General features: G+C 38.1%; 4 protein-coding genes across 9 annotated transcripts; 1 reads left to right on the plus strand and 3 right to left on the minus strand.

The window, feature by feature from the left end:
* Positions 1-9,203: 9,203 nt before the first annotated feature.
* Positions 9,204-11,014, minus strand: LOC137712494 (embryonic protein DC-8-like). Its single transcript, XM_068451566.1, has 4 exons — positions 10,425-11,014; positions 10,037-10,163; positions 9,593-9,970; positions 9,204-9,467 (listed from the first exon to the last, which is right to left on the minus strand). Exons 1-4 carry the CDS (start codon positions 11,012-11,014, stop codon positions 9,204-9,206), a joined length of 1,359 nt encoding a protein of 452 aa, XP_068307667.1.
* An 11,500-nt stretch (positions 11,015-22,514) lies between these two features.
* LOC137713402 (probable glycosyltransferase At5g03795) lies at positions 22,515-25,672 on the minus strand. Its single transcript, XM_068452696.1, has 4 exons — positions 25,128-25,672; positions 24,192-24,400; positions 23,649-23,997; positions 22,515-23,545 (listed from the first exon to the last, which is right to left on the minus strand). Exons 1-4 carry the CDS (start codon positions 25,533-25,535, stop codon positions 22,877-22,879), a joined length of 1,635 nt encoding a protein of 544 aa, XP_068308797.1. The 5' UTR covers positions 25,536-25,672; the 3' UTR covers positions 22,515-22,876.
* A 13,688-nt stretch (positions 25,673-39,360) lies between these two features.
* LOC137712717 (E3 ubiquitin-protein ligase UPL7-like) lies at positions 39,361-49,079 on the plus strand. 6 transcript variants are annotated; one of them, XM_068451857.1, is made up of 15 exons: positions 39,361-39,482; positions 39,605-39,727; positions 39,965-40,208; positions 40,286-40,878; positions 42,068-43,057; positions 43,151-43,485; positions 44,003-44,281; positions 44,392-44,644; positions 45,129-45,299; positions 45,414-45,506; positions 46,327-46,434; positions 46,883-46,999; positions 47,084-47,173; positions 47,343-47,439; positions 48,677-49,079. In XM_068451857.1, the coding sequence occupies exons 1-14, from the start codon at positions 39,459-39,461 to the stop codon at positions 47,424-47,426; spliced, it is 3,504 nt and encodes a 1,167-aa protein (XP_068307958.1). In that variant the 5' UTR covers positions 39,361-39,458; the 3' UTR covers positions 47,427-47,439; positions 48,677-49,079. The 6 variants fall into 6 exon arrangements, 5 of the variants coding, with proteins under 5 accessions (XP_068307958.1, XP_068307959.1, XP_068307960.1 ...); XM_068451858.1 differs by having other exon boundaries at positions 48,702-49,079; XM_068451859.1 differs by having other exon boundaries at positions 39,965-40,193.
* A 2,244-nt stretch (positions 49,080-51,323) lies between these two features.
* On the minus strand, positions 51,324-51,851 carry LOC137712209 (protein CHUP1, chloroplastic-like). The gene has a single exon (XM_068451326.1). The coding sequence runs from the start codon at positions 51,849-51,851 to the stop codon at positions 51,324-51,326; it is 528 nt and encodes a 175-aa protein (XP_068307427.1).
* Positions 51,852-72,089: the final 20,238 nt, after the last annotated feature.

Consider the following 72,089-nt stretch of genomic DNA (forward strand, 5'->3'; position numbering starts at 1 on the left):
ACCCAATTGCCAAAAACTCACAGAAACATAAAAAAAATGGTGATATTGATAGCATGGACAAATTGAAAGCTTTGAAATTTAAAATGAAATGATGCAAAAAGAGAGAAGCTTTTGGTTTTGGGTTGGATTTGATTTGAATATACTACCAACTAATGCTAATGCTGGATAACATGAAAATAATAGAAAAATGGAACCTCGGAGTTTGGAGTTGGGTTTGGTATTTTTCTGACTAGGTCGCCATGACCAATGCTGGATAGATGATTGAAGTTGATGATGGCGATGATCATGATGTTACAGCCCATCCTTTTCTTTTGCTTTTCTTTTGCCCTTTTTTTTTTTTTTTTTTGTTTTTGTTTTAATTTGATGCGTGTGTGTGAGAGAGAGAGAGATGTTAGAATGTTCATTAATATGTGTGATTTGATTAAAATATGTGTAATTAGTATTAGAATGAAAAAATAAAAAAAATAAAAAAATTGTTAATGAGTGTTAACAGGTGAAACGGGTGACTTATGCGATTAACGGGTTAAGTTTGGGTGACCCGTTAGCTAAATGGGTTAGGTTTGGGTGACCTGTTAAATTAACGGGTCGAATTGAAATCGACTCAAATCCAATAAACTCGATCTATTTACAAGTCTACTCAGTAGTCAGATTCCAGTTCTCTGTCTATTGTAATTTTCCTGCGGTAGATGGCTGATCCACATTAACATGCCTTACAAGTGGCAGATTCCATCGTGGAAGTGGTGGAACATATTTTGATATAAAAATGTTAGATAGATGGCATTTGGTAGAGAGAGGATTCTTACCAGATTCTTTTTATGAAGATCTCAAGGATCCTCAAATCACATTCGTTCATCGTTCATTGTGCATTGTGCGGTCAGAAATCATTGTAAATTTTTTTATTTAAAATTAAATATAAACAGTACTTGACAAAAACTGGCTGCATGATACACAATGAATGGATGTGATTGCAGGATCCCCAGGATCCTCTCTCGCATTTGGTAGACTGCATGTAGATCATGTGGTGAGATCTATGTTTATTTATGGGTCTTACTATTATTAGAGAAATAGTTTATATGTTGCGTACAAAATGTAGTTTGTGAACCATTAACACTACTGACCTTGGCACCCATCGCATATTTGCATTCACTATTTAGTTTCTCTACGTCCGGTTTTGTAGCATCAACATAATCTCCCATTAACTCATTTGTGGGAGCAAAGTTTCACCTCAGATTAAATTAACATAAACCTACACACGCAAAGAAAAGAGATAAATGAAGTTAGATTAACATCGTTGTAGTGTTAGTCAAAGAGTCTTCGATGCCTAAGTCAGAAAAACTATAGAAAGTAGTAAAAGTGTGGTGATAGTTCTTAATTACTAGAAAAAAGTGGTTGGCCTTGGCTATTTATAGAGAACTAAGGAGTTAGCTCCAACGTTCAGGTTCCTTGAACCTGTTAGCATAATGTTACCTAGTATGCGCATTGACGAAGGAATATTTCTCTAAGACCCTAAAATATGCTTCAGAGAATCATCCCATGACAAGAGACTAATACGCAAGTCTATTACATGTTGGAACCAAATTCGCGCACCTTTATGAGCAGTGGTTGAGCACAAACCCGATCAATTTCCAAAATAGTAAAACCATGAGCAAGCCAAGTGCCTATAAGGGGGGCGTGTGCCGGCCAAAGGCTCTCCGACAGTTAAGTTAGTGAATGATTTTAGACTTAAGCAGTGGACAAAAGAATTTAAGTATTTAGATTGTCTTACCATAAATGAACCCTAGATGGGTGTATTTATACTGTGAGGAGAGAGGCCTTTTTAGGAATCCTTGTTCTAAGCCGGGAGAATCATAGAGGATATCTAAAAGTAGATATTGCACTCTCTTAAGAGTTATGATTACTTGCGGCGCATGCCAATTCCTAGATTATAGGAACTCCAAGACTTATAAGATTTGATTATGTCCATATCCAGATTAAATCGCGTGTCTTGCGAAACAAGCATGGTCATTTGGCGGAGTCGCTAGGACTTCCCCTAGTGCCGCGAAGTAGATTGATGATGGCACCGCTACTCCGTCTGATATAGCTCTGCCCGGAGCTGGTGAGTCCGTGATCAGACTTTTAAGGTAAATGTATTCAAATCAGCCTTACTCCGACTCCAAAAAATTATGCTCCCACAATTACCCCTAACTATCCATCTGAGAGGCAACCCATTTCCCTTGAGGATGGATTGTTATCCAAAGACCATGCCTTTCTTAAAATTTGGTTAGCTCATTAAAGGTAGGCAGTTGGGTTGTTCTCAATTTCTGTAATTCTTAAAATTAACCGTCATAATGCACGCCTCCATTTTGCGCACACACTCCTCGAAAAAGAAATCACATATCTCATTGATTGGTCTTGATTCTTGTCCGCCTTAATCTAGGAAGACAATTCTTTATCCTCAACTGTGAGATATTTTCCTAGTTTGCTTTTAAATAGCCTTCTCAAATCACAATTTTCTTCATTCCTTCCTTATTTGTGCCATGCCTTATGTTTTTCCCCTATATTATCTCTTCAACCCTAATCTTCCTCTTGGTTATTTGTTGAAGAAAATTTCAATCCCAGAAAATCATATTGCGTATAGTAAAAATCTATGCGTTCTCAGAAATGTCTCCTTGCTTCTTGCAACTTGCTCTATAATATTCATCACTTCTTGTAACTCATTCCATAACATTCATTCCTTCGTAAGGTTCTCCATGCGGGCTTTGTGGAAAGGTAGGATCTGCCTGAAGTGTGAAGATCCACTAAAGGGTCTTTCATCACCATTTTCTTCCTCATCTGATGCTCGCTAATGGTGACGAAGACGCCCCTTCATTCAAACATTCACCCATGTGGCACTGATGTGGCTTCAGTGTTTGAAATTGCACTAAAATGCCCCATCACCAACCTTCTACTTTGCTGACACCTTGTGCAAAATTTGGACCAGTGTCCGATTCCTTCTAGGTGATAGGATGTTCTAGTGATTCTCTGCCTCATTCTCTTTTCATTTCTTCTACTTGTGGACGCTGACGATGGCATATCTCCATATGAAGACTTGCCCACAATGTAGTGTCGTGTTTGGAATGCATCAAGGTGGGCGTAGCATGCTGCTAGCTTGATGGTGGTATTCTCTCTAGGATTAACGATTCCAGTCCAACACATCATCCTGACTCCAAATTTTCTCTTTTGCTAGGGCTGAAGGCTTGTCTCCCCTAGATTGTTGTACTAGTTTGATCTTCTTTAATTTATTTGTGTGAGAATCTTCTTTTCTTGTGTATCTTTTGGCATAAAGAATTCCCAATCCAATAAATGTTTCCAAAGTAAATGAATTTTGAGAAATAAAATAAGCAAAAGAGCAAAATGCAAATAAGTTTGTGGGCTCGGGACAGAGTTTTAGAAAACCTCTTAGTAATGTTGGCTTGAAAACATATTACCTCCTAAACTCTGCATATATAAAGCATTCTCATTGTGATATCCGGAGTACCACCCAACTTCGCGTCATTGACATATAGGTCAGAAACACTTTTTGAATCCTTTTGTCAGAACTTTGCGTTGAGCTTAAGCATTTCCAATCGGACTATTTGGATTTACTAACCCAAAGCATTTCCGAGTAGCGGAGCTTCGCTGGAATAAAATTCCTCTTAGGGATTCCTTAGTTTGGATGCCCTTTTCAAATTCAACATACTAGCTGCTGAGATGTGTATATTGGAAGTCTCTCGAGTCTTCTACGCCCTCTTGTCCCTCCAAGTCTTATCGCTTATTTCCTGGGTTAGTAGCTGGCTCATGTTGATCAACAGCTTGGTGAGGAGATCGTTCCACATTATGGTTATCCATGTCGCAGATATGCAACCCTTCATGTTGGTGGGTACCCAATTGATGATCAATAGTCATGAGGGCGATAAGCTCGTGAGATTGAATCTATCTAGCCTCGCGGAGAATCTCAAATAACTTCTCATAATGTTCATGGAGAATCTCATCCATGATCACTATTTTGTTGTTCTGAACTTCTAACTCTTCGACTTTAGCTTGAATGCCAACTATTTTTTTCCTCCTTCGTTTCCTCACACTAGGCACAAGAAAGGTGTTGTTATGCATGTTGTGTGACACACCCCGACCCAGAATTTCCACTTGGACACTTGAATCACGATGTGTTGGCTGACACCTGAAAGTTACGAAGCCATAAAGTGTAGTGATATGGAAAATGTAAATAAATTAAAACCTAAAAGTGACTAATTTAGAGTGCGCATGTGAGTTGGATGGAACCTATGTCACACAAGTGATGTCAGAGCATAGATAAATTACAGTAAAAGAAGAGTAAGGACATTTATACTAGCAATCATCGTCGTCATGAAACCTCTACCACTCAAATCCTGGAGGGGCGAAAAACAAGGGTGACAAATAAAGTTTTGTAAAACCTTTTTGAAAAGTGTAACTTCTCGCTGTAAAACAAGTATATGGTTTCCCAAAAATATTATAATAATAGTTTATAGTAGGTACCCTACAGCAGAAGTGAGTCAAAGATGTAGGGTACAACAACAAGATATCTCAACATTAAATCTGAAACCGTTATTATAAGAATTCAATGCTCATTAATATATGTAGGCACATAAGTCCACTGCAGAGATATTCAATCAATGGAACAAGATGGGTGCAGGTTTTACATTCTAGAACTACATCACATGAGAAGTGCTAGTCGCATCAGATACGAGTTCAAAACATCACACAAAAGGATAGGCTGACACCTAACTCTGGATCCAAAGCAAATGTAAACGGTGCATGTGAACTACACGTGAAACTAGTCCTTGGCCTAGGACAGTACAAATAACTAAGAGACACCTTGAAAACATGTAATAATGAGCAAAAAAAACACAAGGATGTCATGCCACAAGTTTATGCTCACAAATAATATTAAAAAAAAAAAACATAAAGTGTACAAAAAGTCTATTATTAAAGCTAAACATGGCATGTCACATCATAATATATAAAAACAGTTGTTGGGAAAAATCACATATACTCACATATACATATATATATATAAGCAAAAAGACCCACTCACAGGTACAAGCATGTCGTAATCATTCGAGCTAGGAAAAGTGAAGTCTTTGATAGTAATTGCACCTAGCATAATATTGGGTCCCGTCAGTAAAAATCAACTAAAATGATTAAATTTGGAAAAACGAACAGTGGATTCGGAATCAACGTGTTGAAATACGCTAAGAGAGGTCCCCGACAAATTTTGTACAAAAGTCAATAGTCAACCCTAAAAAGTCAACCGAGATGCCCCAGTGGTCAACCATGTTAAACCTTCAGAATTTTCCTAAATGGATGTCAAAAATGGACTTGGGACGTCGAAATTAGGCTATGAGGGTTTTCAAGAAAATTTCAAAAAAGTCAACTAACGGCCAATGGTGAACTTTAACGGAATATTCCCTCCTCAGAAGGAATATTCTATTAAAGTTAACTGGGAGTTGACGGAACATTCCAAGGGGATCCGGATTGGATTGGCCCACGGATCTAGGTTATGGGTTTGGGCTTAGGATATATATATTTTTTTTTTCTTCTTCTGGTTTGTTGCAGATTTTCGCTGGAAAATCTAGGGAGGAATTCAAACGCACCGTTCGGAGCCATTTTATAACCAAAATTTGTCCATAATATATCAAAAAGAAGCTAGGAAAGTGTAGAATAAGATTGTACCTGTTTAGAGTTCAAAAAATGCAGGAGATAGTTGAAAAATGGCTTGAAAAGTGACTGGTCTATTGGAAACTGGGTAACTCGCCAAAAAACTGGACAAACTTTAAACGTCCATAACTTTGTCAATTCATAACGAAATTGAGTGATTCAAAAACCAAAATAATACCCCGAAACAAGACAAACAAATTAATACCCTTCTAGATTGCTAAATCACCATGATTTGGTCAAAAAATGGCCTGAATATCGTGGAGGTCGCCAAAGTTTGTCCATTCACCCTCGTTGAAAACTGGAAAAGAGATAGAGATGTGCATGTAGAGGTTAAGGCTCAAATGGCTTCTAACCAATCTATCATAGAGACATAGAGGGAAAGATTTGATGTGATGGGAACGCCCACCAACTTCGAACTCGACGGCATTTCGCCAAAGTTCATCGTCAGGGGAAGACATGCATGCATAGATTCATAACAGGGTCTTAACCCTTGAAATTTTGACATAGAAACACAGCTCGAACAAGATTATAACCCATGAAAACCATGTTGAGGATTAGAACCTTACCTAAGGTGAAGTTTGAGAGAGCTCAAGCTCTCGGTGTTAATGGTAGAGCACATGAGGGTGTTCTGATGGCGCATGCAAAGCTATCGGTGAATTTCTCATGTCCCAGAGGTTCAAGGTTTGACTTTCCAAGGTTTGATTTGGTCGAAGAAAGTGGTTCGCCGGAGAAATGAAGGGTGATGGTCATTGGCTTTTCAGCCTCTCTGTTTATAGAGATGAAGAAGATGATGGAATGATAGAGAGAGTTTTTAAAAATAGTAAAATTAGTGAGAGGGAAAAGAGAGAGAGAGAGAGGGGGGAGAGAGAGAAAGAGAAGTTGAAAAGAGAGGGAGAGAGAGCCACGTGAAGGAACTGGCCAAAAAGAAAGAAAAATGATGTGATGTGTGATGGAGCTAGCTTTGGGTTTCTAAAACCCAAAATAATATTTGTTTAAAGCAACTTGCACACCATCCCTTAGCATTAAGCCTCTTTGAAGGCTGGTATATGCTTCCACGCCAGAACAAGGTAGCGGTGCACACTGCACGAGATTGGTTTTTAAAGGTTGAACCTCTTTCAAGTGAATTTATAATGTTTCGATTATAACTTGTTCGTTATAACTCCGAAATGAGTTCTATTTATAGCCACGTATTCGTAAAAATGAGTACTATTAAAAAATAGTAAAATAAAACTAGAAAAGTGAAAGGAAAATTTGAAGTCCATGTGGAAGGCCTAAGTGGCATCTCAGAGGTATTTTGATAATTTCACTACTACTAAGAATAAAATACAATAAATCTCGGGATGAGATGTCACATTGTGACTCCCCTAACTCCTCATATTGGAGATGGATGCTTAATCGTAAGAGAGTGTACGAAAGATGGAAATAAGCTTGACAAAGTTGATAAGAGTAGGAGTCAGTGTCGTTCCCATAAACAGCGCCAAATATTGATGCACAAATCCAGGTCGACTCTTGAACAATATAAAGTGTCAAGGTATGACCTTCGTAAGGTTGCTTTGGTCATCAAGTATGGGTAGTATGTAAAGAGATAAAAGTAGGGAAGCAAACATATGATGTACTTGGTTCACTTTAAGTTGAACTACGAAGGTAGAGGAGTTCTCATTGATAATGTAGAGTTTACATGATACAAAGGTTTAAGGGGGTGTAGTCAAATTAGGATTTGATAGGATTTTAATAGACTTTAAATCTGGGTGTAGTCAATTATAATTCTGAAAGAGGATTTTAAAAGATTCTGAAATCATGGTGCAGTCAAGTTAGGATTTGAGAAGATTTTAAAGAATACATCCAAATCCAGTTGAAGTCGATTAGGATTTTAAAAAAGTCCACACATTCTAGGTGTAGTGAGAATATGAAAGATTTTCTAGGATTTTAATGGGTGAGAGATTTTGATGCATTTGAGGGAAGGTGTATAAATACCAAATGCTTCCAACAATCCAACCTTCACCCCTAGGATTTCTTTTCTAGACCAAAGAATCCTCTTTGCAGAAGATGAACAGTCTTTTGTCACCCCTCATCCCCAGCAACGTACCCACTAACATTCTGTCATGTACAATTGTAAAATCTAATTGATTAAGTAGAATAATAGCATTAGAGATTAATTGTGGGATAATGATCTTCTTTTATAGCTGAGGAGAGTCCCATGTTTTTGTCTGCGATCAATGGAGGACTCTACGAGCTTTATTATGGTGTCGACACGTGTCATATTGTGATTATGGGTCTCTTGATTGAAGAGGAACTCATGTGTCTCAGCATATATAGGTACCTCACCATGAATTCTTTAGTAAGTCCTCGAAAGTATAAAGTTGACAGGTGCTCGGTAGTTTCGAGGTTAGCGAAGTATAATACAAACAATATTGTTTTCTTATTCAAGTGATTTTCTAATTCTATCAAGGAGAGATTTTTCTAACTGTAAGTTATTCAAGCAATACTTCACGTGTTCTAATACAAAGAAAAGGAAAAATAAACAAAGGTAAAAACTAGCAAACACAATGTGCACATTTTTTTTTATTTTTTATTTTTTTGTCGGAATCACATTATGCACACTTGAGCTTAGTTAAGTTGACTGGAAGAATGCGCTTCGCTCTTTGCATGAAAGTTTAAATTCTCCCAGTAATTTTGATGAATATCGTTTAGAACACAATTGGATTGATTTTTTTTTTCCTTTTTTATATACAAGTGATTAAACTAGTCTAAACTAGGGTAATAAACCATTCTAATTTGGTTGCACATGAAGAGAGTAAATCTGTTTTAGCCAAGGGAACCATGCGGCATGTCTCTTCTGCGTTGACTTAATTAGCAACTCTTAGGTGAATAATGCAACTCTTCTCAAAATTCATAAAACTATTCAGAACGATTAGCAACATTATCTTCAAATAATAATTTGCAAAGATATGAGCAATTTTAGGTGAATAATGTTGCAGGCCATCAAAATAACATGACACACTCATGAGGCAGATTAACTTCTACTTCATTTGGATAATGCCCACTACATAAGATACTTGTGCAAATCGTTGTTAATTCACCCAAGTAATCACGTGGCTATATAAAATGTGGACTACGTAAACATTTTAAACATGGCCAATGTCTAACCAATCACTCTCAAAATCATATAATTAACTTCACTTCTATCGTCATGGGCAATTAATTCCTCTCTCTTGCATTACGAATTTACAAGATGATGGATTCGTTGAATGCTGTTCTCAGGCTGATGGGCTCGTTGACAGGTGAAAAAATTCGGCTCCAGTTATGATCAGCCCATAAAAAGTTCAACCACGACCAAGATGTCTTTTTTTTCCTTTTCTTTTATTTTTTATTTTTTTTACCATGTTCTACATTATACAGAGGACGAAGCCAATTTATGTAGCCAAAAGACAGCATACCCAAAATACGACAGAAAAACTAAAGTACGAATCATTACAAAGGAGTCCGGTCCCCGCTACGCACACTGGAAGCGATCACATTTTGCCAGGGCGCTCCACGCGCACTTTGCCCTCGTCGTCGATGCGGACTTCCACTCGCGCTTTCCCCTCCTCGTCCAAACGACTCACGTCACCAGGCCTCGTCTCCGCAACGTCAACCTCCACCCTCTCCACAACGGGAATTGTCCTTCTCCCCGTAGTCCCTTGCTCACATGCCTCACGTGCCCTGTTAGCATCTTCATCCTTGTTCAACTCCTCCATCTTTCTCCTCGCTTTCTCCTCAGTCTCACTCAATTTCTCCTAGAAAACACAAATTAGATCATTACTAAAACGATAAATCCAATGTCGTTTCTTTATATAAGCGTACCTGTGTTAATCAAGATTACTAATTCTTAATTAGTAATTTTGATCAGTAGTAATTATACCTTGGTTTTCTCTGCAGTCTCATAAGTCATGTATTTTGTTTTCCCGGCAGTCTCGACGGCCTTCTGCTTGGTGTCTTCTTTCTTGCCGGACAAATACTCCACGGCCTTCTGAGCGGTGCCAGCAGCGGTGTCCTTGAGCTGACCCAACTTACTCACGGTAGTATCCTTCCCTTCTTTTGCCTTCTCTGCCGTATAGTCCTTGGTTTCCTTAGCCGTCTCCACCGTCGCATCCTTAGCCTCTTTGCCTTTCTCAGCCGCATAGTTGGTATATTCACCAGCTTTGTTGATTGTAGTGTCCTTGGCCTCCTTGGCTTTCTCAGCAGCATAGTTGGTATATTCACCAGCTTTGTTCACCGTTGTATCCTTGGCCTCCTTGGCCTTCTCGGTGGCATAGTTGGTATACTCGCCGGCTTTGTTCATCGTTGTGTCCTTCACCTCTTTCACCTTGTTCAATGTTGTGTCCTTGGCCTCCCTTGCCTTCTCTGTGCCGTAGTTGGTGTACTCGCCAGCTTTGTTCACAGTTGTGTCCTGTACCTCCTTTGCTTTCTCGGCTGCATAGTTAGTGTACTCGCTCGCTTTCCCCACTGTTGTGTCTTTAGCACCCTTTGCCTTCTGAGCGGCATAGTCTTTGTACTCAGAGGCTGTCTCCATTGATTTGTTCGCTGCTTCTTTCGCCTTCTGAGCCGCGGTGTCCTTGGTCTCTCTTGCCTTCTCAGCAGCATAGTTTGTATACTCGCCTGCTTTCCCCATTGTTGTATCCTTCGCCTCCTTCGCCTTCTGAGCGGCGGTGCCCTTATTCTCTCTTGCCTTCTCAGCAGCATAGTCTGTATACTCGCCCGCTTTCCCCATTGTTGTATCCTTCGCCTCCTTTGCCTTCTGAGCAGCTGTGTCTTTGGTCTCCTTTGCTTTTTGAGCCGCCTCGTTCGCCTTCTGAGCAGCAGTGTCCTTAGTTTCCTTCGCCTTTGGAGCTGTGTAATCCGCATACTCACCCACCTTCCCCTTAGCCGCTTCCTTCTTCTCCTTTGCCTTCTCCGCCGTTTGTTTTGCCTTATCTGCAGCGGCTCCAGTATACTTGTTTATCTTCCCCCCGGCTGCATCAGTGGTCCCTTTCCCCTTCTGGGTGGTATACTCCCTGCCCTTCTCTTGAAACTGACTTTCTTCGTGGTGTTTCCCCACCACAGCTTCCTTGGCATGCTCCAAAGTCCCTGTCACCGCCTTCATCATTGACCCGAGCACACCGGGCTTCTCATCGCGCTGCGCAAACTCTATTGGCCTCCCCAGGTCATCAGTCACATAAGTAGTCTCCACCCTGACCGTCTCTTCCTTAACAACACCTCTGTTAACGTCTGTCGGTTCATGGGCAGCGAGCCTCGCTGCTGCTTTGGCAGCTGTCTCCTCCTCCATTTGCTTGGACGACGCCATTGAAAACCCACAAAATGCACTTCGAAATTAGACACGATATTTTTTTTTTTTTTTTTTTCAAGCAAACACTTGGAATGGTTTTCGAGTTTTTGATTTCTCTCCTCTTTTCTGTTTATTTTGGTACTCCGGAAGGCAAGAGGTGGTCGTATATATAATCAGTGAAGTTCTGGGAGTGTGACACGTGGAGGTCGGGTGCGGTGGTAGCTGCTACGTGCATGGTATTGTGGGACGAGAGTTTGACACGTCGATTTGCATGCAGAGTGATGAATGGCAATGTCGGTGGATTTAGGATGGATTAGGGGGTCCTTAGTCCTTACTGTTTTGTTCTAGTTGCATTCCACGTTTCCTACCAGGTGGCAAATTGGGGTTGATTTTGGCTCTTGGTCGGTTGCTTCGAGTCGATAACTTTTTGGCTAAGAGAAATGCAATTGGACTCCATTTTGGTTTTAAGAATCGGGAAAAATAAGTGCACTACTAGTCGGCTTTAATAAACGTTAATTAAAGCCTGCATTTTTGTGTCCTATGCAGGGAACTGTGATTCGGAGCTATTGGAATAAACGTTAATAGAACACAGTAGCAGAGCTCAGATCGGTTGGTCAAAAGTGTGGCAGAGGTCACAAGGTTCTCAAATTGGAGAATGAGAAGGTATATTTATCCGTCGCCGCACTGATTTTAAACCTCATTTGCTTTGTCTGTGATATGCTTGGATGAATTAAAGAATCGAATGAAGTGCATCATATTGTTATCTAAAGGCCCAATCCCGAACTGTACCAAAATACCGAAACTCTTTTTGGAACACCTAAATTTTGATTCGTTTTCGATTTTCAAAATCTTGTGTCGAAAGTGATCTGTTCGTGATTCGTTTTATGCTTTTGGGTTCGAGATCCGATCCGAACAACCCCTACCAAAAATAAATGTAGCTATTACATTGGAGTGGGATGCGTAAACTATGGATGAGCAAATTCGGGCTAAAAATTGTGTTAAGCATCAACCCAACCCAACTTGATAAATGATTGAGTTGACGTCTGGTTGGAACTTCATTATGTCATCCCCAAATAGGAAAATTACCATTTGCCATCGTCACATGTAGGGATGTAAAATATCTACGGGTATAGATAACTGCAGTTATCTATTTAGATAAAATTTATGATTACTGTTATAGGTAACCGTTTAAACAAATAAACGGTTAAATATAAATGGCGATTATGGTATTATTCGCCGTTACAAACGGGTACCCGTTTAACCGTTTATTAAAAAAAAAAAAAAAAAAGTCTCTCTTTGGCGCTAGGATTATGACAAACATCTACTTGGTAATAGGATTCTGATACAAACTTGTTCTTTCTAATCAATTTTTTTTATATTGAATTACCCTTGAAATTGTAGCATTCTATTTCCTTTTCAGCATTTGATTTTTAAGTGATCGTAACTGAGAGAGATGCTAATGTACCATAGGTCAGAACTTTGCACTGTGACGAAATATAATTTGATTTTTAAATGATATACACCAGCCCTGCCGCCCAGTTGTGTTTTTTATTAGGGCGCAATCCGGAAATCGAATGAAGAAGAGGAACAACTTGAGGCTACTGTTTGGTTTTAACATTGTACGTAAACTATTATTTCAATTTTCGAAATGTTACGAGGATTTAAAGATTGAAATACTGATATGCATTTTAAATGTTTCTATAACAATGTTGAATTGTCAACAAAGAAAATTATGACAAATTTCTTTTTCAATTTTTAACTTGTTGAAAAAAAGATAAAGGAGTAAAAGAAAATGGTAAACGGGTAAAAAAGGGGTTAAAAATGGGTAATGAGTAAAAGGGTATTTGGTTATAGTTAAACGGGTATGCGGTTGCAGTTAAAAAAAGTATGCGGTTATGAGTACGGCTAACCGTTTATAAACAGTTATGGGTATAGGTATACCAGTTTATGCAATTACCCAATGGGTAAACGGTTATGCGGGCAAGGGCTTAAATAGTTACGGGTAAATGACCGCGGTTGCCTGTCCGCCGTAACTGTTGCCCATCCCTAGTCACGTGCACCTGTATAATTAGAAAGAGTAGTTCTCATTTTAACCTTCTCACTTTTACTCATGTCACGTGTATTCTACTTGGTCAGTTTGCTGACCACTGTTGCCTTCTTAACCATCACAACATTTGCTAGGGTAATTCACATTTCTGATAAATTTGATGATGAGTAGTTTATCCAATTCCACTTTCATGGCTTCATAACACTTAGCATCATATGATTGTACGACTTCGGCCTAATGGGTATGTAGTGGGGTCGAGGCTGAATTTATGTTAGATGACGTTTAGATTTATTCTCGGCAGGTCTGTGTAAGACCAATCAAATACATTAGGGTGGGTCTTAAAAAATTCTATCAATCCGCTCAGAACTTTGCTATCAGTTTAGTACCAATTTGAACGGTCCTGGTCGGGCATTATTCTAACTATATAATAGTCTCTAATCCTTCCATTTGCTCAAGGTGTTCTCGAACCTCATCATCATTCGGATCTAGTGCAATAGACTCCCTACAGAAGGTGGGCAGTACCGTCGCGTGCTCAGTCGAATCAATGGTCTTCTTTTCTTCCTTATTGTCTATCATGGTATTCGGGTAAGTGTTATTTCTTCATCGCATAATGTCTAAGTTAGATGGGTAGAAAGCACAACCAAATTGTATGCGATTCCCATAGACGGAGTAAAATTGTTAACGCTCAAAACTTGCAGGTTAGATGGGAAATTATAACCCATTCCTTCATTAGGGTTTTCAAGAAAAGAAAGAGAAACACAAAAAACTCTCTCTTCTCTAGAAGGCCGGCCCTTAAAGAGGATTTAACTAGCATCAAATCTTTTCCAGGTCACTCATATTTTCTTCAATTCTCTCCTTGGTGTGGAAACTTAAAGGTTCTCTTTTCTGGGAACTTGGAGAATCCATTCTTCCACCCTCATCCCAAGATATCTACGAAGCCAAGAAGCAAGGAATGAAGGCCCTCTCTTTTGGGTGATTAACCTTTGCTTATGCAAAGAGGATTCACCAAAGGTATAAAAATCTCAACGACTTTCTCTTTGATTTGAGTTGAGTCTTGGTTCACAACTACTAGGCTTTGAATTTTAATGGGCAAATTTTTGTTTTTGAGTACATACAAGCATGATTCCGCCTTCAATTGTTAATTGGATGAGTAGATGTTTCTCAAATGAACTTAGTAAAATCAATTTTTTCCTTCAGGCGCTAGGGTGTCGGTCCTAGGCTGCTTGAGATGGGCCATTAGGCATAGGCCCATATGGCTATAGAAGTTGTTGGGTTTAGGCCCGTGCAGTAAGGGAGAGATGCAAAAGAGAGAGAGAGAGAGAGAAAGGCGGGCGCGCTGGGGGAGGGGGGAGGGAAGTGCCAGTCCCTCTCTTGTTGGTTTGGGCTACAAGGCATTTGGGATGCGAAAAGGGACTAGGCCGGCTGCTAGGCTCTGTGCTTTCTTTAAAATATTTTTTTTCTTCTCCGAGCAACCTTCTAACAATATTTTCTTGCGCTGTTGTAGGATTTTTTCAAACATGTCTTCCTTAAGCCGCAAGAATGATAATTTATTTCACAGTTGTATTACCAGGGCGGATTTGCAAGTAAGCTAGGTTACTTCAGGGTTGCTCATATCAAAGTAGGTTTCGATAAATAGTTCAAAGACTTCCTCAAGATGTTTATGCATGCAATTCCGTCTGGGATTCACGTGAAGCGGGCTAAGGAAGTTAGCATCTGTGAATCGTGTGGGTCTAGGAAAGCTATCAAGTTTCACCCCTACTACTTTGTGCTGGGGTTCACCTTTCATATGCCTTGATTCTTCTAGGCGGTGATTTGTTCCATGAAGTGTGCTCCTACTCAGTGTTATCTGAACGCAGTCCGCGTGATGGTGGGGTTCCGTAACTTGAGCAGGTTCTTTGACTTGGACCTGACTGTCGATGAGTTTTAGTACTTCTTTGACATAGGCCACATCGATGGTGTTGGGTAGCTAAGGACTCACCATAGGCTCTTCGATCATGCAAGCAAAAGGGATCATGATTGGGCCAGGAAGACCCTAGAAATCAGTAGAAAGTAGGGATCCGACTCCTCTCTTGGGCTGCGCATTTCGACTGTTTTCATAGATGGTAAATGGGCTGCTTAGTCTCTAAGTTGCTTAATACTTTTGTTGAGCTGCCTTCTAATTTGTCATCCTCTATTTATGTAGATTTGGAATTGGGTTTAACTCCCAAAACTTCTCCATACATGAAGAAGGTGCACATTGCTTTGGGGATCCCTTCTGAATATCATGAGTGGCGTTGGCTGCTTAATCCTCTTTGTAGGGAGAAAGGTAGGTTTCCCCCTAATGAGGATATTAAGAGGATCAAAGGTGAGGCGTTTGCTTTTTTGATTGCTACCGTGGAGCCAATTGCTAGTGAAGGTGGGAAAAAGAGATCTTCGTCGCTTGCTTGAGAGCCCTTCAATGGAGAAGAAGCCAAAGGCTTCCTCTACCAATCGTGAAAGTCTATCTACTGTCTACTACTGAGAGGCTCATGATTGACCGAACTTCTTCCAAGGGGAAGAAAAAGGCTGATGGATCTGAGCTTGTGAAACCTGCTGCTCCCAAGGTTGCTAGAGTCGTTGCTAACAAGATTACGCAGCGAAGGAGTTCTGTCATGCCCTTTTTGCCTAGTTTTATTCCTAGATAGACTTTCGTGCCTAAGTCTGATCTGATCTTAAAGGAGCGCGTAACAGCAAAGAGCGAAATTAATGATTTCACTACCAAGACCGTGCTAGGGTTGGCCCCTCCTATTGAGAAGAAAGCAATTGCCCACACGAGCAACAATGAAAAACCAGCCTTAGGGGAGTTTTTTGCGATCCATGCACTGTTGAAGCCCGATTTGCTTAAGAACACGGAAGCATATGGCAAGTTTCTTTATGGAGTTAGCAAAGTTGTTGACTTCAGTTTCTTTATAAGGCGTAAGACTCAATCACATAAGGGTTTCTTATTCACTATGATGATTCGTATGAAGCAGGATGACACCAAAGTTACTAGGGAGATAACGACATCTATGGTAGTAGATGCTTGCTTAGCTATTGAGAAAATTAAAGTGTTGGAGTTTAAACTTGACTTTTTGAAGGGCTTTGATGTCTCTGCCCTTACTGCTCTGCAGCTTGAGACCGTTGCCAAGAGATCAGTGACTTAAAGATTCCGCTTGATGTCATCCAGGGGAAGTATGGCGTTGTAAAGAAAAATAATGATGTCTAAGCGTTGCTAGTGTAGAACCTTGAGTAGGCCATTTCAGAACTTTGGTCCGCTCGTGAATGCTAAGGATGTAGAGCTATTTGTCATGCATCATAACATGGTTTGACTCAAGAAGGTCGTTAGTAAACTTAAGTCCAAGGAAGTGCAGCTACAAAGAGTGTTATCTGCCAGGAAGAACCTGAAGAAGGAACTAGATGAGTTCCAGAGTGCTCGTACTAACCTGATTGAAGAGAATAAGAAATTCAAAAGTGAGAAGTCCAGTCTTGAGGTTGTTCTTGCCCATGGTCAAGCTGACTTCTACGAGCTTGGCTACATAGATCATTTCCTAGGCATACCGTCTGACTACGCCTTTTCTGATAAAGACCTCGAGCTTTTTGCTATTTCTTCCGAAAATCTTCTTAAGTTTTCCTTCAAAAGCGTCGTTGGTAGAGCTATTCAAGATCAGCTACCCAGATAGGTGCGGCCAAAAGTGGTGCTACCCAGGCAGGGCTGGCTTGTGACAATGCTGCTCAGGATGGGGCAACTGTAGATGAAGCACGGGAGGTTGATGCTGCTATGAGTGATGCAACTGTTAAAGATGTCCAAGCTACTGAGGAGTAGTTTTTTTAGATAGACTTTATGATTTACTTTCTTTTCCTTTCCTACTTTGCTTTTGCCTTTGCTTGAACTTCGTTCGTCGTCGTGCCAGTTTACTAATTTGCTAGAAATTAATAAACTATTTTTATTCACATTACTTCATCATTGTCTTTTTGCCTTGCTTCAAGTTTTTGTCATAAAATGAACAATTGAGCAGGCTGCTTTAAACAAAGCAATCAAGCCCATCTCCATCACTTTAGGTGCCGACTTTACGTTGTCAGGTGCGAATATTTGCTTACTTGAGGCATCTTTTGAAACTTCTAACTTACAAGGTGAAATGACCTCCGTAGTTATATGTTTCGTGTCGGTGGTCAACTAGATCTTCAATCACAAGGTCGTTAACGAAGAATGCTATTTTTTAATAAGCAGATGGGCTTACATGGCCTATGTGACTGCCGATCTAGGCTTAAGACCTATGAAAAGTTATTAATCGGAGAGTCAGCAGCCAAACGTCTTACTTACAGAAACAGGTGAGTCTGCATGACTACTTGCTTGTTAACTTTTATTTTTTAAGGCGCTGAACTGCTGAGCTTTATCTCACATTGTTGCCCTCTGACCATAGGCTGTTTAACTGGTCGTCATTTCTCCAATCTTTTGAGCTACGTGGCCTACATCACAATATACTAAATATTACTGGGACACAAAATTCGTTACCCTTTCGCATCAAAAGTGCGTGGTTCTATGAAATTTTGTGGGCAGTGGTTTGAAAGCAAGCTTTGCACATTATGTAATCAACTTTGTAAGCTGCATAGCAAGTAACACAGCACTTTAGGAATCAGTGTGAACCCAAAGGGTTGTATTGTGATAGGCATTGCATATATGCGCTAACCTGTTAACCTTTCATAAGATTGTGCAGTTGTATAGGTTTATGCAGCTAACTGCTCAAAGGGTGTACTGTAGGTAGTCTTCCAGAAATCATAGGTTGCTCGTTGAATTGGCTGCGCTTTAGGTTACTAGGGATCTTCCAAAAATCGTAGGCTACTCATTAATTGGCAGCAACTTTAAGTTTCATGGGATCTTCTATAAATCATAGGCTGCTAATTGAATTGGCAACGGCTTTAGGTTTTCAGGGATACGCAGAGATCGCTAGTTGGTCACATACAAGATGCTCAGCTACTTATGCTAGCTGGTCACATCAAAGATGCTCAACCACGTGAACCCCATGCATGCAGCAGGAGCTAGAATTCTATATCCTTATAAAGATCACCTATGTACTGCACCAAGGATGCTTAGTTGTGAATGCTAATTGGTCACATGACAGATGCTCAAAAGGGATGTCCCTCTAACGGGTTGAGGGAATACTATTCCATAACATGAAGATCGCTAGTTGGTCACATACAAGATGCTTAGCTGGGGGTTACTAGCAGCTGGTCACATCAAGGATGCTCAACTGCTGTCCATCTTCATGGGCAACCGTCTAAATGGCGAGCTGGGAAACGTGCATCCTCCGATCAAACCTTGAAAAAAGATCATTATGGCTACTTCTAGGGATGCCGACGCAGGCAATCGTGTTCTAGTTACACCAAGACAGCCTGACCCATCCACGTCTAGATATTTAAAATGTGTAGTTTACCCTTTCCTAGGAGGAGAGCATGGTTGGTCCCCGGAGGGGCGTAAATCCTAAAATAAGTCCTTGATAAGGCGCGATCTTCATTGAGAGCAGAAGTAGACAATTGTTGCAGATACACAATCGAGTCAAATAATGAATAACTTCAAAAATTGTCATTGAAAAAAGAGATGAATGATATTGAACTTAGCTAAAAGGTTGAAATTGCACAACAATTAGACAGTCGTTGGCTTTGCAAGGTAGTGCTCATCAAGCTGCTTGAGCCTTCGAGCTTTATTCAATTCGAGTTAGGCTTAGGGTGAAGTGGAAGGTCATGCGTAGTAATTCCGCAGGTTATAAGCATTCCACTATTTGTCGATCTCTTTGTCGTTCATGGTGGTGAAGGTGTAGCTACCCTTGCAGCCTACTTTGCTAACTTTGTACGGACCTTTCCAAATAGGATTCATCTTTTTGGAGCCTTTTTTTCAGGCAATGATGAATGTTTTTCTTAGGACTAGATCTTCAGGCTATAACTGTAAGATATTTGCCCTTTTGTTATAGTTGGAGATGAGCTGTTGCTCGTAGGCTGCAATACGAGTGATAACCTTCTCGCGTTCCTCCTCTGCTAGATCTAAATTTATGGTCATCTCTTTTCTGTTCTCCATATTTGGTAGTATGGTGTTGATGCTTCGCACGATAACATTGGGAGGGATGATTGCTTTTAAACCAAATGCCAAAGAGAAATGAGTTTCACCAGTTGCTCGTTGTTTGGTTGTGTGATACGTCCATATGACACCAAGAAGTTCGTCTGGCCGCTTTCCATGCTTGTTTGTGAAGAATTTCTTGAGTCAGTCCATGATTGTCTTGTTGGATGCCTCCACCTGCGCATTGCCTTAGGGATATTTAGGTGTAGACATGTGTTGCTTGATGCCATATTTCTAGAAGAACTTCGATAAGTTTTTGCCCACGAATTGCGAACCGTTGTCAATAACGATATATTGGGGGATGCTGAACTAGCAGATAATGTTCCTCCATATGAAGTGTTCTATGTTTGATTGAGTAGTGGTGATTATAGGCTTAACTTCTACATACTTGGTGAAGCAGTCGATAGCCATGATCATCATGCTTCTGCCTATAGTAGTGAGCGGCATGGGCCCTACTAGGTCGATTGCCCACTGCGTGAATGACCATGGGCTTGCCTGCGAGTGGAGCTCACTAGCAGCCAATGCAGGTACAGGCTTAAAGTATTGGCAGCTGTCACACTTTTGAACAAATTTTTTATCATCTTGATGCACGGTAGGCTAGTAGTAGCCGTCATTGAAGACCTTATGTGCTAAGGATCGGCCTCTTGAGTGGTTTCCAAAAATTCCTTCATGGATCGAGCTCAGAACTTTCAAGTCATCGGGCTAGGCAGCGAAGATGTGGGCCTGAAAAGGATCTTCGAACAAGAAAGTTATTCCACATGCAGTAGTTTGCCACCTTTATTTAAAGCTTCATAGTTTCCAATCTTTCTGCATAGAGTGTCTTATTGACTAGGTAGTCGATGATGTGATCTTGCTAGCTTGGGGTTGTATTTACTTGTAACACCTCGGATGCTGGTTCTTCTTCTATGCTCGGCTTTCCCAAATACTCGATCGGGATGAAGCGTCTGAACTGGTAGTCCAAAGTAAAGCTTAGGGCTGCCACGACATCTACGTGAGTATTGTCAGTTTGTGGCATCTGTGTGAGAGTGTAATCTGAAACGCCTCAAATTGCTTTCATACCTTCTTGAGGTATAGTGTCATCATTGGATGTGTTGCTACATACTCTTCGGTAGTCTGGCTAGTGATGAGTTGAGAATCGGAATGGACTGTAAGCTTATTAACTGCCAATTCTTATGTCATTCGGAGGCTTGCCAATAAGGCTTCATACTCTGCTTTGTTGTTTGATGCCTTGAAGCCTAAAGTGATTGCCTGCTCGAGCATCAAGCCTTCTGGGGTGATAAGAACCAAGCCTACTCCAAAACCCTTGTAGTTGGATGAACTGTCGACATGGAGGCACCAAAATTCTTTGCCAGGAAGGGTTGGTGCGGCTAGGTTATGCTCGGATGCTTCAGGGGCGCCTTTGGGCTATACGGTCGCGTAGTCTAGGCTAGGAGTGAACTCTACTATGAAGTCTGCCAAAGTCGTATTGGCTAAGTTCCAATGCCCACTTCATCACTTGTTGAAAAACGTCTGGACCATGTAGGATATATCTTAGGGGATATTGAGTCATGACAACAACCATATATGCCTAAAAGTATGGTCTGAGCTTCTAAGCTGCAACAATTAGTGCCAAAAATAAATTTTCAATCCTCGATTATCTTGTTTTTCCATTGCGGAGAGCTTTAGAAGTGTAGAATACTGGCAGTTGGGCCCCTAGCTCTTCTTATATAAGGGCAAAGCTTATTGCTACATCTGAGATTACTAAGTAGATGTATAATTCCTCAGCTACTTCCGGCTTAGATAGTAGCAGAAGGGATGTCAAATATCTCTTCAAGTCTTGAAATGATTTCTCACACTCATCGTCCCATTTGTCTCTTTACGCCTTCTTGATGACCTTGAAAATGGCTTGCATTGATCGGTTGAGCACGAGAGAAAACGGTTTAGTACGGTTGGGCTCAGTTGTGAGCCGATTTTAGCCGTCTTCTCAGGCTGCTCAAGATCAAGGATGATTTATTTGATGCCTTGTCGGTGTGTCCTCCTGAATGCCATCATCTTGATCCACTTGCAGTAGTTGTTATTTGGTAGTAGGCTTGTCCTTCTTGAAAAATAATCCATGCGTCAACCCTATGATTTTTAGAATTATTTTTGACTCCACACTTAACTACATTCATACTTGTTTGTTCGATTTGCACCACCAAGTCCAATATGTTTGGACTAACCTAACAACAACTAAATCTCAACCCCCTTCCCAATTTTAGATCCAACAATCTAACATCACAAATTTAGTAATTTGGCTCCATCTTTCATGTACTCCTCATCTCACTTTCAACGAGATCTCTCTCGAATTTGTTTGAGATTTTTGTTGGATTCTTTTAGAATGGTATTTAAGCATTTAAGTTGCGATTTATATGGCGCAAAGTGTGCACTATGCAATGGGTATAACATAAGGTAGAATTAAACGTACATGTAAAACGTTTAGAAAAAATAAAAAAAATAAAAAAATGCGTTAAAAAATAGAGAAGTATTTAGTGCAGATAGTTTGGTCGCAGCCTCCACTTTGTGATGAAGAACTACAACAATAGTAAACATTTTGATCTTCATCTCGTTATAAAGCATTAAATATTTTTAGCGCAATCAGAAAATATTTAGCGACCATTTCAATGTCTAATTCATTTTTTAAATATTTTCTTTTTCTCTGGAATTATAAATAAATAAAAAATTATTGTTTAAATAATTAGTTATAATGGAAAAATTGTCAATTTATTAGCAAAATTTTGAGTGAAGAGGTTATGTCAAAGTGAACCAAAATTTAGTGTAATTTTTTAAACGTGAGGAAGTTTTGTGAAAACTTGATAAATTTTAAGGTTATTAGTGTAATTACCCCAATTTAGATTAAAGAAACAATTCAAAATCAGGACGATTCAAGATGGAAAATCAAACATCCACATTAAATATGGCGTTGCATGCAAGCACATCTCGGGAACTTCCGGGTTTGGATTCCTTGAGCAAGTTTCTTTCGAGGATTGACTTTTGACTTTAGCTCCAACTTCTGCAGGCACACATCTCGGGAACTTTCGGGTTTGGATTCCTTGAGCAAGTTTCTTACGACGATTGACTTTTGACTTTAGCTCCAACTTCTGCAGGTTTGATGTCACATTATTATTCTTTTGTTTGATGTCACATTATTATTCTTTTAGAACTATAATACTGATAGTTATTCGATAAGTAAAAAAAAATATAACCATACTGCAATAATAGCGACAAACATTTATTATTAAAACATTTATAAAATGCATTCGAAGTCTAACACATTGTCAAAGCCTCCTTAATGAAAGTCCATCAAGGTGTGCATCACCAATGCAAAGACAAATCAAAGCAATGAAGGGTGGATTCAAACCAACTGTTCGACTGTCGTGGTACTCGTAGGCGTCAAGTTGCCATCAAAGAATTATTTACAAGAATGGTACCTGTTCATGACAATGGTTTGCTTGATTCTTTCTACTTGCATTATTGTAACTACAATTCCTTTGGTGACGAAAGCATTGATACCCTAATTAAGGAAAAAAAAAAAAAAAAAAACACAAGAAACCTAGAGAATGTAATTTATTTTCTCACTTGTTACACAATTGGACAACCCCACAAAAAGTAAAGAATTCCATCACCCTATGAACAAGAGAATCACAACTTATTGATCATCATGTACTCTAAGTAAAGAATTCCATCACCCTATGAACAAGAGAATCACAACTTATTGATCATCATGTACTCTTACGTTCAATCTTCTTAACCATATAGAATGGAGGATCATGTGAAAAACGTCGAATCGTTTTGGGGGAGAATTGACCTCAAAATGTCTCCTTACTTGTAACATTCTCCTCTGCATTCTCAGGTACCGTCTTGAGGATATGCTCGTTAGTATTTTCTTCAAATTGGGAATGTCACTCACTGAAACCTCGATGGAAAACGACTTCCAATTCAAAACATCACTGAAAGGTGGCACGTAATGGTCTGAGATGAGCACGGGGACACATCCGGTGTAAATTGCCTCTACTACCCTTGGGCTTGCAACTTCATACCCACTTGGGCAAAGGCAGAACCTGCTCTGTCTCATCATGTCGTAGTACGAAACCCCCTTTGGAAGGTACTGATGGACCCTCAAGTCTGGATCCTTGTTCTCCCAATGCTCTAGCAGAATAGGCCTAATAGGGCCATGAACCCCTCCAGCGAAGAAACCCAGGATTGAGCGTAGCCTTGGAGAAGGCCCGCCAATGAAGCCGTGCGTGTCACCTGTTTGAAGATTGATTTCGGGAAAGGACACATCCTTAGAGGGGTTGAACCCTTCTGAGGTGTTTGCATTGCATAATGCGCGGATTGAGTTTTTGCGAAGATGAGGATTGGAATTTGAAGTTTCGGGCCCCTGAAACAGAATCCAAGCAATCAAAATTAGAACACTGGCATTCATGAAATATGAGATTTTATTGGAATGTAGTAAACAGAATAAAGTGGTTAGAGCACCATACCCAATCATGGCAAGCAAGCATAAAATGGTCAGCTCCAAGGCTTCGGTTCCAGTAGGGATATTTTTCAGAGACAATATTGACATAATCTCTCACTGTTCGTCTGATTGGACCAAAGTCATGTGAGTCGCGCACATAGACAAAACGAACCAACATTGTCACACTGAAGGGTAGAAAATAAACATGCGCTTTTTCTGGATCTCGAGTCCGAAATTGTTTATTCACCTCAATTTCATGAATAAAGTTCCCCTCCATGGAGTATATGCTCTTGCAAGGGCCATTATGAAACAACGGGGGTTCCCCTTCTCCATAAACGAAGACCTTGAACTTTTCTTCCATTTCCAAATAGCTCCTGCAAATTCAAATTGAGTTAACACATTCAAGAATAAAAAATAATAACGGTCATTCCATTGTATAATATATGTTACATATTTAAGTAGTAATAACATGGGTGAATGAATAACAAAATACCAAATTGACATTTTGAATGTTGACTTGCAAAACTGAATCTAATTCATTCTAAACATAATTGAAGTCGGCACGTACCTGTGAAAGGCATTAGCATTCCAATACATTGGACCATTAGGAATGTAGTCGACGCCACGTGTTTGATTTCCAAATTTAGCTTCTCTTATTGCAGCTCGAGCTCTTCTAAGGCGGGCCTCCAGCCACCCTAAATTCGTTTTCTTTCTTTGTCGTCTTTCCATGATAGAAGCATGAGTTTCATTCATGAAGTCGTCTCCCCTTGTCACATTCTATATAAAAAAAAAAATTAAAAAAAAAAAAACATTTTAATTGTTTTATTGACAAAGACACAACCCTCAATCAATTAATAATCCAACTGTTTAAATTAAAACTCTGTAGGCGAATCAAAATTATTGCTGAGAGAAAGAGCAACATCGGATGACAAAGATTGAAAGCATCCATGTGACACGTTAATACGTTTGGAATATATGCCAATTACACACATATGGTCCATATCACCTGGGACAATATTTAAATAGTAGAAACTAAACAAGTATATGCAAAAGCACAGAGAGATTGAGCACTTAATTAACTTTTTTACAACTTTATTCTCAATTACTTCATTCACCGAAAAGCCAGAGGTGATGGGGAAAAAGGACATTAACTGTGACAGCTAGATATTTATTACATAATAATACCCATTGGAACTATATTTTTTTTTTCTCTCGATCATAATAAAAACGTGAAGTAAATTTAATAAAATTCTGATTTCAAAGATTACAGAACCATTAAACAAAATAAATAAATAAAATCCAGTTTCTTAATTTTTTTTCTGACAATTTTTTACAGAGCTTAATTAATTTTTCCCACCCAAAAATCAAAAACAATTAAATTAAAGCCAAAAGCATAAGAAAGATGGCAAGAACAAGCAATCAAATAAAAAAAAATCCAAAAAAATTAAAGCATGAATTAAAGGAAAAGAAATTTTAACATGCATGATAAGGATGCAGGACTTACGGGTTGTTGAAGAGGTGGCAAAGCTGCTTCTTCTTCTTCTTCTTCTTCAACGGCGAGAGGAGGCGACGAGGATCGATTTTGTACCGAGTCATCGGAGTGAGCTTCTTCTATGTTGTGCATATCTACCACAACCACCGTCGATTGCAACCCCAAAACGTCATCGTTTGAATCACTATTACCACTACTAGTACTAGTAGCAGTCAAATTTAAAGGCAAAGAAGCAGAGGGGGAAGTAAAAACCCAATTGGCGGTGTCCGGACCCAGCAAAGAAATCAACCCGAAAACCACAACCAGCGGAACCACAAACAGCAGAGCCGCAATCGACGAGGAGGACGACCACCATGCATGCTGATGAGTGCTGCCGGAACTACTAGTTGCACCCACCTTCTTACTACTTGACGCCATCATCCGTAGAGCTGGATAGGTAGCTAGAGAGCTCTAGCTTTCTGTTTGTTTGCTGAGAAAAGTGGGAGAGATTTCGGGTGGTTTTAGAGAAAGAGAGAGAGGGACAAGTTAACATTTGGTAATAGATGGGTGCGGCATCACGCCAAGCGTCGTCTTATTCTTCCCTCTATTTCCGAGTTTCTCATGCAACTTTTCTCTTTTTCCGATTCTGCCCTCTCACTTTTTTTTTTTTTTTTTTTTTTTTTTTTTTTTTTTTTTGGGATAGCTTAAGGTAAATAATATTCTTTTTCTACTACCAACCACCGATAACTTTATTTATTTTCCAGCAATTAATTCTGCCACCTTTCTCAGACCCATGCCACGAAATAAGAATCCCAACCAAGATATTAATGGACCAACACAACTGAACTAAACTGAAACACGGGACACAAGTATCATAACAAATGATAAATCATGATAAACTAACACAAGAAATTGAAAATTTAATATTCACCAAATAGTTAAAGTTAAAACACTACCTATATGAAGAAATTGCGAGATACTGGTGTCGTTTAAGAATTCTTTGACCCTCAAGTTTTGGTCAAGCTTGGTGTGCAATGTGTTTAAAGTGGTGTGAAATTATTGAGTGCATACGTTGTCGGAAGGGTTCATATAGTAGTACGAAGGATCCTTGTTTAATTAGGAATTGTAAACATGCGTGTTTGCATTTAACCATAATATCAAGAGGAAACCTTAGTTAGCTTAGTCGGTTGATTGTTCTCCATCCTTCCCAAATGTAAGTGGATTTGATCCGAAATAGTTAAGTTTCAAGTGACTTATAGGAATTATAGGAAGATTTATCTAGTAAAAGTAAGTGATTTATAAAACTAACCAAATGCAAAACAAAGTATATAGAAATATTGGGAAACTAGTTTACTAAACACAAAAGGAAAGCCCTAAATATTACGAAATATAGTTTGGCCAGGTTTTGATGTATGCCTAATAAAAAAAGGAACGTTTGGTAAATACTAAGTAAACACATAATAACACATAATGCTTTTTTTTTATTGTTGTTGTGCAATACGTGGTCATGTTTCTAGGACTATGACAAAGGATATTGATTTACATAGAATGAGTTCATCGTCATTGTGAATCGATGACGTTTTGATTTGGTAATACAATATTATGTACAAATGTTTTTACATAATTATGGGGCCAAAAAGCCAAATGACGAGATTAATTGTTCATGTAGATAGGTTTAGAGGTGCTTTTAGAATAACTGAAAGCGCTTTTGGTGAAAATGTTTTTGGGTTACAAGAGCACTTGATGCATTTTGGAAGAAGCAACAATTACGTTCTACTTGTTAAAGTTTCAAAGACACAGGATGAATGGTCCAACACCAATATTTTTCCAACTTAACCACGTATAAAGAGATATGTGTAGTTTTATCCTAAAAAGTCTCGGGTAATTAGAATGAGACTGTTTGTATATAAATTGTAATTTGTTTTGTCAAATCTCTAATGTGGGATTTCTAACACTTCTTGCAAGAAGCACTTCAAGTATTTTTCTAAGACTCACTTGTACGTTTATTAAGTATTGTTTCTGAAAGTACTTTCATTAAAGTGCTTTTAAATATTTTAAAAAACACTTGTAAAATAAAAATAAAAGAATATCACAAGGCTTCAAAACCCAAAAAAAAAAAAAAAACAAAAGGGCAGGGGCCAACCAAGTAATTTGAACTAAGATTTGATCTGGCAATTGTAACGACGACCTTTGACGTACTTCTGTGTGCATCTGTTTCGTGGGGTAGGAATGAGATGAGAGCACGCTAAGTCAAATCTATGTTGCTGATTCCCGAAGCCAAATTAGGTCAAACCCCAACCACGTGGATTCAACGTAAGCCTTCAAAGTTCAGGCCCTTAACTTGTAACATTAGTGAAGAAAGCAACATCGTTTACAGCTTGCCATCCCATGTCTCTTCGCTAATTATTTACTCGGCCAAAACCAAGAACCAACCGCATTCTCTGTTTGTTTGTTGCTATGACAACAGCGGCTCCAGAATGAAGGGTAATTTAGTCTTTTAATGTTATTTTAGCTGTTGGCCCTCGTGAACGACACCTCTCATTTACTTCTGCAACGGGCGACTGGACTCTTGGGATTTTTTATTCCTTTCTTTACCACTTTTAATCTCTTTCGTTTTTTTACTTTTTCTTTCTTTTGTTTGTCATATTTTGGCTCTTGGTTTCTATTTTTAAAAAACATTATTTTTGGTTTTTTTTTATTATTAAATATTAATTGTGGCTATATTCACTTAACATTATCTATACTTAGATTATCTCCAACTTTTAGGTTAAACTTAAAATTTGTAACCCATAAATTTTAGATTTTTACTCAGAAATAGTTTTTCTACTTCAATCCTTATGAATTAAATTTTTAGCTCGATATTATTAAAAAATGAATTTACGTTAATTTTTTTTCCTTAAAGTATGACACGCCCGACCCTGATATTCTCCCAAACACCAGGGTAGGCACGTGATGATCGACACCCAAAGGTGATGAAGCCATATTAGAATGCATGAGAACAAGAAATAAATAAGACTTATAAATTTAAATATAATTAATATGCAAATGAGGAACGTATTCAGAGCATATAACTAATTCTATACACTAGAAAAGAAATGATATAAAATTGAATGAACAAAGGAGTGGGTCCTACATCCAGAGAACTCGAAGATGCCGATGCGGAAGTGCTTTGACGCCAAGATCATACGCCTTGAATCTAAATCCTGAGGGGCTGCAAAACAAACATGAGTTGACCAAGTTGATATATATATAAGTAGTACAACATAATTATTCAACAACGTATTAACCCCAAAGTTTTATGAAAACTAATAGCATAATATGTGATAGATTTGCCGAAAACCCTAGCATGCCATAAAACCTTTCATAAAACAAATATCATATATGGTGTGTACTAACTAGTGGAATCAGTATTGCCCGAAGGCATATAGAACTCTTCCTTCAAAAACTTCCTTCACAAGTATCAATTGCTCGTAGGCTCCTACAACACCCAACTTGAAGGTTAATATAAGTATCATCGCCCGAAGTCTCCTACAGCACCCAACCCGAAGGTCAATATGTAACCACTAGATACGCACAAAACCATTGAATATAGACTTTCCAACCATAGGTACATATATATCTCAAAAACATCTTCATAGTATAAAGTCATCCATCATCTATACTATAAAGAAGAGTGCAAAAGCATGTTCATAATTATACTTAATTTCAAATATTTCTATTTCAAGTCAAGCATGTTAGATTTGTGGAAATGCTTTCAGAATTATTAATATAGTGATATGTGGATATTTGGAATTGTTCATGGAGCATGAGAACTTTAGTGTTGCATTACTTCGACGAATAAATGTAAACTGCACACGGGGACATTAGGGCAAAATAGCCAATAGGAGTCATGTGGTCAGTTACTGTCACATCTTGGTCTGGGCCCCCACCACATCCCTGGCTCGACTTCACCGTAGCATGATATTGTCCGCTTTGGGCCCCTACCACACCCTCACGGTTTTGTTTCTTGGAACTCGCACGAGAACTTCCCAATAGGTCACCCATCATGGGATTGCTCTCGCGCGCTATTCGCTTAACTTCAGAGTTTCAACGAAACCCGAAGGCAGTGAACTCCCAAAAGGCATCGTGCTAGGTAGAGATGAGAATATACATATAAGGCTTAGAAGATCTATTCCCCTGGGCGATGTGGGATGTTACAATCCACCCCCCTTAGGGCCCGACATCATTGTCGACACACCATGGCCAAAGTTAGGCTCTGATACCAAATTGTGACATCCGGCCTGGACCCCCACCACATCCCAGCCTCAACTCCACCGTAACACGATATTGTCCGCTTTGGGCCCCTACCACACCCTCACGGTTTTGTTTCTGGGAACTCACATGAGAACTTCCCAGTGGGTTACTCATCATAGGATTGCTCTCGCGCTCTATTCGCTTAACTTCAGAGTTCTGACAGAAACCGAAGCCAGTGAGCTCCCAAAAGGCCTCGTGCTAAGTAGAGATGGAAATATACATATAAGGCTTAGAGGATCCACTCCCCTGGGCGATGTGGGATATTACAGTTACTATTTATGAAGGATATAATGAACATGTAAAGGGATGATGTGATATGGCACTACGTGCTTGATGATTTTGACACTATTATTGTATTTTCTATAGTGGCTAAAATGGCATCGCTTGACTGGCATATTAAATATTCTACTCACTGAGCGACGGTGGTTGTTACTCACCCTTCACCTTTTTATTATTTGACAAGATAAGTGCTAGACGAGCTGAGTTTGGGTTAGACAAGAGATTTAACAGTTTTGTTATTTTTGTACACTCTGTAAGGATTTTGTAATAGTTACTTGTTTAAGAGAAGTTATTGTTTTACGTTTTTAGTTTTACTTTAACTTTTACTCGCGTACCGGGCATGAGGTCCCATTGACTCCAGGTCCGGGGCATGATAAAGTAACTTTTTTTTCAAAAAAAAAAAATAAAATAAAAAATTATGTAAACTATCCTAATTAAATTGTATGAACATTTTAACAAAAAAAATATTTAAATTTCGATAAATATTGAAAAATCGCTAAACCAACACCATGAGTTTCATGGAATACTATGAAATAATACGAAACACATGGAAGATAATTTTTTTTTAATGTTTTAGTCGTTAGATTTAAAATTGGATCATTAGATTTTTTTTTTTATCGTCAGATTTAATTATAATATATCTTAGCTGTTGAACTCAATAAATTTATAAATATAAAACTAAAAGTACACATATATGGTGAGCCAGCCCACTAACCTAGGGTGAAATTATGTGCTAAATTTGCCCCGAAATGAGTTTTGGGTTAAAAATCATATTTGGCTCAAGAGCTGGAGCAAGTTGGAGTATGTTTATAACTCAAAATTTTAGTTTTACTCCAAATGTTGGAGTGGGTCTTAGAGCATGTTTGAAAGTGCATTTAAAATGATTGAAAGACCGTTTATTGAATATGTTTTTGAGTTCTAAAAGGATCTAAAGTGCATTTTAGAAGAAACACAAACTGATGTTTTTTCTAGGAAATACTTTTAAGTATTTTTTTCAAGATTCACTTGCATTTTTACTAAGAATTAGTTCCAAAAGCATATACATTAAGAATGCTTTCAGTCATTTTAAAAACGTCTACACACACACTGTTATTGTATATCATTTTCTTAGCAAACTAATAATTCTCTTTGCACTCATGATTCATGTCTAAACTATTCTCACTCATAATAAACCTATAGCCACACTCATTATGTCATTTTATTTACTCACAAAATTTATATTGGATTAAGTTTGGACTTGTGCAGTTCATTCTCTTATGGCAATGTCAATTCATCAAATTGTATTGAATAATTAATTGTAGATCACAAGTCCCTCTACTATGAATAATGAATAATATATTCTCCAATTCAAATCTCAGTGCTTAGAAAATTTAAGATGAAGTACATTAAATGTTGATATTGGTTCATATGTGCGGATACAAATTTTGTACACAGTTTATTTGACGAATTTCACCTATAAGAGAACAAACACCATTAGCATATTTGACAAATACGTTGAAAAGAGACCAAGGTACCCACCTAAGGGCCTCCAATGCCTAAGTCAGAAAAGTAGTAGAGAGGAAAAGAGAACTTAAGAGTACCCTAAGTAGTAAGCGGCGATTACCATTTCCTCTATTTGACTTGGCTATTTATAGGAAAAATCCTAGCAAGCAGCTGGGAGGGGAGGTTATAGAGCATACTAGGCAGTCTTTAATTATGCAGGCCATTCTTTGCAGTCTTGCCAGCTAGTAGTTCTGAAGGTCGTTGTTGGTAAGAGAACACATTCAGCAGACACCCAAGAAGAGACTCCAAAGAGTTGGTACCGTGCAACCATTAAACCAGGGTGTGGCCCGATAGTAGAAAATATTAAGGGTGGCCCAAACAACCTATATTATATGTCATGGGTAGGGTGAAGAGTCCATGACCCATATCGTGGGTGGTGTTAGAACCAAATTCATGCATATCCACAGACGGAGGGGAAATCCAATTGGAATTGCCCATGATCTCCGGCCAGGGGAGAATGAGGTTGATTAGGGCGTGTGGTTGAATTCAAATCAACCTACATATATCTAGCAAGGAGAATCAAGACACAAGTGTATTTCTAAAGAAGAATGGTGTAATGTCCAATACATCGTGAATGAACCTTGACGAATAGCCTAGGACAAGGTGTTCAGGAGATGAGTTCTTCATGGACGTATCTATGCGTAGACGGCGTCGTACATGCAAGATGAGCCTTTGGTAGGTGTAGAGATAATGTAAGAGAGACGTATCTTTGGTTCTGATCGATTGATATAGATCATTGGATCATAAAATACTTCGTGAGATAAATACCTAGGCTAGAGTATTTATAGACATCTTGAGATTCCTTGTAGGGAAAGCAGTCTCAATTAAATCGGGAGACTATATAGGATGGAATCTAGGATAAGATATTCAATACTCCTAAGACTGTGATTACGTTGCTTAATCCTCAAGACATCCTAATTTGACTTGAATTAGGGTTTTCTTTATCATGTTGTGATGTAGGCCTCACAACTCAAAAAATCAAAGATTCAAATACCAACTAAGCAGCACATGGTTAAAAGGCAACAGCTCACAACAAGCTAAGCAGCTCGACGCCCTAGGAAGCCAAGACTCACGACCACAGTGGCTACATGGACTCATCTGCTTGACTAAAACCATTGTGCCCAACTGTCGATGCTGTGGCTAAAAGTTTCGCAAGACAAAGCGAAGTTACAAAGATGGGGCTAAAGCGATGAAAGCAATTTATTAAATTTCTAGCAATATGATAAACTTTCACGAATAGCACCAAAATCTGACACAAGCTAAACAAAGTAGACTACTTATTATCATCTTGGATATCTATGGCTCGTCAGCAGCCACCCCGTATCCAGCAGCCATCCCACATTCAACAACCACTTTGCACTCAGCAGTTTGTTCATCTGACACCTCATCTTCAGCAGCTCTGATCGTGGAAGCTCCATCCTCAATTGCTCTATTTACAACAGCTGAGAAATCACACTTGAGCATTTTTCTTTGAAACAACTCGTCTCTACTTTTACGATTTTATTAATTTTTAAAGGTGTAAATCAGACGATCTAGGCACATTCTCACATTGAGGGACAAAATGGTATTTTGGTACCCTCAGGATTTTCTTACTTGCTTAATGAATCCAACGAATAAGTTATCGATATTACGATCTGCAACCCGCAAAGTTTATAATAATAATACTAAGTAAAACCATTTTTCTTTTGAACATACTAACCCCTTGTTTTGAAAACACATATATAATACTACATAATAGGTTTTCTGAAAAACCCTAGCATGCCATAAAACCTTCATAAAGCGTGTATGTATAAAACAGTGCTCAGTAATGGTAACATAGTCGCCCAAAGGCAAATCCATAAAATCTTCGTAAATTGAAATAATAAAGTACTCAACTAGGGGTATCATAGTTGCCCGAAGGCATAACCATCATCCGAAGGTGAAGTTGTACGACACTATGTTATGCCAGAGAAGAAATATATAACTACATCGCACACCGACACTAGTCGCGGGTAGTGAAGCTGTCCGACACTGGTTTCGTTAGTGAAGCTGGGAGTATGCCATAAAGATCTCACTACTCATCAACCATGACCTATGGCCATGGACAAATGCATACGTGTTGTGTGTATGTGTTGTATGATTACTCATTAAGTAAGCACCGAAAACATAAATCGCCTTTCTCGTATCAAATCATCGGAGCTTAAAAGCTCAAATCATCATCTCATAAACCATAATAAATCAATCATGTGAAAACATAAATTCATATTCGTGAATCCATCATATATCGTAAGGCGTAAAAAACCATGGTTCGTAAATCTTTTGTAAACGTAAAATTTCAATAAATCGTAAATAAATCATAAACAATGCGTAAAACGTAAAATCATTATTACACCTAGTCTTGTTCATGTCAGAATATCTCTGCATGAACTCAAGTGTCAGCATATGTCGATGAGCACTTGATATGTTATGTTTGTTTATGCAAGATTATGTGATTACCAGACATTAGATATTTATTTATGAAATATTGTGACATATTGAATTCTTGAGATATTGCAGGCTACGATAAGTATTTTCATACTATATGTAGTACGTATATTTTGGAAACTATACTTGTTTTACAGCGAGGGGTTATTACGTTTTCAAAAAGGTTTTTACAAAGCTTTACTTTTAGGCCTACTCACCCTTATTTTTCGCCCCTCCAGGTTTTAGTGGCAAAGTTTCTGTGTCGATGAGGATACTTGGCAAAAGTTGGAGTATGAGATTACCTTCGATGGTATATTTCTTATCCTACTTTTAATGTACTTATGCTCTGACATCACGTGTGAATTGAGTTCATTCTGCTCACATGCGCACTCTTGCATTTAGGCATTTTTAGGTTTAAATTTACTCACATTTTCCATATCACTACACTTTATGGCTTCGTCACCTTCCTGGTGTCAGCCAGCAGAACTCGATTCGAAGTCCAGGTGGACATTTCGGGTCGCGATGTGTTATCCTCTTTCTTAGAAGGCAATATAGATGTGGTAGCAACAAAAGGAGTATGCTTTGGCCCCTTCTTGTAGTCGAATCAACTTTCCCAAGTGACGAACGTTCCCCTCACTTCTCATAGTGGCAAGCTTTTCAGAAGCCAATCTAGACTTAGCCATAGTTGGATCTCTATGTTTGAACCCAGATACTAGAAATAGCTCGATAACAACCTTTTTGGAAGCAACAAAATTTCCACTAGCATCAAAGAAAGCCCTTGACTTTTTCTCAACTGAAGGTTCAATAAGAGGCTAACTTACCAACAACAGCGACTCGCGCCAAGCCCAAGGGGTTGAGCCTCACGGCTCGCCCAGCTTTGCACCTCAGTGTGCCATTCCCCTCGGCTCGAGCCAAGTCGAGCTCTTGGTTTCTACCAGTCGACACGTTGCACCACTTCGACTGCTGTTTTGCGGTAGCATAACCCAACAAAAAGAAGAAGGAAAAAAAAAAATTTCTTACCTTGATGCGGCATAGAGAAGAAAAACAATGATGACGATAATCAACACTTTGCAAAGGCAAGCAAAGAAGAAGGCTAAAGGAGGGGGAATAAATTTCCTCTGGCTCTTTCTCTTTCTTGTTAGGATAAAAAAATTTCTTCAAATTTATTTAACCCCTGCTTAAATAAGCTTTGGTGGCAATTGTTTTCCCTTTCCTAGAAGACTTTACTTCCAAGACAAATTGGAAGATCAACATCAAATTGGGAAACAGTTCTCTGCTTACCTAAGTAGCTTGGAACTTTTACACCTACTGCCATTTTTTGAATGTAGCCCATCAGGGTTGGGGGCATTTATGGAGCCAAAAACAATCCCAAAAATCCTAGGGGTGACATGTGAATTTTTCCTCAAGAAAGACAAGATTGCCCTCATTGAACGGGTAGGGCAGACAAATATTCCCACGTTGCATTCAGAGCTTTGGAAGTTCAAGAAGCAGACTACTAATGCTCAAAGCTCCCCTGATTGTGGCATGATAAAGATAGGGTTCATTACTAAATTCTATCTTTAATATATTCCCAATTGAAGATCAACTCAATCAAGTAAGGAATCCCTATCACAATCACTTAGGGAAACTTCCACCATTATCCCAAGGTCTTTCCTCCTAATTATCTTTCCTCCTAATTAATATCTTGGGAATATTATTTCCTCATTCATCCAACGGATGACATACCTTGACCAATAGGATGCCACCATGTGTGGGGCAAAACCTTAACATTATGGCAGGCCACCTTCTCTATAAATACCTCATCTCCACCATATTTTAGTAAGCTTTTTGCTACACATACAAGCCCTAAACACTCACTATTTTCAGAGATACTAAATTAGGTATCAGAGATCCATTGGCCAAAGCCCCCCATAGTAGGCTTGTGAGGCTTTGGTCCTTGATCAAGGGTTTTAATTGTTTAAACTCAAAGATACTGTTTTTGCCTTATCATTGTAATTCCCAACAGAGTTTTGAATTTTTTTCAATTCGCTCACCACATTTTCCCTTCTAATATTTGTAGACGTCAGTTAATTTGATACAAAGTGAGGAATTTAACATATGGCTTACATGTCATTTGTAAATTAAATTCAAGGGAAAGCTAATAAATTAATATGGGAACAAAGAGTTTGAGGCGAAGGTAATTTTACATGAGTTTTGCTTCGTTCTTTGGTAATCTTTGCATAGTTCCATTTATTTTTCACTCTTTGCATGTCTATGTGTCAATAACGTGGTAAGTAAGAAAAGAAGAAATTCAATGGGGTAAAAAAAATATAAATAATGCAAATTAGATCAACTAGTCTTTTTTTTTTTTGTGTGTGTGTGTGTGTGTGTGTGTAATATGGACATCAACTAAATCTCATAATAGTTTATCTATTATTTTTGGTTTTGAGGTTTTTTTTTTTTTTTTTTTTTTAATCCAAATAATTGATATCAAATTTGTCGCTAACGAGGTTCGAATCTTAGAATTTTGAACAAATGAAGAGGTTGATTACTAATTTTAAGGTAAGACTCACATAACCTTTACTTCTTCGTGTGTTAGTAAATATAGAGAAGTTGCAGTGGCCGAACCCGGATTCCTTGTGAGAAGGGACCTCACACAAGTATAGAAGAAGAAAAAGCAAATAGTGCTTATAAAATTACTAATGCAAAACATCATAATATATCCAAATAATTAAGTGGTCAAAATATGTATAGATAATTTTATCTATTTATAGTAATCATAATTATTCTCGACGAATTTCATATTTCAAAAACATTGCATGATGTCATCTATACTATTAAAAGAATTATTAAACTCAACATAGAGAATTACTAAAAATTTTGCAAACCCTAAAACTCAAGGAAAGGTAGGATAAAATAGAAACAAATATTATATAGAGAATACTAGAGTTTTACAAACCTTATTGCTCTTTATTCAATAAATATGGGATTTGGATTGGCTAAATATATGAAATTCAAGAAGAATAGGAGTAATAGCTCTGCCAATGCATGAGTGAAGGATGATTTTCTTTTTCTTTTTTTTAATTAAAAGGGAATGAAGGGTCTTAATTTGAATGTTATTGATTTATGATAAATGACCATTTGAAGTATTTACTTAATTTTGGGATGAGATTTGGATGAAAAGATAGACAATGATTGGATTTGCTTTGATGTGTTGAGAAGGGTTGCAAAGTAATAGAAATAGGTGTAATACTAATCTTGTTTTTTCAAGTGGTAGGTCTAGGACTAGTCTAGTCCTTGTGTGCCAGTGAGAAGTTGCAAAATTTATACAATATGAATTGTTTATCTTTTAGGTTTTCTTTAAGAAGTAACTTTACAAAAAAGCATCAAAATCCAAAATCCTATGATCACTTGATTATATGGGGATGAGGATCCTCTTTGGATTCTCTTTGTGGGGATCCGGAGGATTAATCAATCGCAACTGTTCATCTTTCATTGTGGGGTCAATTTTCATTAGGTATTGTTTATATTTAATTTTAAATAAAAATTTTAAAATAATTTCTAACCGCACAATGTACGATGAACGGACATAATTGTTGATCTTTTAGATCCTCACAAATAGGATCCAGATGGGATTCTATTCCATTATATAGTAATCATTTTAGTGTTTTTTGAAAGTATCGTATTCATTGTCACGATTAGACGTCTTATTCATGTAAAATAAATAATCGCATGTTACTAATTTCAAGCTATTCTAGCGTACCCGATGAATTTATTTAAGTTTCCATGATTGCTGGGTTCTGGTGGGGGCAGAGAAATGGGGAGCGGAAAATTCATTGGGTATCAAAAAATGTGTTAGGCCTTCCAAAGCATGAAGGGGGTTTTAGGAACTTTAAAATCTTCAATGATGCTCTTCTTGCCAAGCAATGTTGGAGGTTGATCACGGAGCCGAATTCGTTATGGGCTTCGGTTCTCAAGGCCCGGTACTTCCCATATTGTTCTTTTCTAGATGCTTAGTGGGGAAGCTGGGCATCATGGGCTTGGACCAGCTTATTAGTGGGAATAGATATATTGTTGAAGGGGGCACATTGGCAAATCATGGACGGGCATAATGTGTGGATTTGGGTTGACAGGTAGCTCTCATCCCTCCTCTCGGGCTATCTTATTCCAGGTGGAGAGGTGCCGATCACCAAGGATACCTGGGTAGCAACTCTTATTTGTCCAACTACTAGAACTTGGGAACTCAACTCCCTTCAACCCTTCTTATCCATAGAGGATCTTAATTCCATAAGTGATATGCAGATTGGTGATTCAATGAGTGGAGACAAATTCATTTGCCCGGCTACCAAGAATGGAGGGTACTTTGTAAAGATTGGGTACCAATGGGTTCAATCTCGAACTTAGTCCCCGGTGATGCAACATCCTTCTTTATCCCGTGTTACCCCGAGTCGGGTTTGGAAGTTCATATGGAAGCTTCAAACCCCAGCAAAGATCCGTAATTTCATGTGGAAAACCCTCCACAGAGCTTTGGTCACGATGGAAGAATTGTACAAACGGCGTTTCGCCCCCAACCTGACATGCCCGATATGCCACAACCAGGATGAGTCGATCGAACATTTACTATTATTATGCCCATGGGTGGAGACCATCTAGTTTGGAGGGATTCTTAATCTTAAGATTGACAGGAATGATGTCTCGAATTGGATGGAGTGGTTATTCTTATTCTCAAACCTGCATGTTGGTACTAATGGTGACCGAATGTCTTTACTATCATATGTAGGCTTCACGTACTGGCATATATGGAAAGCTAGGTGCAACCTTTTGTATAATCAAATACAAATCAATCCCACACAGGTCCTACGTGGAATCACTAACTCGGCTGAAGCATTCTTTGATGCAGCCTGAAGGAATCCGGAGCCATCTGCACTTGTGATGGTGGCTGATCAATTGTCCCGGTGGTTCTTCTTGCCACGCCATATACAAAAATTAATGTTGATACTCGTTGGTCGGCGTCGACGAGATCCGATTTTGTGGTGATTGTTTTGCGGGATGCTGGGGGCTCTTTCGTGGCAATGATCATGCATGCCATTCGGGCTCTCCGTGTGTGGGTGCAGCTGAAGCCGTGACCATCCTCAAAGGTTATGAGTTTGGTGTGGCAATAGGGCTTCGCAAGGTTATTGTTGAATCTGATTCCTATGAATCCATTTGTTCTCTTTTAGATTTGCTTGAGAATGGTAGATGGAAGGCCTACCCTTCCTTAGTGAAAGCTAAATGGTTAGGGGGTCTTTCCAGGACCATCGCTGGTATTGGATTTCAAGATCAGCCAACATGGCGGCGGACTCGTTGGCATTGTAGCGATGTGCGGAGATGCGCGATGTTTCCTGGGTCAATAGACCCCCATCTTGGTTAGTTTTTGTGCTTCAAAATGATAATTTACCCTGTCCTCCGTAATGTAATAGGGGCAGTGGAGGGGGCGACGTGATAGCTTGGCTATGGCGTCTTCCTTGTAACTCCCTCTACTATCCGTTGTTTTTCTTTTGCTTTGCTGTCTGCTTGCCTCGTTGTAGGCTCTCCATGTTATGTTTGGCTTCTTTGCCCTAATGAATTTCCCAGTTTCCAAAAATATAAATAAATGTTGGGATTTACGCGCGCTTTGGCGCGTCTAGGATAAAATCGAAAGTGCACGACGCGATAAAAAGTAAAGTAACAAAACAAAGGGGAAAGCCCCAGGTTAAAAACGGTCGCGAAAGATAGTCGTCGTTGACGATAAGCCAAAGAGATCGAAGAAAAAGCTCTCGATTGAAGCGTCGCCGAGCTCCGACGACGTCCATGGACAAGCCAGGCAAACATCAGGTATTACAAATTAATTATTCAACCCCAAATTCAATTTCTGTTTTTCCAGTCAATCGAAAATTGCGATTACATTTCTCAGAAATTTGAAATTTTGATTCGAAAATGGCGACCGGATTGCTCAGGTTTCGTTGAGAGGAGCGAGCGCCAAGGAGATTACCAGAGACGCGCTGCTCGAGAAGGTCTCTCAGGAACGAGAGCTCCGTCAGTACGCCCGACGGGCCACGGCTGCTGCTCTCTTCATTCAGGTGTGCTTTTGTTTTTGTTCATTTTTTTTTTAAGTTTCTTTTCTGTTTTTTGATGAATAAAAATTGAAATTTCTGTCTTTGGGTGTTGATTTTCGGCCTAAAGTAAGCGAATTTTATGCGATCAAGAAGCAAAATGCAAAAAAAAAAAAAAAAATGATAAAAAGGAGGAGAGTTTAGATTCTGTAGTGAGGGATATAAAAGGCAGTTTGTTGTTTATGTTTAATTTTGTGTTTTCAGAGAGTTTGGAGGCGCTACAGGGCGGCGAAGATTGCTGCGTTGGAGTTTCGAGAAGAGTGGGAGAACGTAGTGGACCGGTATACTAAGTTAGCCTTCTCTGCAACATGGATTTCCAGCAATGTAGTGAGGCCTTTTCTTTTATTTGTTACTTGTTTATGTACTCGGCATAGGAGCATTCAAACCGCTGAAATGTGCTCTATGAAGACTTGCTTTCAGATTCTACTGGAAAGTGTGAATTCTACTGGTATGCTTCTTTTTGACAATTGAAAAGTTTTCTTGGTGTGTTTTAACTGTTGGGTTGATTTCATTTTCCGTGTCTAGATTCAAAGAAGAACTATTGTTCCCTGGCAATTGGCACTCTTGAAGAAAGAAGAGTCTGGAGTTATCAGTCAAGGAAGCTGATTTCTCTCTGCATGTTTGTTCTTTCTGAGTGTGACACGTCCCATGCACGGGGTCAAGATTTTGTTGCTCTCACCTCCCTAGCAATGCGTTTTGTTGTTGTCTTAACTGATCTCAAAGGATGGAAGAGCGTTGCTGAGCTTGACTGGCTGAGTGCAGATGCAGCAGTGAAGGATTTAGTTCGATTTATGGGTGGTGGTGAAAGTGGTCTCTGCTTAGCCATTAGAAGATACATTAGCACGTTGGATCCTCCGGGATCTTCACGGATAAGCAGTAATATACAAAGAGATGATATTTTTCTGATTACTGCAAGTACAATAACTTTAGCTCTCAGGCCATTTCATCTAGCAAAGTTTGATTCAGATGGCCCTGGCATATTGGATGTCCATTATGTTGCTGAGAAGTACTGCGTGTTTCTACTTACAATTCCTTGTCTTACTCAACGCCTTCCAGCTGTGCTTATATCTGCTATGAGGCACAAGTCCATTCTCTCACCTTGTTTCCAGACATTACTGGTAAGGCTTATTAAATTTGAACCTAATAAGTGTAAATTCTTTTCAGTGAGGTACTCCCTTTAATGTACACTCATTAGAATATATGCTTAAGTAGATTTATCAGTATTCTTCGTGTTGAATCTTATACGATCTATGTATAACTTATGAGCAACTGCTGCATAATTCCAACCATAACCTGATATTTCAAATTGAAAGCTTATCTATCTCTATCTTTTTGCCATGTAAAAGGGATCTATTGCAATCAATACATTGACAAATTGTAGAAAAGGTCCCTCTACTTTAATCCAATTGGCGCAATGGTCCCTTAACTAAAAATCCATGACCATTGGTCCCTTAACTCATCAAAACGTGCAGCTATCGTCCTTTTCGTCAACTCCGTTAGAATTCCGTCAAAATGAGTTATTTTGGAAAGACCATTGCTACAATTGGGATAGAGTTGAGGGACCATTGACCATTTCTCCAATTGGGTTAAAGTTGAGGGACCATTGCTACAATTTTTCACATTTGGTTTTCCATATTTGCCCCTTGATTCAGCCTCACGTGCGTGGCACGTGGCTCATTTTGACGATCTAACAAAGTTGACGAAAGGACCATAGTTGCACGTTTTTATGAGTTAAGGGACCAATGGTCATAGACTTTTAGTTGAGGGCCATTACTCCAATTGGATTAAAGTTGGGGGACCATTGGTACAGTTTCCTCCCTGATCTTATTAAGATTTTGGAGAGAGCATTTTTCTTCTTCTGAAAATAATACAACCAATTATTTTGGATTGGGAATTAATTTTATTAATGGCTCAATACTTTGTTGACACTTATAAGAGGTAAATGTAAACAGTAAACATATTGTGTATGGTACCTTGGAGTTGCAAGTAGCAATGACTCAGAACATTTCTCCATTGGAGGCATTTTTTTCATTTATTTTATTTTGAAGTTGTCGACTTGGGTAATTAATGAGCAGAACTATTAATCATGTAATTTATTCGTGCCGTGTTTTGTTCATTCTACATAAATTGCATGCACCCATCTATCTGTCTGTCTATGCTATGTGATTTTTTTCAAAATTTCATCATCGTATTTGTCAGTATATAAGTGGTTTAAACCCAAGTTCTTTTTTTTTACTTTCAAATATAACTTATATGTCCTGTATTTCAGACATGTGGGACTGATCAAGCTTTTTCAGGTGATGGCAGATTTTGAAAGAGAAAATATTAAAAGAGATGTTAGATGTGGATCAGTCAAAGGTTCATTTTCTTCCCAAGATGATTCCCCCAGTTGGTTGGGCTCTTGCAAACATTATGTGCCTTGCAGCAGGGACAGAGAATGATTCCATTGATCCTGGAGGGTTCAGTCATGATTTGGATTTTGTATCATATGTCTCTGCTGTTAACACTCTTGCAGAAAACTTATTGTCTAGGCTTGAGAATGTTGACTGTGTCAAGGATAACCAGGATCTCCAAAGTGATGCTGGAACACATGAGAAGTCCAATACAGTTTTATGTGAGGGTGAGACGGGGTCCTTTGAGATGTACTTGGATATGTTTAGGCCTATTTCCCAGCAGTGGTATCTTACAGATCTTTTGGCAACAATGAACAAAGTTGGTGATATTCAAGGGTCTGAGATTCTGACACCAAAAAAATGGGAAAGTTTAGGGAAGTTGGAACTGCTAGATGTTGTGCATTTATATTCTTACATGATCAGAATATTTTCATGCTTGAGCCCTGCAGTTGGGTCGTTGCCTGTCCTTAACATGCTATCATTTACTCCTGGGTTTCTTGAGAATCTATGGAGAGCCTTGGAAACTTACCTTTACCCTGGGGATTGTCACACTGGTCCTGATCGTTATGATTGTATCAGTAAAAATTCTGGTGGTGTAGAAAAAGATAAGGGTTTTGAGAGAAAACAAAAACACACCAACAATGATGGATTTAATAAGTGGGCCACTGTTCTTCATAAAATTACTGGCAAGTCACAAGCAGGCGTTGATTGTACGAATTTGAGTGATGGTCAACCTAAGCCTAGATCTGTTCATGAGGATTCATCTGACGTTTGGGATATAGAACCTGTGAGGCATGGCCCTCAAGGTATCTCAAGAGACATGTCATGTATGCTTCATCTTTTCTGTGCAAGCTATTCACACCTGCTTTTGATTCTTGATGACATAGAGTTTTACGAGAAACAGGTAAAACAGTTTTAGGTTTTTTTACTTCTTATTTTCTATTTTCTGTTGATTTTTTTGGATTTTTCAGTTCTGATCATATGAGCATTTTAATAGGTGCCATTCACACTGGAGCAACAACGGAAAATTGCATCTGTTATCAATACATTAGTTTATAATGGATTTTCTCAAACTATTGGACAGCAGGGTAGACCACTTATGGAATCTGCAATCAGATGCTTGCATTTAATGTATGAAAGGGATTGCAGGCACCGGTTTTGCCCTCCTATTTTGTGGCTTGCACCTGCTAGAAAGAACCGCCCTCCAAGTGCTGTAGCTGCCAGAACTCGTGAATTTTTCTCAGCAAATGTAGGGTCAGATGATGCTCCGGTTGCCCCAAGTATAGGCTCTGTTATAACTACAACTCCACATGTATTTCCATTTGAAGAAAGGTACGGAAATAGTTGACAAACCGAAAAATCAAGGATTGCATAGTTCAAAGTTGTTTCTTCTGTATTGTTTGGCTGCCTTTGTGTACTTTCATAACTTTGGAGAAATCTTGTTTTTCTTGGTTGTTGAAACCCCATTTTGTGGCCTTTAAAGGACCTGTTATTGGCTTTTTCCACTGGTAGTTGTCGACCTTGTGTCATATGCCTTGGGGTTGAACAGGTGTGTTGACCTGAAGGTTTGGTTTCTATATGTTTGCATGTCCAATGCGATATGCATATGTGGCTACTCTGGCTTGTGAGGTTGAGTGAGCACTGGTAGGTGGGTGGGTGGGTTGGTAGGGCTTGTTCAATGCTGATTCTTCATTATTCATATAATTCTTCACTAAGTATGAGGATATCGAATTATGTTTCTCACTACTTACTTTTTTTTTAGTTTTACCTTTGACATTATTTTAACTTTGGTTTTGAAAATCTTAAAAGACCTCTGCTCTAAATTATTCTATATTTATTATCCTGGCAGAGTTGAGATGTTTAGAGAGTTTATCAAGATGGACAAAGCCTCTAGAAAAATGGCTGGTGAAGTTGCTGGACCTGGTTCACGATCAGTTGAAATAGTAGTTCGCCGTGGTCATATTGTTGAAGATGGATTTCGGCAATTAAATTCCCTGGGTTCAAGGTTAAAATCATCAATCCATGTTTCATTTGTCAGTGAATGTGGCCTTCCGGAGGCTGGCCTGGACTATGGTGGATTATCCAAAGAGTTTTTGACTGATATATCAAAAGCAGCCTTTTCTCCCGAGTAAGTTTCAGAGTTTGTAAAGATAAAAATCAATTACAAATTTGGCTTTCTTACATGGTTAGCAGCATATTTTTAAGTCAGTTTTCTAACCTCATCTTTCCAAATTGCAGTTATGGGCTATTCTCCCAAACCTCAACATCAGACGGACTTCTAATCCCTAACGTGTCTGCAAGGTTCCTAGAGAATGGTATCCAGATGATTGAATTCCTTGGAAGAGTTGTTGGCAAAGCTCTTTATGAAGGAATTTTGCTAGACTACTCCTTTTCACATGTTTTTGTACAAAAGCTGTTAGGTCGGTATAGCTTTCTTGATGAACTGTCAACACTGGATCCAGAGCTTTACAAGAATCTTATGTATGTGAAGGTAAACTTTGTATTTGTTGTTTGTCTTTGTTTCCTTTCTCATTTACTTTCTCAACCATCGGTCAATATTTTGGTGATAATTTAACTAAATTGAATTCATGTAATACGTTTTAAGATAAAATAGTAAGATTCTTCAGGATTTATCATAGACGATTTAAGAGATAAAACTTGGATGCGAAAGTAAGGAACTAATGTGCCTTGCCCTTTAAGGGGATATATGAAAATTATCCAACAGAAAAAGGCTACATGATGCCAGGACTACTAATTGTTTACTTCAGAGGGTCCATGTGGTTGCATTGCAACCCAAACTATTTGAAATAAGATGTTTTTGGTTGCTTTGTCCGAACTCTTTGAGATAAAGCAATGGGTATCTGGTATCTGGAAGCCCCCATTCTGAATTAAGTTTGTCTTACGTTTATTGAAATGCTTCGCCACGTATTTTATTTCTTGAAAGATTTTGATCTTTAGTTGTGTGGTTATTGCAGCACTACGATGGAGATGTGGAGGAACTCTGTCTTGATTTTACGGTAACTGAAGAATCATTTGGGAAACGGCATATCATTGAGCTTAAGCCTGGTGGAAAGGATGTTACTGTGACAAACAAGAACAGAATGCAGTACATTCATGGAATTGCCGATTATAAGCTTAACCGACAGGTTTTTATTTCATTCTGGTTCAACCAATGAAAATATATCTTTTGAAGATTTTTGAAAGAATTATTATTACATTATTGGTGAGAAAAATTACCTCATTTTAATGTTGAATTGCAGATTTTTCCTTTCTCAAATGCGTTCAATAGAGGGTTAGCTGATGTCATATCACCATCCTGGCTAAAACTATTTAATGCAGGTGAATTTAATCAGGTAAGTCCCTGAATGGATGGGTCTGCTTGTAATTCTAGTGAATGTTAATGTACCATTTAATGCAGGTGAATTTAATCAGGTAAGTCCCTGAATGGATGGGTCTGCTTGTAATTCTAGTGAATGTTAATGTATGACGGCTGGGTGCATTTTTTATGGATGAATTCATATAAGATATGCATCTCTCGTAACCTAATGTGCCAATTAGTCTTATGCTTAATATATTGATCATCTTAAACTTGTAAGATCAAGTAGTAGTCCCTTTTTTCTTTCATTCCAAAATAGAAAAGTAAAAACATAAATAAGCACTATCATTCTTTCTCGGTCTTACTTTGTTCTGTCTTTGGTTTAGGTAGCCGACTGATAAGGTGACAATTGGGAAAGAATATCAATATTAGCAGAATTGTTCCTTACTTGCACCGAAATTGCAGGGGAAAAATGTTTTAATTGTTGATCAATCGGGAAAAAGGGGATTAGAACTTATGACCTCTTCCAACATTGGGAGGAGAAACCAATAACCAAGAGCTAGTTGGTAAGAAGAAAAATGTTGAAATCTAACAATAGGGACCAGGGGAATTAAAATATAAGAGTCGCTTTAACTACAGGATCCTTGTATGGAGCTATTTTATCCTCAGATTTTCTGGGTGGGCCAAAGTTTTCTACTTTAATCTTTTCACCATCTAAATTTGTTCATAGTGACAGTAATTGTTCATTACGGTCCAGTATTCGGTCCTCAAAATTACATTTCCTTTTAAGGTTGCTGAGCTTTCATGCGCACGAGTCCGGTTGGTGTCAAAGACTGATCTATAATTACTATATGCAGTTGCTTTCGGGTGGAAACCATGACATTGACGTTGATGATTTAAGGAAGAACACAAAGTATACTGGTGGTTACTCTGAGGGGAGCCGGACTATTAAAATCTTTTGGGAGGTATTGACTCATCTTTAGAGGTTGAATGAGCCTATATAAATTTGTAGAATTAGGTTTTCCTATTTTAAGAAAGTACACTATTGGTTTCTCCAAAATGATTCTTGTAAAGTACACATTCCCTTTTTTTGTTCCTCACTGAATCACTATGGAGTTCCATATTTGTGGCCTATTATCTGTTACACATTCAAGAGCCCATATGCTCATATAAACATATTATGCTCTCTCTCTTCCCAACATCTGAGTGCAATGATTCATGTCTGACTATCAGAAGAGAAGCAATCTAACTTTCATCATTATCTGATTTTTAATGATGAGCAGTCCAACTATTCGTTTGTCATATTTTATTGTGGTATTTGTATTGTATCTTATCTTATACATGCCTATTTTTTCCTTGGGATGCTTACGATCCTTTTATGTTTTATTGAGTTTCTTCATACCATTATCACAGGTAATGGAAGGATTTGAACCTAAAGAACGTTGTATGCTTCTGAAATTCGTAACCAGTTGTTCTCGAGCTCCGTTACTTGGATTCAAACACCTGCAGCCTACTTTTACAATTCATAAGGTATCTTAATTGATCATCTACATCTATGTATGAAGTATCTACAATCAATTTATCAAACTAACTCAAAAGTTTGTTCTTATATAGGTTGCATGTGATATCCCTCTTTGGGCAACAATGAGAGGACAGGATGTTGAGAGGCTTCCATCAGCCTCGACTTGCTACAATACTCTGAAGGTACAATAAAGGGAGAAATACCCCCTATCCCCGTATATTTATCAATAAACATTGCAAAAGACAGTTCAGAAATGCGACCAGACTACCACTTATATCTGCAGGCCAATTATGCTCATTTCTTTTTGGCTACAAATAACTCTTGTTTTTTCATTCAATGTGATGCCTGCAGCTTCCAACTTACAAACGTCCAAGCACTTTGAGAGACAAACTTCTATATGCAATCAGTTCCAATGCAGGATTTGAACTTTCTTGAGATTCCCCTTCAGGTAATACTTTTTTCGTCTTGCCTTACTAAACCCTTAATCCTATCTTGTACTAACAGTATTGCTCACCAGTTACATACTAAAATTAGGTGAATTTTGATTGTCATTGATTGTACGGATTTTTAAAGCCGTAAAACTATTACTGATAGGTCATACTGAACAATGGAAAAGAATAACCCATAACCTCATATTCTTGTACACATTAGTCATTCCGGACAGAAGATAGAAGATATTGGAAAGGGAAGAAAAATACTTTAAATTATCTAATAAGATGGTAACTTCACGCACTGATTGCCTTAAAAGTTTTCATTTTTCCTTTTCATGTATAAAAATGATTTGGCAAATCACTGAGAAAGCATCAGTTACGTAGCTTCAGGTTCATGCATGGGATTTACTTTCACTAACTTAGAGCCCATTTACAGATCCGGGCATCACCTTATTAGCACTAAAGATCAAAACACCTGAAATTTCGCAGAGGACATCATCCGTCACTCTTACATGAAAAGCAAAGGACTAAGTGCTAAAATATTATCATATAACATATCTAAAAGACAAAGAGAGTGCGGTAGTATTAGATTATGCCGCTTTGGAAATAGATTCAAGATATGAGGTCAAAACCTTGTTGAAGTAGATCTCCAGCTAAGACCTCGTTGGTGGCTTCAGAGGGATGGAATCCATCCCAAAACACATGACCAGTCACATTGGTACATGTTCCTACGGACCTAGAGTTGCAAAGCACAGAGGTCTTTAATATACCTGTTCCACAACAAGCTCTTCTCTACTCGAACCCTGTTGCATGAATACATCACAGAAGTATTAGAAATTCACTACTCTTAGCATCAAACAGATTTTTTACTGTATTCATGTAGCAGTCTTGTTTTGTGAATGCTGAATATGTATGTTAAGTTAAAGAGGGAATGGATTTGTGATAGAGGAAATATATTTTACAAGACTTCAAAGAGGAGGCTGAGATTTTTCCCTTCGTTGTTAATACATTTGCTATCTAGAACTACCTTTGTTCTTAAGCAACAATTTAGGTGGGAGGGGAGGGGACTTTGTCTTCAGTAAAATGTCAAAAATTAAACATTGATTAACATACTTAAATTTTTCTTGACAATGAAATTTTGTAGCTAATATAGTTTTTATTTTATTGATTGGTTGTCAAAAAAAAAAAAGAAAGAGAATTCTTTTATTTAACTAATATAGATTTTATTTTATTGAACGGTTAACTATTCAACAGCGATGTTCCTTACCATTATCACCAGGATTCGCAATTATATCCAGAAGAGGCTGGAAGATATTGAAGACCACAAGCTTGAGGCATGGAAGCCTGTTCTTCAAATCTTGAGATGTGTTGTTTAGCTTATTGTTGAAAAAAAATGGCATCTTGGTTTAACCTTGGGATGCACTCGTTAGTTCCAGAGCCAAGCAGGGTGATTGCTGCTGGCCAACACCCAGTTGGTGGTAAGTTTGTGACTCCAACACTTCGTGCCTCGAGTGCATACAAATTCTGTCAGTGTGCTGCATATGTCATGAGTGTATTTGAAGAAACAGAGACTGATGTACAATTTGCTATATGAAACATAATTGAATTCGGTTCTGATGCAAATCTAAATCTATATGATCACTATGCATTTAAATCAGTTCTGTTTCACATACATTTAGATTTGGTCAGCAAACATCATTGAGTAATGTGATTATTTCTTCTTTTTTCGGGGATCATGGACAAAACGAGTAGCTAGAGATCTGACCAGGTTTGATACTGACTGTTATGTGCAAATAATATTGATGTTTTATTTAGAAAAAGCACTTCTATGGGAAGTTGCAGAAGTCCAGAAAAAGCACTTCTCCCTCGAATAAAAAAGAAACTAGTATGAATAATCTGAGTGTGGAGTGACCTGAATGAAAGTGGAATATGTTCAATGAGAATGTTTGAGAATTGGAAGAACATACCTATATACAGGGGTGTATGTATCCCCTCTGCTTCCTATCTCGCTCTCTCCTTCTTTCTCGTGTGATCGCATGAAGAGAGAGAGGAAGAAGAGGTATGCACCTCATTTCATAGAAGTTGCTTTCGAGTTTAAAAAGCGGTACAAAGCTGCCATTTTCTGGTAAGGAAATGTGTTTGGAGGTTATGCAATTTGTCCTATTTGTTAGCCTGTTGCAGTGAAAGTGCTATGACTAGGTCCAATTTGTGGGTTTGTTTTGAGAAGGGACAAATGATTTGATTGAAGCATAAAAAACTTAAGAAATCTTAAGGAAAAAGATTATTGACAGAATATAATTTCAGTTGTTATTTTTAGAGGATTTTACTCTCTAAAATTATCGAGAGATTTTTCAATGCTCAAAACATAAATTGTTACGTGTCATAACATAAGTAGATAGATGCTAAAAATATATTGTACAATGAAGTGATATAATTTGTAATGTTTCTTTATTGAAAAGCAGCTCATGGACTAAATGGACCTTGTCATGGAATGGCATTGCAATATCAAATAACAATGATCATATATTTTTATTTTAATCTCAACCAACCTTTTTTCTTTTCTGGTGTCTTCGCTAGTTGCAGCCTGTAACCTACAAACGCCCAATAACTTTGAGAGAAATGGTCTGTAAGGAATCCCCTTCAGACGTGGATTTTAAACTTCCATATTTGAAGGGATTCGATACAGATATTAGTCATTCGTGATATTCTGGTTAAACCAAGGTACTCTAATTCTCTAAAAGTATGTGATTTCCACCTGTTGTTTTACTTATAATTATTAATTTTTTTTCCTTCTCATTTCTTAAATATTTGTACAGAATATTTGGTTATTGAGATTTATAACTAAAGCAGCTTTTAGAAAGATTTCATTTGAATCATAGATAATCAGCCATTCAGTTCAATTTACTAGTTACTGATTTCAGTTCAAGGAGGAATTGGCTTTATTTGAGACATCTTTTATGTGAATTTAAGGTCAAATATTGTGTATTCATGCCACTGTTCTAAAAATCTCCGCTTAGGTCCCGCTTACACATTAGGTAGGCCACGGCCCCTATTAGTCTCTAGGCATTTGAAAATTAAGAAAGTGAACCTAAACCCGCTTAGGCGTCCATCTAGCACGCATAGGCACCCGTCTAGCCCACTTAAACCTGCCTAGGTCTCGACTGTCATTTAGACAGAAAGTTAATAACTTTCATATTGCATTTTAATTTTTCAATAAAATGTAAGAGATTTGTTGAATACTTGGACAAACACTCGTAATATGTTTGTTCCTCATATTTTCAATATATAATAAATTAGTTATATCCGCCTAGTTATCTAGGCGTTAGGTCTTAGTCTGCCGTTCGACTAGCACTAACTTTTTTTAGAACGTTGGTTCATGCACTTGAGCAAGATCTCCTTGCAATGTGATGCTTCTCTGCATAATCTGAAACAGAATGTCTTCCAAAACACTTGACTTCGTCATGCGTTTCTTTTTCATCCAGTCTTCCTCTTCCCTTCTCATTCCTTTCCACCCATCTTTTAAGCCTGCAGAATAACTTTCGTCTTTTCGAACGCTCCTGATTACTCCTCACATTTCCAAAGCAAGGTTTATTGTGCTCCACAACCATGCTAGTCAATTCATGCTCCATCCCACAATTTCCAGCTTCTGAGCTTCCTTCAAAATCTGTTTCCAGACTCTTGAGCCTGTTGTTCTTGTCGCGCTTGATTTCTCATCAACTTGTGCCCTTAAGCATGTATTGATCCACCTTAAGTAAATCAGTTCCTTGATTTCAGATGCACGATCCTTTTTCAAATTCTCCAACTCCTTTTCGAGGCCTGTAGTGTATAGTCCTCGATTTGGATCCCTTCTTCAATCTGCGTTATGGGATACCTTAAAATGGTTAGACCATCAATGTGATATCTAATGCATTTTTTCTAATACAATGATTTCTATTACTTTATAGAAGAGAGATTTCACCTTGGAGACTGAAGAAGTCGATTTTTCTGCCAACCCAAGCTTTGCCAAGAGCCCCTTTTTCTCATCTTGCAATTGCTCTAAAAGCGCTCTCAACTCCCCAGTTTCATTCTCCAGTTTCTTGATAACCTTTGTCTTTGTTTCTAGTGCACCATGAATTCCCAAAAGTTTTGCTTCCCTAGCATCAAGCTTCGAGTCTTGTTCGTGTATTAGGCAAGATTGCTGTTTTACTTTCCTCAAAAGTTTCTTTACCTTCCTTTGAAGCAATCCATTTTCTGATTCCCAATACTCCATTTGCTCCAAAGTTCTCAAACATCCTCCAACGAATTTCTCAAGCCTTTGGTTCTCAACCTCCCTGGATGAAGCTTCTCTCTCCAAGAACTCAACAAGAGCCATTACCAATAGCAACATATTCGAAAACTCCATAAGAACAAATTCTTGCTCTTTCAAGTCACAGTAGCGTATAAACTGCATCTCTAACTCAGATTCTCTTTTCTAAAGCTCATCAAGTCGGATTCTCAGCGCTCGAAATCTCTTGTTCCAATTCACGTTTATTATCTTGGATCTCCAAGCATTCCGTTGAATGTATACAAGTAGAGCTGAAACAATGTAAACCATCCTCGTATCTAAACTTCGGAAAATTGATCTCTAGGGAACACACCTGATCATCAGTTTCTAATGAAGACCCTTGCGGATTAACACTTGGATTAGCCACAATCATGGCACAGATGAAACCAACCACTGACAAAGGTTAAGAAGCACTGGCTTCATGATGATATCTACCTTCGATGTTGAGCTCTCCATCTTGCAAAACCAATTTGATGTTTGTGATAGGCTGTTGGATGATCAAATTCCGAACCCGATATCCCGATATGGAATGACAACGAAAACTTGATTAGTTTCTTGAATGTTAAGGCGTTGCTTCTTGTGTTTGGGTTTAGCTTTCTGTAAAGAGAGGTGGAGGGGGGTTTCTGTTGCCTATCAGAAGCTCAGAGCCCTTTATCTCACTTTCATACCACTTTCTTGGTGGAGTTGGGATTTGGAAGCTAACTCCTTTTATAGTATTATTTTTATGAATTCACACGTTTCTTTTTTCCTTTTGGGATACGAGTGATATAGGGCGCGACGGAATTCCAAACTGGGAACTTTTGTGTAAAGCTGAATGCCCTTCAACAAGTTACTTTTGCAATACAATAGCATGTTTGGTAATGTTTTGGAAAACAATTTTTATATTTTAGATAAAATAACGAGTACAAAATTAAAATGTGTTATTGAAATGGTGTAATAACTTTATTTAATGGTTAGGACAAAATTCTACATCAAACCAGCCCAATAAGACTGGCCCATACAAAATAGTTTATCAAGCTTCCAATTTTACCGCTAACGTCAGCTTGGCCTGGTTACGTTCACCATTTTCGCTTCAGACGGAGAGAGCAAAAGGTGTACAGATCTCATACTGGTTTCTCTCTCATGCATGTAAGTTTCTCATTTCATCAAGCCATCTGCCAATCTTCTTCTTCGTCAAATCAATAAGCGGATCTGGTTTTCAATTTAGATATATGCATCTGATTCTTTTTGGATTAGTAGCTTTTAGGTCCTCATTTTTGTATGAAATTTTAGGTCTGAATGTTTTTTTATTTTAATTTGATTAGTAGCTTTTAGGTTTGGATTTTGATGAAATTTCAGATCTTTAGGAGAATTTTAGGTCGGGCAAGGGTTTTGTATGTGTTTTTTTTTTATGAAATTTCAGGTTCTTAAGAAAAATCTCGTTGGCTTTTTGCTATCAAGGAAATGCGGATTCGCATGGTCGGTCTAGATGTTTTAGGTTACTACTCCACAGTTGGTTGAGTCTTTATAAGACATATTTGTGGTACAAGCTGCAATTACAAATTTCTTCATGGCTGTGTTGCCAAGAGAGGGCAGGATGTATACATTTTCTTGGGGCAACGATGGCAAACTCGGCCACCTAACCTAGCCAACTGATGTTGAGCCCCATCCCTTGTTGGGAGCACTTGAGAATGTACCTGCGGTGAAAATTGCAGCTGGATACTGCTAATTGTGGGAACATTGTTGAATTAGGTCACTAAATTAAATTTTTAATTGGGAACGATGTAAGCTTTACATGTAATTGTGACGCCACAGTGTCGTTGTTTCAATATTTTCATATACCAACAGCAATAGTTCGACATATCTGGACTTAATTTGAAGCTTGCATGTAAGTTTTATTGCGGTGGAATATGAGACTTTGGGTGGAAATTTTGTTTCTGCTTACATTAGAATGGAGTGATGAGAGTTGACTGTCATGAATTTGACATTACTCGTTACTAGATTTGGATTGTTATGAATTGAAAATGGGAAGTTGGTTGGTTTGAGATTTCTTGCACATGATGATGGCTAAAAAACCTCACAAAACAAAAGGAAGTGCTACAAATTGGAACCCCAAACTAGAGAGTTGCTACCTGCTTGTGGGGTTAGGGTGTTCACTAGGAAATAGTGATAGTACTAGTGTTCGGTTAGAAAAATAATGATTGCTCAGTTTAAGAAATAGTTAATGTTCAAATTAAGAAATAGTGATAGTGCCAGTGTTTATTTTAAGAAATAGTCAATGTTTAGTTTAAGAAATAATGATAATACCAGTCAGTTTAAAAATAGTCAGTGTTCAGTTCTAAAAAGTTGGTGTTTAGTCTAGAAATAGTGATAGTACCAATTTTCGATGTAAGAAATAATGATAGTACCTGTGTTCATTTCTAAAAATAGTCGGTGTTCAGTTTAAGAAATAGTAATAATACTCGTGTTTAGTATTAGAAATAATCAGTGTTCAGTTAAAAAAATAGTCAATATTTAGTTTAAGAAATAGTCAGTGTTAAAGTTTAAGAAATAGTGATAGTACATGTGTTTAGTTTAAGAAATAGTCAGTGTTCAAATTCAAACTCTACAATTGTTGATTTTCCTGTAAATAATTCCCATACATTTGACAATTGTCAGTATTTTCTTTTATCTATGTCCCTATTTCGGTGTTTTTGTTTGGTTGAAGTCACATGCATGAATGTGAAAATGCTACACCATATTAAATTCATCTGAACTGCTAGGGCAGAGATACGAAATTGGGTGCAGAAGTGGAAATGCAAGTCAAATATTAAGAAGAAAAGGAAAATGTCTAGTTACTTTCATTTTTTTGAAATTTATACAATTTTAGAACTAAGTTATAAATTGAATTTCCCTTTTTTTTTTTTTTTTTTTTTTTTTTTGTGGTGGGGTGGGGTGGAGGGTGCGGAGGGGAAGCACTTTTCAGTTATAGACTTGAAATTGAATTTCCTTTTGTTGTTTCTTTTCCTTTTGCATCCATGCGTGAATACGAAAATTCTTTCATTTTGTAAGATCAACTTTCTCAACTTTCTATTGTAGTTTTATTCAGAGTAGTTTTAACTTTTAACTCACATTGTTAATTTAATCAAAGTGGATTTATATTAATTTTTTATGAAAAAAAAAAATCAAATAATCCATGAAGAAAAATGCGAAGGATGTTGTAGGCATAATTTACTGAACAATTATGGCGGCCATAGAGAGAGAGAGAAAGGTGCGGCAATAGTAGAGAGAAAGAGAGAGATGTGTAATTGTGGATGTGTGTTATTCCACCTCATTGTGCCTTTATTTATAGTAGTAGGGAAGGTTAATTCCTTACCCTTTAGGATTACAACATTTAATAGGTAATCTACTCCTAATAAAAATATAAAATGCATTCCCATATCTACTAGAATTTACACAATCACATTCTTATTCCAATAGGATTGCAACACTCCTCCTTGATTGTGTAAATACTCAAGTAAATGATGCATCAGGTTTTCAGTGATGAAGCAAGTACAGTTGATGAAGTCGTCGGCACAATGAGCGAATGTGAGTCTCAAATCAATGGAAGAATGCATAAAAAGTAAAACTCACAAAACCTTTGCTATGGTAAAACCCAAGGTGGGAGAAAAACCCATAGACTAAGGAGAAAAGCGAGAAGTTGCATTAAGTCAAAATTATACGTCTTTTGGATGCAAGTAGAAGAGCTCTCAAGGCTATGATCAGCCCGGGATGGGTGCCTCGTTAAAATCTAGTTAGGTAGGAAAAACCTTGTGGGAAAAATGCTTCTAATCGTAGGGAAAAATAGTACATTAAGATCAAGTGAGTATACTTCTGGATACTCCCCCTGAGTTTGACATAACTTCCTAATGAGAACTACAAGCATTGCATATGATAGTTAGGCATACCCCAATTCCTCGGACAAGCTTCTAGAAGGTTGACTTTGGCAGTGACATTGTGTAGAGGTCAGCAAGGTTGTCTGGGATCGGCTTGCATGATTTCAATCTCCTAATGCTCTGCTGATGTAGATGTAGACGTACTATGTTTTGGCGTTGACTTTGTTGATGTATCATGTCTTGGTCGGGTGGATACATGCGGCATAGTCTTCATGGATCGCCGTTGGGACTCAACGATGGATGAAAACATAGCAAGTACTTCGAATATGCTCAACAAGAACTCTTAACCATGTCTCACTTGTGGCGTAGTGAAATGAGGTAAGTCTTGGAACGATTTGAAGATTTCGCAACTAAGGTCATATCGTGGACCTCTAAGATATTGCGATATCCCTAACGGTAAAGACATAACCATTTGAGGATTTTGCCTTGTGCGGGTTTGATAAGTAACCTGCGTTAGTATAACGACAAGGCAAACATCATTTCGAGGATCAGGGGGTTGGATCCGCTTGAGATGCGTTGGGATTTGCCCTCGTAGTACCTTCAAGGTGCATCTTTAATACCAATTCAGTGGTTGCGTGTAAGCGCGGTGCTGCATCTTTACCAAGATCAATAGGGAAGGAGATGTCCTGTCTAAATAAAATGAGCTAAGTACAACAAAGCGCAAAGTTGAACTTTAGATATGGAATTTAGTCCATAAACTCTTCAAGGGTCTCATTTTCATATAATGTATGGACGATCAAAGGTATACTCAAAAGTAACAGTGTAGTTCGACTGGTAGACCAAGGTACCGTCAGAATAACGCTTGACCTTCAGGTCAAGGCATAAACGAGTTTTCCTAAAATCCTTAATTCAAATTCCATCTTTAAGTGTGAGGCAGTTTTCTCAAGCTCTTTCGGAGTCTTAGTAAGATTCATGTTAACGACATAAATTATAACTCTAGCAATTCGGAATAAGACTTCATAGTTTAACACGCAAGGGCATAATTCATATCCCTGACTGATCAAATGATCACTTAGATGGGTATACCACATCCGTCGGATTGTAAGTGAACGTCTCAAAACGAGTTAATAGGGTGTTCCGTGGTTTTGGAACTATTTGAACCAGTCCATGTAATTTTTCGGGAACTTACATGTAAATCTCCATATCTATATCCCTATGGAGAAAACACTAACCACATTTCATAATGTTGCTATCAATCACATGACGTTTTGAGAGAAACCTTGGGCCGTAAGGCGTGCATCATATCGCACTATTTCATTCATCTCATAACGCTTCATTTCCCACTTGTAACACACAGGGTTACCTTGGGCAGTGTAGGAACAGTAGGTCCAATACACACTTTGGTAAGAAATTTGACCTGGATTGTAATTTCAGTTGTCTAATCAGTTTTACGTTGCCACTTAATCAACGGAACAGGGTTCAATATCGTCACTTTTCATTTATATCGGTAGCTACCATATAAGTGAAAATATCATCGATGATAATCTCATTTCAATTCCATTTAGCTCATCCAAACTAGTATACTGGACCAAGAACTTCAAGTCTCGAGAGTAATCCGGATTAATCTCATGAGATGGAAATGATTTAAGACAACGATCGAGTTTAGATTCATTGTTGTGTTGTGTCTTCCTCTTCTAGGGAAGTGAATCCTACGAACTGAATGATATGTCATGCTCCAGGCCAAGACAGATTGATTGGCTATCCGCCGGTGTATTGGACTGTCCAACAGGGGCGTCTAGACTGTCCAATAGAGACGGCACATCCTCTAGGGATGTTGACTCGACGTCTGTTAAGTATGTCTATCCTTGCAGGCATGTTTGCAGCTAGTATATGATCTCGTCACTTTAGCTAGATCAGAGAAATGCGTCTGGAGCAACATTTTGAAAATTAGAATTCATCGCCCTTGCTTATCACACTTGTGCGGTATGTGGATTGAGATGAGACATAGTGGGAAAAGTCCATGCAAATTTGTGCCGTTCTCCAGGAGCGTTGACGTTCTTATCTCCCTCTAGCGGCGGGAAGATTGTCTCATTAAAGTGACAACCCTCAAATAAGAGGTAAAGAGATCGCGTGCAAGGGCTTTAAGAGTGTTAGTGTGAAGGAGAATCATGATTGATAAAAGATACACATCATTCTTTGAGGACCCATGTTGGTACGTTGCGGCTGCACAACTTGGCACATGGAATGTAGACCTGACAATTTCTTACACGACCTGTTAACACGACACGTAAACGACACGAAAATAACGGGTTTCGGGTCAACACGATAACTAATCGGGTCATTATCGGGTCACACGATAATAACCCGTTAATAACGGGTCCTTAACAGGTTTACACGAGAGTGACACGCGGGTAACTTGTTTCGACACGATAAGAAAAATGCTATTTTGATGATTTTAATTTTTTAAACTACTAAAAAAAACTTACTATAAAATGCAATAGATATAATGAATATGTATATATTGTTTATTAATTATTATTCTATATAAACTTTAAATTTTAAGTTTTATTTATTTTTATAGTATATTATAGGCAAAGATTGAGATTAAAAATAAAAATATCAAGTAATATAAAAATACCAAACACATAAAAAAATTATAATAATTAATTTCCCGCCTAATATTTCAAGAGTTTCATCCATTTCCCGCCTAATGTTCGGGAAATTTTGCAGCCTATATCCATCCATTTCCCGCCTAATATTTAACCAAAAGAAACTCTAAGTGTTAGTTAATGTATCGTTTTGATGGGATACGCATCCTATGAAACAAATTTCAACGATCCAACCGTCAAACTTGTTTATATATGCTTCGAGATCGCATACGCCAAAATTTGCAAAAAAAAAAATATTCAGAGATCAAGAAACGAGACAAAACTTTTCAACGGTTATAAACGAAAAATCACGATTTAACGGTTGTTTTAACTCTAATTTTGATGATTTTTTACAGCTATACTCTTTGACCCTATATGAATATAATGAATGAATTCGATCTTCAATTTAAAATATTTACATTGGTGGATACCACAAAATCTTATGTTATACTTGATAAAAGTATAAATAAACTCTCAAGTGTTAGTGAATTTATCATTTTGATGGGATACGCATCTTACAAAACTAATTTCAACGATCCAACCGTCAAACTTGTTTATATATGCTTCGATATCGCATACACCAAAAATTGCAAAAAACAAACATTCAGAGATCAAGTAACGAGACAAAAAATTTTGACGGTTATAAACGAAAAATCACGATTTAACAGTTATTTTAACTCTGATTTTGACGATTTTTTACAGCTACACTCCTTGACCTTGTATGAATACAATGAATAAATTCGATCTTCAATTTAAAATATTTATACTAGTGGACACCACAAAATCTTATGTTATACTTAATGAAAGTATAAATAAACTCTTAAGTGTTAGTGAATCTATCGTTTTGATGGGATACGCATCCTACGAAACTAATTTCAACGATCTAACCGTCAAACTTGTTTATATATACTTCGAGATCGCATACGCCAAAAATTGCAAAAAACAAACATTTAGAGATCAAGTAACGAGACAAAACTTTTCAACCGAAATGGGTCGAGCCATTCGGTAGACTCCAGCCGAACTGGGTCCATACCTTTCTCTCACATTTGTGGTAGTAATCAGATCCGAGAATCTGGTAAACTTCCTCTTTCTACCCTACTACTTAAGGGGCGAGTTAGAAACATGAAGGACGAGAAAAGTATTCTTTAGTCTAAATTCGATCGAATTTATAAACTTCAGAATTGTACTCATTTATGGACGTAATCATGGTGTGCTTCAGGCAATGTCTTTCATGATTAAATTGTCCATAGAAGCGAGCCAAAGAGCCATGGAATCCTTGTTCATGAGGTATTTCCATTTGTAATGCTTCGGGCACAAGTCTTTGAATGAATATCATGGTGGAGGCTTATTTAGCTCTTCCTTGCCATTGTTGGCTACAAATGGTTTCTCAGCTTCTTGATAGTCAAGTGGAGATTCGCGTCTTGTACCCACATAAAGTTGTTTCTAATAGAAACATCCAAATCAAGGAAATCAAACTTGTGATAGTTCGACAATCCATTGAATTGGATGGAATAAGATTGTGATTGGTGCTATGGGAATAAATCATCCATAAGCATCAAAGTTAGAACATTCGGGTTCTAAGACATGATTTTCATGAAAAATTTGGGTTTTCATGGGTGTATTGTTTTACGAAAACTTCGGGTTTTAAAGGCACTGAATTTGAAACTACATTTTCAATTTAGATTATGAACGTTTAGTTCATAAAATAGAGGTTCATGCAAGAAACACAGAATGCAATATACAACTAAGTGAAGTGGATTTGAGATTCTTCGGGAACTTAAGTGTGAGAGCTTCGTTACTACGAAAGTATGTTAACGGTTCAAAGTATAAAAATAAATTATTGAATCGTTAATATCCAAAAGTGATCTTCAGGTCAATGATAAGAGCATATTTAGGCGACTTACTTAGCTTGTTTTCGTGCATCTATGTTGTTAATTCATAATTGTTTTAGTAGTTTAAGCCATTTTCGTGTGTTTTTAGGTTCATATGGCTAAGGAAGCAAAAAGATGCATTTTGGAGCAAAATTGGGCTTGGAATGGATAGCATATGCTTGGAGCCAAAGTGTTGGACGAATTTGAAAGCCTTGTATGCACTTTGGACATAAAACAAAGGGCCTAGCCCAATCAAACAATCCTTTGAGCCATGCAAAACCTCTAGCCCAATAAACAACCCTTAGCCACATGCATTCACATGCATCACAACCCCAAAACCATCAAGAAACACCATTCACACACACATGCACTTAATCCTTCATCATTACACCACCTTCTCCATCTTTATTCCACATGCATTCATCATAATTCACCCTAGCTACCACCATTCACACACACATGCACTTACTCTTTCATCATTGCACCACCATTCACACACACATGCACTTACTCTTTCATCATTGCACCACCAATTCAACACATGCATTTCCACCTTCCTACTTCATCATTTCATCCACATGCACTCTCAATCATAACAATCACTCTTAAACAATCACCCACATATTCTCCCATTCCCCCTATAAAAACCCATGCATTCATACACAAAAAGGACATCTCATTTTCATACACAAACACATCCAATCTTCCCTCATTGCCGTGAGCTACCATTCCCTTATAATCCAAACACCACTCCTCATCCATTTCCATAATTCCCCAATCCATTCAACACACCAACAACATCCCTTAGACCTTGTGCTACGACGAAGAGGAAGATAAGAGGGCCTAAACGTTCATACAATTCAAGTTTGAGTTGTTGGAATGTTTAGGTGTTTCTTTGATTCTCTTTGTTTTGTACCATGAGGAACTTCCTCTCGGCTTCATTCCATTAGATACACTCTCCCATTTCTTAAAGGATTTCGACATCAGTTTTGCTTCAAGGGTTCTTTCTTCTTAATCCTATGTTCACTCATGTTATATATTTTTATGTCAAACCTTTTGTAAACATAAAGTGTAACTAATCTCTCTCTAGGGATTCGATGTAGCCTTGCAAGATTGCCATGTAGTTAATTCGGAATTCTCATTTAATCTATCTATTTCTTGTTTCATTCTCCGATTTAATTGTGACTTAGTGTGTTGATTTTAATGCTTGATCATCATTTGAATTAACCACAGGTTGTTTAGCCAAGATTAAAGCACACATCATGCATAATCTTGGTAGATATGTGAATGAATGAAGGGAATGTTTTGCAAACATCCTGCCGAGTGTTCCCTTTGGTTTTGTGAAAGTTTCTTGTGCACTACATAGTCTTGATTAGGAACCAAAGTTGCACATCACAATTAGGCTCATGATTAGAGACATTTGATCAAATCCACACATCATATGGCTGATCATATCTAAGTGAAACAAACCCAAGAAATAAGTAGAGGGATGAGTATAATCTGACTTAACAAGCATGGACTTGGCTTAGCAATGGTGAAATCGAATCTCTAGCTTCATCTCCATTTGTGCTATCTCTTTTTATTAGCTGTTGATTCATTCATTTTGTGTTTACTTCATTTCCTTATGCTTTAATTTACAATCTGTCATTTAGTTTAATCAAAACCTAAATCCCCCTTTACCTTATTGTTCAATTTAGTTAGAAATCAATTTAGTTTATGCTTTAAAGCATTTTGAGTCTTTGGTTTGTCTTAGTGTTTTAAAGTTTAGTTTTGCATTCTTTGAGTCTAGTATAGTGTTTTAGATTGTGTTTTTAGCGTTTTTGAGTCAAATCTAAGTGATTAACAATCCCTCCTAATCCCCGGTCCAGAACGATCCCTACTTACATACTTACTACAATTGTCAAAAAGAGGGTTTAATTTGTGTGCGTATAATTCTCGCATCAGTCAATAATTTTGAATTCATTATCAGATTAATGGACTGTAAGTCACTTTTAATTAATTCAGCAAATCGAGTCATACATGGTCGATTATAGAAGCTAAATAATATTAGAATAATATTATCGGGTCGAAAATATAGCCCCAAAAAATATTTGGGCTCGGGTTGGGTGCCTTGAATGAAAGGTAGGGCCCAAAAGCGGCCTTGGATGTGGGCTGCAAGCCACGGGTCAAGGGGTATAAGCTCAGCCATTAAGGTTGGTGTTTTGGACCAAGGGGGTAGGCATGGGAGCAAGGCCTAGCAAGTTTTCTGGCTTGATAATGCACGGGAAGCCCAACTGAATGGCTGACATCAAATTGGGCTGTAAGGATGACCCAACATGTGGCGCGGGCTTGCTATTTGCAGTCCAGTGGTGCACGGGACAAGGGCCCAGCAAGCATGATAGCTTGCTAGCATGGGCCGAGAGCATATGAAGGTCCAAAAAGGAAAGTTGCAGGCTTCCTTGATGAATATGGGCTACGGGCCCCAGTCATCCTAACCAGGCCAATGGCCTGGGGTTACCATCTGCTAGCAGTAAGGCTGATGTCAAGGTCCATGTGAATGCATCAAAGCCAGAGGGCTCCTGCCCAGTTTGTGCCACAAGGGGTGGTGCCATATCATTCCCAATTTTTTTTCGACATATGTAGGGTTTCTTAAACCCTAGAATTGCTTCTAATTTAATTTGATACTTTGACTCACATATTCCACATAATAATTTAATTGTGCGATGCATGAAACAAATATATATATATATATATATTGACAAATATATGAACATATATATATTAAGCGTACCTGATTGGCAGAAAACAACAAAAGCCTTTGAATTTGTAGAAGATCATTCTCGGAAAGCTGGAATTGCATCTTCAATGCGTTGTATCACGTTCAACAAAGAAAAAATAAATTGAATCAATAGCATGTAGATCAATTTAATAACATAATAAATTAATCATTATAAGAATGATTAAAACGTAATACTCCCCTGATTGAAGATCAAACTCTCTTGTTTGCGCAGCGTCAAGAGCGTGCTGATAACGTGTTGTAGGCATAATTTATTGAACAATTATGGAGGCCATACAGAGAGAGAGAGAGAAAGGTGCGGCAATAGTAGAGAGAAAGAGAGAGATGTGTAATTGTGGGTGTGTGTTATTCCACTCCATTGTGCCTTTATTTATAGTAGTAGGGAAGGTTAATTCCTTACCCTTTAAGATTACAACATTTAATAGGTAATCTACTCCTAATAAGAATATAAGATACATTCCCATATCTACTAGAATTTACACAATCACATTCCTATTCCAATAGGACTGCAACAAAAGAGTTGTTTTTCATTTTTTTTTTTAATTTTCTAGGATAACCAGTTATTAGATATATTTATTTGGTAAACTTCCACATGTGAAATCCCAAATCATTAGTAGAACGGCATTAATTAATCATTCTATTTTGTTCCGCATTATATAGATAGCTTCATTGTTTTCTGAACATACTAATTTTAGGCTTTTAGCTTCTGCTTCTTCTTCTTATAATGCAAGTATGCAACTATCATATTTACTTTTACTAAAGGCCTAATTGGATAAATAGTCCTCGTGATCATAAGGTATTCGGAAGATAGCCCCTGTGGTAAAAAAAATTCGGATTTAAACCCCTGTGATCAAAGTCTATTAGGATTTATGCCCGAAATTAGAACTTCTATCATTCCTCCATTAGTAGCTTGCAGGTGGATCTCACAGATAAGACTAAGATGGTTATTTTATCATTTCCATTTCATCCCTTCCATTGATCTCCTTTCAGAACGATGAAACGGTCATTCAATTTCATCCTTTCCAAACTCGCCATGAAAACAATTCCATAGACGATGACGGCGAATCGATGTTGCCGGAGGAGATGAGGGGAGGTATAATCGGAGTGTTATTGAAGTATCTAAGTGAGCACGGCACTCGCCTTGTTCGCAAAGGAAAAAGGCTTGGTCGAATCTCCAGGAACAAATTTTGGTTCTGGGCTTTTCTCTTTATAGCCTTTTTTTTAATTTTTTTCATCTACTTGCTGTTCCTCGGCTTCAAAATGCATCCTCCTGGTCTGTGCACATTTATAGAAAAAACTAAACTTTTTTTAATTTGATTACTTAAATTTTATATTTAATCATTTTGGTATTAATACTATATTAATTACGAGTGGGTTTTGATCAATGTAGCTAAACTAGAAGGTAGTGGTAGAGGTAGTGGTATTAGTATTTCGTTCTAGAGATAGAGCATTGTTCGGATGAAATCCTAATACATCAATCGAACTACACCTAGAAGGTGTTGCGTCGCTTTAATGAGGATAAAGCGAAGCCTTCGAGTACTTTTATAGTCGCTTGTTCGCTAGATGCAAAACGAGATCTTTTCCGTCTGAAGCAGGATGATGAAGAGATTTTGGAGCCTGAAGTTTCTTATCTAAGTGCAATAGGCACTTTATTGTACTTAGGTCAATGCACTAGACCCGACATCTCCTTCACTGTCAATCTTTTGGCAAGATACAGTAATGCACTAACACGCAGACATTGGACTGGCATGAAAGACATCTTCGGTTACCTTAAGGGTACTACGGATTTGGGTTTGTTCTATTCCTACGAATCCTCGAACGGTGCCACACCCTATGCTCCTTGAGTCGATTCTCACCTTGTTGGTTATACCGATGCAGGATACTTATCTGATCCGCACAAGGCGCGCTCTCAAACGAGTTATGTCTTTACCGTTGGAGGCATTGCAATCTCTTGGAGGTCAACTAAATAGACCTTAATTGCCACTTCGTCTAACCATGCTGAAATTCTCGTCTTACATAAAGCAACTTGGGAATGCTTTTGGTTGAGAGCAGTAGTGGGCTATATTCGAAGCTCCTGTGATCTTTGAAGACAAGCAGCTTGCATCGAACTACTCAAGAAGGGTTACATCAAAGGAGACAACACCAAGCACATTGCACTGAAGTTTTTCTTTTCACATCAACAATAAGAGCATCAGAGGATTGAAGTCATGGAAATTCGTAGACAATTTGGCCGACCTCTTCACCAAATCACTGCCGAAGACGACGTTTCAGAAGCTTGTTCATGGAATTGGTATGCGTAAACTTTCTGAGTTGTAACTTTGCTATTTCTCTTTGGAATTATGTCAAACTCAGGGGGAGTATCCTATAGATACTTGCTTGATCTTAATGTACTCTTTTTTCTTACGATTAGGAGCATTTTTCCCACTGGGTTTTTGCTACTTAACTAGATTTTAATGAGGCACCCACATTGGGATGGTCATATCCCTGATGATATCATCTAGACATTTTTTTTGACTTTGCATCTCTCACGCATTTTTCCTTAGACTATGGATTTTGTCTCTGCTCGGGTTTTTGCCATAGCCTTAGGTTTTTTTAGTGAGACTTACTACTTGTGCAAGTTCCTACCTTATTGAGAATAAGCGTTGTTCCTTAGAATCAGTGTCAATGAGTCGACTTCCGCAACTTATGCATGATGCTAAATCTACCTTGAGTATTTACACACTCAAGCGGGAGTGTTGTAAACATTCCTAGTTTAAGTATGATTGTGTAAATCCTAGATTAGATTTGATTCTAGTTATCCTTTCCTATTGTATCTTGTATTACTTGGGGAAGAAGGAATATCTTCTCTCCTTTTATTACTATAAATAAAGGCACAATGTAGGAGGGATAACAACACACACATTCCCCTACAATTCTACAAACACATCTCTCTCTCTCTCTTCTTCTTGCTGCCAACTCTCTCTCATTGTCAGATAAAATAGACCACAACATTTTTCACTATATTAACCCACCCTTCAAAAAAAATTTGGGGCCAACAATACATAACATTAAGATCATTTTTGTAGGAATATTCCTGCTGTAGCACTAGACCAGCTTGTGGTTATTAAGATCCAATAAGCGGGTAAAATCTTTGGTTGGACATACCCTGAGGCACACACATTTTTGGATTGCTTTGTTCAGAGTTAATTTGAACTTGAGTCAAATTTTGAACATAAAATTTAAATTTGACAGCCTATATGGCATTTTGAAATCTTTTAAAGTTTTATTCTCCACCCGATATGTCAAATTAAATTATTCTATTATTATTATAAAATAAATGATTAAACTAATAAAAATGTAATAATGGTTTGAATTGTGTTCGAAAACACGTGTTCTGCATAGGGCTTGAAGGGTCAGATCATGCGATGTTGGTGCTTTCAACTAAGGGAACCTTGCATAATAGGAGAAGGCGATTTTATTATGACCAAAGGTGGGGAAAAAGCAAGGACTGTCGAGATACTGTAGCCTCAAGATGGAATCATCAATGGGTAGGATTGTAGGCATTTTGTTTCTATGAAAATTTGAAATACACAAAGGATAGGTTGGTGCAATGGCGAAAATTGAATGGGTAGAACAATGGAAAAGCTATTGAAAAATTGAAAACTGAGATTCGAATAAGGTATGAACCATCTCAGTTTGTGGGGGAGGAAGTTCGGAGAATGGAAGGGGATTTGCAGAAGGTTGTTAAAGATAAAGAGCTTTATTGGAAACAAAAGTCTTATGTGCGATGGCTCAGAGAAGAAGATAAAATACACATTTTTTCCATGCTCAGATGGTGAAGAGGCGGAGAGGTAATCGCATTTCGGGGTTGGAGGATATTAACGAAGTATGGAAAAATGGAGAAGATCAGGTGGGTGGAATTGCGAGTGGATATTTTTAGGAGCTTTGTTCTACATCGCAGCCACATAGGGTTATAGAGGTTTTGGATTGCGTTGAGGCTCGGGTGTCAAGTGATGACAATGAACGTTTCGTTCGGCCATTCATGGAAGAGGAGATTAAAAATGCGGTGTTCCAAATTCCAAAGGATAGATCTCCAGGCCCTAACGGTTTTTCGTGGAGCTTTTTCCAAGATCATTGGAAGACCATTTGGAATGATGTGGTGAGTTATGCACAAGCGTTTTGGCATTTAGGGAAAATGCTTAAGAAGTTCAATCATACAAACATTGTACTTATTCCTAAAGTTGCATGTACGTAGAAGATGGCACAATTTATATCGATTTCGCTTTGCAATGCGAGTTACAAAATTATTGCAAATTCTTTTACGAATATACTCAAGGGGGTGATGCCGAAGATTATTAGTGGAAATCAGTCAACCTTTATCTCTGATAGACTGATTTAGGACAATAGTCTTGCTGTTCATGAAATATTACTTTCACTTAAAACCCGGGATGATTCGGAGGCTCCGGGAATGGCGATTCAAGCAAATAAATGTCTTTCTAGTGATCGAATCGATCAGCCAGAGTGAGCCAGAGTGTACGTGGATCATCCTCTACGAAGTTTTCAGTTTGCAGTGCATCATGGATGTGTTTGTGGATGAAGATCATAGTATTAGCTTTTTGAGCTTCGTTGACAGGTTCATCGTCAATAGGTCTCTCGATAGTAGCTCTAAGACTATTTGCAGTAAGATGGAGCTTCATGTCTTGAGCCCACTTTAGGTAGCTTCTTCCAAAGACTTCCAGAGCGGTGAAATTGAGCTTGTTTAAGTTCGACATGTCCATAAAACAGAGGGTACAACAAAACGTGGTTAGTCGTATTGAAAACCATAGGCATATATCGCATAACATGTGGGTTCTATAAAGATGTATTGGTTTAATTTAAGCATGAAAGCTACGGGTTTCATGTGGTAAGTTTTGAATGAAACTACATGTTCGATTTAGTTATGAACGTTTATCTTATATATTTGGGTACTTGCAAGAACACAGAAGACAATATACAATAAAGTGTAGTGAATTTGGGGATTGCTTCAGGATCCCAAGTGTGAGTGCATCGAAACTACAAAGGATACAAAAAAACCTAGCAATGTTGGACTGCACGGTCCATGCAACTCTGATTTGAGAAGACTCGAGGGAGCAAAAATTGGTATATTACATGTCTAAAGCTTTTCTCAAACCAGATACTGGATATTAAAAGATGGAGAAGCTTATCCTTGCATTGATAACGGTAGCTAGAAAGTTTCGACTGTACTTTCGGTCGTTCCGAGTGGTGTACATGACAGAGTATCCACTTCGATCTATCCTGCATAGTTTCGGCTAATCATCTATAATCACCAAATAGGCTATCAAACTGGGGCAAAACAAAATCGTCTATCGTCCCAAGACTTAAATCAAGGCCCAAGCGCTCGTGGACTTCATAGTTAAGTTTATCCCTACAAACCAAGATGTCTCATCCGACAATGAAACTCTACCTAGCCAAAGCCAAGACACTACTTGCAGGATTTGAAAAGTGAGAGATCTAGCATATCCCAAAGGATGAAAATGGTCACGCTAATGCATAGCAAACATCGCATCATCGTCAACTACTCACTTTTACTAATGATCCTTTTTTGGAAAATTCTACATAAAGCTGACATCCGTATCTTTGCAATGATATATGAAAAGAAACCTAATTTGCTCCGAGCAAGAATAGTTTGATATGGGAAGTAGAAGGTACTACTGCGACGCGTTGCTTGTGATGGTTTGCTGTCTAGCTATTTTGTGTGCTAGACTTCTGTTTGGGCCCAAAATATTGGTGTGGGTTGAGTTAGGAGTTGTTCTCAGCCTGACAGTATGATTCTAGAATCATGGCGAATTCTAATTATTATGGGCCACTAGGTTAAGATCGGCCGAGTCTTAGTATGAGACGGATTGATGGGAAAGTCGAATCCTAGCATAACAAGAAGTCTCAATGGGATGAGGATGCTGAGATTTGAGAAGTGAATGTGGTCGGATAAAAAGTTTGGTTCAAAGTCCTAATGGACTTGGTAAGATTAGGATAAAGAATCATAATCCGAGTATAATTCTGGTTCAGCCATAACGAGATTGGCTGCTATAAATAAGAAGGGGGTGCATCATTCTAAGCCTCTCCAATTTAACACACAAACTGCCCTGCGCAAACTATCGTTCCACGCGAAACCTCTCAAACACCTTGAGATTTTTATTTTCTTTTTCGCCAACACATCTTCAGTTTGGATAAACAGCAGTGACACCTTCAGTTTGGATAAACAACACTGTTGTTGTAGAATTAGCCGTCCGCGGAGCACCTTCAGTTTTGATAAACAGCACTGCGTTGAGGCCGACTGATTACCTATCCAAGTCTCGGTCGAGAAGGATTTTCGAATCCTTATTGGCAGAGGTCATCTTATTAGCCTTATCGGCGAAGTGAGGTGTTACAGATTATTGGGCTCGGCACATTGAACACCGAGTTGTTTTATGATTGGATACTCACAAATAAGTTTTAGAGTTCGGCATTCTGACAGCCGAACCACATTCACTATCAAGACATACATCTTTTTTGAGTACTTGTGTCTGTATAGCTTGGTACCGGTTCGGCGCACTTATACTCTTACGAATATAATCACCGTGACCGAACCCGACGTCGATAATCCGTGAACTTCGTAGAACTAGCAGCCTTGCCTTCAGACTCTAAAACCCGAAGGCCGAGACGTGTTCCTCCCTCGACCGCAGTTGTAAGATCAAGAAGTCAGTAGCGCGCTCAATGCAACATCAACACATTTTACTCCTCGGCCGGGCTCGACTGACGAGTTGCACGCCCCGCATCAACCGAATGACGTAATTAGCTTATTAATTACTCGGCCTACGCACCATGTAGGTTTGGTAGTTTTTAGAGTCAACAATTTGAGACTATTCTATCTTCCGAAAATTTTGGGAAGAAAGGAACATTGTAGCTCTGCTTTTTATCTTTCTAGGCACATATGGCACGTCATTGGAAAAAATCATTTATATCTTTCCCGGTTTTTCTTACCACGTTTCATGGGCCTAAAAATCATGGTCCCACATGGTCTGTCTGTGGCAAGCCCAACAGTGGGCTATGAGTTGGATGTGGGCCAAGCGCAGGGGAGTCCCAAGGCTTTGGGGAAGTGAGGTCCAAGCCCAGCTTCCCTGGGTGTGGCTTTCATACAGAAACCATGAATGACCATTGCATGAGGTGGTGCTCAATGACTAGCAACGTCATAAAAGACAGTGGCGAGCATGAATCATGAGGTAGAAGACCAAAAACTAAAGGGATTCAACAAAAATCACATATAAACTTTGACTGGTTGTCTCGACTATGAGTTGATGGTTTTCAAAGCTTGAATCCATGTAAGATTTGTCTAGAATCTTGTGTTTCCATAATTGAAACGCTATCCTCAAAGGTTAGGGACAACAGTAGGTCATCAAAGGGAGTTGTAGAATCCCTAGAGATCGGTGAGGCTGTGGTGATCGAGAGGTTGGGGATGACGTCAAAACATCATTGTTGTTTATATTGTGCATTCTAGGTTTGTGGCTCGGCTCGACGGCTGAGCTTGGCTCATGACTTCAGGCCATGACTTAAGTGCAACGTGCGAATAGTTTTTCTTTTCTTTCTTTTCTTATTCACAAATATACAATTCACCATAATTATAACAACAATAGTATAATGTAATTATGAACAAGAATGTGATTAAAATATATAATTTTGTAATTGAAAATTAGGGTTCATGCTTAATGGTGATTGATTCATGCAATTAGGCTGAAAAAATATGGACAATTCAGACTGTGTTTTAGAAAAACCTAGATTGCAATGATGGATCTTGTGAACTGATTTGTAGAAGCATATCCTTTAGATCCTCATCTCAACTTCAGAAGCGTGCTTGATAATGTGCTGTTGCCTATTTATTGACAAGAAAGAGAGAGTGCGCCAAGAAGAGAGAAGAGAGAGTTGTGGACATTCTGGGATGTATACTTGTCATTGCTTATGGCTTTATTTATAGTAAACTAGATAGGATTTCTTGCCATGTATGTATTACAATCATAAAGGGATAAGATCTTCTAGTATCTTATATAGAATCCACTAATGATTTCCATAATCACACGTGTTAAAATTTATATCACAACACTAATATCATTATTCAAGTTTTAAATCTTTTATGCTAATATCATAGATAGTAGTTAGAGTTAATAAGAAAAACAGTTGAGGAGAGGCTGTGCCTACCCTGGCAATACCAACAACATTGACCAACTTAATTCATAGATAGTAGTAGGAGTTAGGACGAAAAAAAGTTAAGGAGGGGCTGGGCCTCTGTGGCCCTAAGGTGGCTCCGCCAATTATGTGTTTGGTAAGTTTTTTTTCATATGGATAAAATTAGAAAATGAAAATTGTAAAGAATAATATTTAACTTCAACCCAAAACCCAGCACCAAATAACTCATAACTCAGAAAATGAAACTTGCGATCATAAGTAATTAATTAGCTGATATCCTATCTAGGTAGCTAATAGATTCATGATATCTGTAAACAATTATTTCATTTGCTTTGCTTACATAGAGAATCTGTTCGATCGTATAAGAGCCTAGTACAACTCTCCCTGCGTGAATGTTGAATTCTTGTATTAATTTTGAAAGGTGCCTTAGTGAAGCCTTTGTTAGGCTCTTTTGTAAAATAATACAGCGTCGGACGTGCCATTGTTGCCTAAGACAAACAAATTGTAGATTGTTGCCTTAGTGAAGCCTTGGTTTAAGTGTTTAAATTGTAGCTGATATCCAAGGATTGTTTATAGATAGGTTACATCCATAATAAGTTATGTGCCTTGAAGACAAGGACTTTTAACTCATGTTGGATGCCAGGTCACTATTAAAAATTAGCCAGCAATAGTGTCAACTAATTCATAAGTGTTAATGTAGGAAATAAGACAAAGTAAATAGAACAAATGTTAAATTGACGTTGAAGGTAATAAACTTGCAAGAATTCATAAGTTTTAATGAAAATGAAAGTAAACTGTATGGAAAAACAAATAACCAGGAAAGTAAATAACAAATACAAATATCAAAGTTTCATCCTATTCAGGTAAGTTCTTGATAGTCACAGCATACAAAATTGAAAGAGAAAAAGTGGAAACAAGAAGGAAATTGATACTATAAAGGGAGAGTAGCAGAGCTAAAACTATAAATGCTGGACTACAAAAGGAATGTAAAGATGTGACAGCTTTTAGAAGTTTTTTTTCTAAGTGTTGAATTAAGTGTC

Source organism: Pyrus communis, chromosome 13, assembly GCF_963583255.1.
Source record: "Pyrus communis chromosome 13, drPyrComm1.1, whole genome shotgun sequence".
Classification (NCBI taxonomy): Eukaryota; Viridiplantae; Streptophyta; class Magnoliopsida; order Rosales; family Rosaceae; genus Pyrus; species Pyrus communis.

Excerpts from the sequence above, each read along its gene's own strand:
- LOC137712494 (XM_068451566.1), bottom strand. The coding sequence starts at position 11,014 with ATGGCGTCGTCCAAGCAAATGGAGGAGGAGACAGCTGCCAAAGCAGCA. Across the intron at positions 9,971-10,036 it reads AGGACACAACATTGAACAAG|GCCAAGGAGGCCAAGGATAC; the intron begins GTGAAAGAGGTG and ends GCCACCGAGAAG. Across the intron at positions 9,468-9,592 it reads AGACTGCAGAGAAAACCAAG|GAGAAATTGAGTGAGACTGA; the intron begins GTATAATTACTA and ends TGTGTTTTCTAG.
- LOC137713402 (XM_068452696.1), bottom strand. The coding sequence starts at position 25,535 with ATGATGGCGTCAAGTAGTAAGAAGGTGGGTGCAACTAGTAGTTCCGGC. Across the intron at positions 23,998-24,191 it reads AATGCTAATGCCTTTCACAG|GAGCTATTTGGAAATGGAAG; the intron begins GTACGTGCCGAC and ends TTGAATTTGCAG. Across the intron at positions 23,546-23,648 it reads TGCTTGCTTGCCATGATTGG|GGGCCCGAAACTTCAAATTC; the intron begins GTATGGTGCTCT and ends ATTCTGTTTCAG.
- LOC137712717 (XM_068451857.1), top strand. The coding sequence starts at position 39,459 with ATGGACAAGCCAGGCAAACATCAG. Across the intron at positions 39,483-39,604 it reads ACAAGCCAGGCAAACATCAG|GTTTCGTTGAGAGGAGCGAG; the intron begins GTATTACAAATT and ends CGGATTGCTCAG. Across the intron at positions 40,209-40,285 it reads GGAAAGTGTGAATTCTACTG|ATTCAAAGAAGAACTATTGT; the intron begins GTATGCTTCTTT and ends TTCCGTGTCTAG.
- LOC137712209 (XM_068451326.1), bottom strand. The coding sequence starts at position 51,851 with ATGCAGTTTATACGCTACTGTGACTTGAAAGAGCAAGAATTTGTTCTT.